The sequence below is a fragment of the Apium graveolens genome, chromosome 10 (genome assembly GCF_009905375.1).
Source record: "Apium graveolens cultivar Ventura chromosome 10, ASM990537v1, whole genome shotgun sequence".
Taxonomy (NCBI): Eukaryota; Viridiplantae; Streptophyta; class Magnoliopsida; order Apiales; family Apiaceae; genus Apium; species Apium graveolens.
Window position 1 is genome coordinate 178,327,185 of NC_133656.1, and position 72,089 is coordinate 178,399,273.

Below are 72,089 nucleotides of genomic sequence, written 5' to 3' on the forward strand. Positions count from 1 at the left end.
CTCAGTGTGGATGAATTAAAAAGGGATATAGCTGACTTGAAGACCTATATCTCTGAGAAGCTGGATTCAGTAATGTTATATGGTACCATGCAAGATCTATTACTGAGATTAAGGAGAGAATCAGATTCTGACAAGAAGATAGCCAAGCTGGAGAACAGAGTTCAAGTTATTGAGAATTCAGTGGCTCTACTTCTTCAAAATCAACAGACTCAGATAAATCTTCTTATGCAACTGGCTAAAGCACAAGGCCTAACTCCTCCACTTGATGATAACAAAAAGGGGGAGAGAGAATCAAGTAAGGGGGAGAAAGGACCAACTGAGGGGGAGAAACTTCTAGTTTAAATCAGCAAAGTAATTGTACCTTTAATTACTATCTCCAAGCCACCAGTTGCAGATGGTATAGATCTTATCAATGCAGCAGCAGAAAATTTGAAAGATGCTGATAAAGGAAAGTTGACTCTGATCAACTGGAAAAAGATTGATGAGGACATACAGAAAAAGTTTGAATTAGTCAAGGAACCAGTTCAGTCAGCCATCCATCACTCTCATGTCAAGCCAATCAGTGTGAATGAGATGAGCATGAACTATCTGGAGAAAGGAAAATCTTCCTGCATCAAGACTACAAAGGCTGAGATAATTCTTAAACCAAGGGCAAACTATCCAAAGTCATTTTGAAGAACCCTATGGATACTGTGTATGAGACACCCAAGCCTGATGAAAAGAAGCTTCTGTCAAGATCTATTGTCTTCTACAAAGATCCAGCTGATTCAGCCTCAAGAAAGAGAATTGCAAAGATATTCAGAAATGGGAAGGAAATTTGTGTGGTAGCTGGACATCCACAATTTGCTCATGCAAAGAAAGAAGAAAAAGCCAGATTGAAGCAGGAAAAGAGGCAAGCTGCTCTAGATGCAAAGAAGTTTAAATAAAAGAAAGGACAGTTTGCTATCTTGGCCAAGCTACAGGCTGTGAATTCTTCTCAACAAATTCCCTCTCAACCATCTCAAGCTACTGAATCAAAGAAGAAGATTGAAGAACAGAAGAAATCCCCAAGAAAGAAAGAACTGGCTAAAAGAACAAAAAGGAAATTGGATGTTGTTGACAAGGAATTGGAAGATCAATTTCCTAAGGAATCCACTCAAGCTAAAACTCAATCATCAAAGCCCTCTGTGGTATTTGAAAATATAAGGGTGGTGGACCCCTATAGGAACATACATGGAGAGCCTATTGTGCCAAAGGATGAGCCAATAGAGTGGGATAAATTACCAATTCCTGACTTCAACTTGCCAATTCTTACTAAGCCAAGAAGGACAAAGTCAAGGGCAGTCAAGAAAGTGAAGTTGTCACCTCTCAAATCCAAGTCAGTAGTCAAAGCTCAACCCAAGGTCAACAGGGGAGACTACTTGTACTTATGTGACATCAAAGAATTCTCAGATCTAAACCTTTATCTGGAGGAGCTGGATGAGGTAAGGGCAATTGATGCATACATAAACCTACCTGAAAGGTTGGTGTTCAAGTACAAAGGAGGAAGGGAGATTCAGTGGCCTCTTCACAAGATACTTCAAGAAAGCCAAGCTGTGTTGATCAAAGTCTATTCATCCTTCAAGAAAAACTTTGGGTTCAATGTAACTGCAAGAAGATTAGTATTGAACAAGATTGAAGAGCTAAGGAGTGTTAGAACCAAAGATGCACTTCCCAAGACTTTTATCATCCCATACACAGGGAGAAGAGTGCATCTAAGGCCCTACTGGCTGATGGAATTCATGGATGACAAGGGTGTGAGATGATTCTTCAGATTAGAAGACCAATTGAGTATCTCTAGCAATGAGACTCTCTTGGAGATGCAAAAAATGTTAGATCTCTCAGAATCTGATGAATTAGAATTCCACAGGCAGCTCCAGAATCAAATTGAAGAAAACAACAGAAAGCTTGGAAGAAGATCCAGACCTTCAAGAAACTAGAAAAATCTGCTCAGGCTAGAGGAGCATCTTGAACTGACTGTGAGCCAAACCTTGTACATTTTGTTTAAATTGAAGCACTTTCAGTTTTATCTACTTATCTTTAAAGATATATGTTAAGGATATTTTGTAATCATCAAGTGTCTCTTAATTTATGGCTACAATTCCAGTAGACATAAATTGGGGGAGATTGTTGTGAATATGTAGTGTACTTGATGATCACTTAAACAAAATGTCTAAGTAGATTTTACATAGTGAAATTATGTAGCACTCGATGGATAAGAGTTTTAGTCCCGACGGATAACTCATTATAGTCCCGACGGATGATTAACTTATTATCCATCGAGTGAATAGCTTATGTAATAATAAGTTTGTAGCACAGTGATGTATGCACCTTTGTATAGAATCTGTAGTAGCATATAAGTCATGTTGACTTTAACTAGATATGCAGAATAGGTTGATTAACTGTACATAAGCAATGTCTTGTAATTCTGTATAAGTGAAATGAAGTCAAGTGCCAAAATAGCTACCGACGGATGATTAACAAAGCTTCGACGGATGATCAAATGACTATCAACGGATGTTTAACATAGCAGTCGACGGATGATCAATTAAGTCATCGACGGATGATCTGAAAGTCGACGGATGATCATATCAAGATTCAAAAATCAGTTGAACAATGAAAGCTGACACACAGCCGTCGATTTGGATACAAACACATTGTGGAAGCCCATTAACTGGGTAATAGAGGACGAAAAGCAGCAAAGATCAAGACTGTTAGATTTTATATTTGTTCAGTTCTTTTGACTTTGTAATCTTGGTAATATATAAACCAAGAGAGTATCAAATAGAAAAATAACTAAGATAGCTGAGAAACATACAAACAGAGAAATCTTTGTAAGCACAATCTTTAGCATTTCCTGTATTCTCAGCAGTTCTATTTTGTAAGCAGCTGTGAGCATTTCTGCACACAGAGTCCTCTCGATATATTATATATATCTCTGGTGGAATTGTTTAAATCCACCAGAAAGTTTTTAAAGACTCTTGTTTTTAATTACTTATGTTTTGATTCATTCAAGTTTACATTCCGCATTGTGCTAATCAAAACAAATATATCCATAATCGAGTTGAACATTTTTATTTCAAGAAAAAGGTTCAAGAATTCCATTCAACCCCCCTTCTGTAATTCTTGCTATATTGTTAAGGGACTAACAATAGTTAGTTAGGCTTTCTCAAAAATTTTGTATACTGCAATTGTGCAATGATTGTTTGGGTTATTATTTCATTTATAGAGAGTCTGGTACATAAGCAAAACTGCTGAAAAATACATCATTTGAACCACTGCAACTATGCCCTGCAAAAGAGTTTTATATCCTCATAATACAATTTATAAAAAATTATTAGACTGATTCAATATCAATATTTATATATATACTCATAAATAATAATAGTAGAATGAGAGAAGAGAGAACTGATTGCTATATTCCCCTTGTGTAAATTTTATTTGAATTTGCTATATTTTATATGTAATATTTTGATTTATTGAGTGAATAATTCGAATGAAAATGGAAAATATACAATATTTTTTGTTAATTTCATGTGAATTTACGTGCAAAGTAGTACACTTAAAAATTTAGAAAACACGTGTTGTAATAATTTGATTGTGTTGAGATGATATTTTCACAGATTTGTTTGTTTTCTTTTTCTTAATTACTGTTTATTTGGAGTTGTACTGATGTGCTTTTTGGTTTAAAATATTGCAGATACTATGGATATTGAGTGTGGACCTCTTGATCGATCCTTGCTGACTATGCAGGACCGCCATATTAGCAGTCTGATCTGGGAGGGCGGGGACAGGAATACCATAGATGTTAGACAGCTGACAGCGAGGATGGCTGAGTGGCATATACTTTCAGATCAGCAGGCTCTGTTGGATGCATATGGTTTTGGGGCGTTCGTCAACCCCCGGGTGGTTCGGCAAAATGACATCAGGCTCATTACGGCCTTGATTGAGAGGTGGAGGCCAGAGACTAACACAATCCATCTGCCGTGTGGGGAGATGACTATTACTTTGGAGGATGTTTATATGATTCTGGGATTACCGGTTACTGGCCGTCCTCTCACCCACGGTGAGCTTGAGCACCCGAAGGCGTGGTTCATGAAGAACTGGGAGGATCCGTCTATGTCAGAGCAGGAGCGCAGGGAGTTCTATAAGGATGGGCTGCATTTTAACCAGTTGAGGAACCGGTACGGGGCGAGAGCTGATACCAGAGATATGGATGCTACTCAGATTGAGGTGCAGTGCAGAGTGCATACACGGGCCTATATGTTATTTATTATTGGAGGCGTGCTTTTCCCTACATCTTCGCGGGACGTGGTGCATCCTCGGTATATGCAGCTGCTGATGGAGGAGTTGGAGATTCGTGATTATGCATAGGGTGCAGCTGTTTTAGCACACCTGTACAGATCACTGACTTTGTCGGCTGATAGGTCTGTTCGCACCTTTAATGGGTGTAGTCTGCTATTACTGTTATGGGCTTACGAGAGATCCGGGAGACCGGAGATTGCGCCTCAGCAGGAGATTCGGTGGCTGAGGGTGTGCGCGTGGGCCGAGCCAGTGAAGGTTAGTAGAGTAAACCCCCACCACCATACACGTAACTACCGGGGTGATTTGGACAGTTTACAGCTATACTGGGTGACATGGCAGCCGTATGCCAGACTTTACGAGAGAGAGGTTGATCCTGATGATGTTGATGTTACTCATTTCCCGGTATGCCGTCATATGGCTCTTGGTTGTATCCCACTGGTGGCATTTGAAATCATTGAGTACCAGTATTCTGATAGGGTACTGAGACAGTTTCGGATGTGCCAGCATATACCAGATGATCCGTTTGACCCCCCTGTTCTGAGGTTGGAGAAACAGTCTTCTTTTCAGCGGCCTCAACATCTTGCTATGCATCAGCAGTATGTTGCCGAGTGGGAGAGTTATGTGGCTACGGGCGGGCCGGAGATTGTTGAGGGTGGGTTTGTATCTCTCGGCGAGTATATGCAGTGGTATAGACGGGTAAGTAAGATGAGGATCGCTCGTTGTGTACCCCCTGAGGGCGATATCATACAGCCCCGTGACTGGTACCCTCAGCAGATGATGGGTGATGCGGTATGATATTCTTAACTTGTTTCCAATTGCAGTCTTTACCTGTTTTCCTATAACTATTTGTAAATGGATTAAAAATGAAAATAAGGACTTATTTAGGTTAATTTCCCGTGAATTATCATTAATTCCCTATAACTACTTGTAAAATAGATTAAAAATGAAAATAAGGACTTATTTAGGTTAATTTCCCGTGAATTATTATTAATTCCCTATAACTACTTGTAAATGGATTAAAAATGAAAATAAGGACTTATTTAGGTTAATTTCCCGTGAATTATCATTAACTCCCTATAACTACTTGTGAATGGATTAAAATGAAAATAAGGACTTATTTAGGTTAATTTCCCGTGAATTATCATTAATTTCCTATAACTACTTGTAAATGGATTAAAAATGAAAATAAGGACTTATTTAGGTTAATTTCCCGTGGGTTATCATTAATTCCCTATAACTACTTGTAAATGGATTAAAAATGAAAATAAGGACTTATTTGGGTTAATTTCCCGTGGGTTATCATTAATTCCCTATAACTACTTGTAAATGGATTAAAAATGAAAATAAGGACTTATTTATGTTAATTTCTCGTGAATTATCATTAATTCCCTATAACTACTTGTAAATGGATTAAAAATGAAAATAAGAACTTATTTAGGTTAATTTCCCGTGGGTTATCATTAATTCCCTATAACTACTTGTAAATGGATTAAAATGGAAAATAAGGACTTATTTACAGTTTTCACTTGTTTATTTATTTGTAGTTAGAGAGTGCTATGAAGATGACAAACATGATCCACATGCGCGGCCCTCCTAGCTGGTTCTATGATGTCATTCCCGATTTTCTCGCACATTATGATCGGGTAATGACTGAGTGGAAGGGTCTTGGATACAGTAGGCCCGCTTTCATCAGACCGAAAGATATTCAGCAGCCTCCTGTTGAGCGTCAGCCTCCTGTTGAGCGTCAGCCTCCTATTGGAGATGCACGTGAGGTAGACATTCATGATGCAGCTCCTAGTACCTCGCAACAGACAGCGCCCCCTATCTCTCAGAAGCGTCCTCGTGAGGTACTAATAACTATCATTCACGAACTTGTGATCTTTAAAAATTCATTTATTGAATATGTAAATGACCTGTGTGTCTTTAATTTACATTAATGGTAGGATGAGACTGGTGGTCCTGAGGAGGATACCGCAGTACTTGTCCCCCCTAAACGTCCACGTGAGGTATAAATTTCTAACAAAAGCTTTCATTTCATGCATCGTAGAACTTCAGTTAATATGTCTGTGTCGGCTGTAATTGCAGGAGGTTCAGTCTACTGGTGATGTTCCAGCCACCCATGCTCCTACACATATATCTATTCCCCCTCAGGTACAAATATTTTATAAATATTGTCCTCCTGTGCACTTACACATTTACAGCTTCCTGTGTTGAATAATGTTTATGTATTGGCTTGTAATTGCAGGTTGAGGTTCAGTCTACTGGTGATGTTCCACCCGCCACTATTCCTACACCTGTATCCATTGCCTCTTAGGTACAAATCTTTGACAAATATTGTCCTCCTATGCACTTACACATTTTTAGCTTCGTGTGTTGAATATATTTATGTATCGGCTTCTAATTACAGGTTGAAGTTCAGTCTCCTGCTGATGTTCCAGCCACCACTACTCCGACACCTGTATCCATTCCCCCTCAGGTACAAATATTTAACAAATATTGTCATTCTATGCACCTACACATTTTTAGCTTCGTGTGTTGAATATGTTTATGTATCGGCTTCTAATTGCAGGTTGAGGTTCAGTCTCCTGCTAATGTTCCAGCCACCCCCTGCTCCCACAGCTGTATCCATTCCCCCTGAGGTACAAATCTTTAACAAATATTGTCATTCTATGCACCTAAAATATTTTAGCTTCGTGTGTTGAATATGTTTATGTATCGGCTTCCAATTGCAGGTTGATTATACTACTCCAATACCGTTCCACAGATCTACGACATTTCAACCTATTCCACTAAAGGTATTATTTATTCCCTATTATGTCAACTAAATGGGATTAAAATGGATTAATTCCTTACAACTAGTTATAAATGAATTAAAAGTGAAAATATGACATTTTTAGGTTAACTTCCCGTGAAATATCATCAATTTCATACAACTAGTTTTAAAATGGACTAATAATGAAAATAATGACTTATTTAGGTTCATTTCCCGTAAATTATCATATAATTCCCTACAACTAGTTATAAATGGATTAAACTAAGTGTTAAATGTGTACTTAATTTATTATTTAATTGTAGATGCCTATTACTCCAGAATCTTTAGAGACCTCTTCCTCCCTTGTCACTCCATTTGTACATTTGGGCATGGGCGAGTCTTCTGTTCCTAGTAGCCTAAACATATATCAATTCTGTTGTATAAATGTTAACCTATTTTTTGACTTGTAATTGTAGGCTTCTCCGAGTAGCCTACAAGGTGATGCCAAGAAGTCAATGGAGAAGTTCTTTAGAGATTATGCTGACAAGGGGGGTAGCTTGCCTCTTCAGATTTGTGACTTTACATTTTTCCCCACGTGTGATAACTCTCATTGGTTCTTGTTTGTTGTTAATCTCAACAAAATGAGAGTGCTAAACATTGATCCTATTAGGGACGATAAAGACACACCAGGGAACATCGTTCACCCCTTCCAGTATTATATTATGGTAACTATATCATTCTTTAATTCCCTACCACTAGTTTTAAATAGATTAATAATGAAATATTGACTTGTTAGGTTCATTTTCCGTTATTTTTATCTAAATATGTGTAAAATTTTGCAGGAAAAGTTGATCCCATATATGCTCAATTATTTGCATCCATCACGCTTTCCATTGAAATATATGGGGGTTCATGGTCTTGATGCTCGACCCAGGCAAGATGGTGGCATTGATTGTGGTGTATATGTCTCCAAGTATATGGACGCTATGCTCAACGGGATCTCTTTGCCATTAGCTGTGTGGAACGCTAAAGTTGATGTACAGACTTTTCGCTATCGGATGGCGCATGAGTTATCAAAAGGGGTTGCTAGACACATTTCTGAGTGGGGCATTCTACAAAGAGAGGCGGGACACTAGTTTGTTATTTGATTAGTGACTTATAGTTACTTTAGCTAGTTGTACATATTTTGCTCGGTTGTATTTTATTCATATTTGTTGTATTTATTTTGGTTGGTTAGACGTATTTATTTTAGTTTGGTTTTAGTTGGCATGTCAAGGCCATTTATTTTTAAGTTTAGTTTGGTTTGGTTTGTTTTTAGTTGGCATGTCAAGGCCATTTATTTTTAAGTTTAGTTTGGTTTGGTTTGAAATTTTACAGGTTTTTGGTTGGCTTAAAAACAAATAGGTCATGCCGATTTTTTTATTTTACAGGTTAAGTTTAACTTTAAAATAAAGAGGTAATGCCCAATTTTTTCAAAAAAACTGTCCAAATCTAGAAAATATATAATAAAAACTATCATTAATTCGGTTTGTTTTTTTTAGCATTATTGGAATATGTACTTTGAAATATTAATGAATTTTAATTAAATATTTTCAATGTTGTTAATGTTAGTACTTGTTGGCATTATTAATAATCCCAAAAAAGAAGTTACTCCAAAAAAATTATTTTTGAAGATTTTTTTTTTCAAAGTTGGGCAGAAAGTTTTCTGTAAAACAGAAAAATTATTATATAAAAAAAATCATTTACAAGTGCAGTGACCAATCTGCAAAATCATGCAAAACTCTATTTACCCCCGCAATGAAACAATGCGGCAACCGCAATTAAACATTGTGGCGGTAACAGAGTTTTGCAGATTGGTCACTGCACTTGCAAATGATTTATTTTTTATATAATTTTTTTCTGTTTTACAGAAAACTTTCTACCCAACTTTTAAAAAAAAATCTTCAAAAATAACTTTTTTTCAAAAAAAATTTTGGAGTCACTTCTTTTTTTTGGGATTATTAATAATGCCAACAAGTACTAACATTAACAACATTGAAAATATTTAATTAAAATTCATTAATATTTCAAAGTACATGATAAGAAATTACAATCTTTTTTTCCTAATAATCTCGAGGGACAATTTCTTCTATCATGGCCTTCTTCCCTCGCCCCACAAAAACTGCACCTTCGAAATTATTTATTTGAACTTGACGTCTCGACACCACTTTTGAATCTACCCGCTTTTGGACGTCCTTTTGTTTGTGACCTTGGGGGATCTAATAATGGATCATCTTCTTCATCATCACTTTCATAGTCCTCATTTATTTGTTTCTCTCTCTCTTCTCCCGGAAAAGACTTAATCACATACTCCTTTTCTCTCTCGATCACGCTCATCAAGTAATTGTACCGCGGAACGAAGCAACTACCAAAAACGGACAAATTTTTGGAAAGCTTTACACAATCCACTATATCTTGCCGTTTGAGATTCTACAATATTACCAAGCATCCGAGGGGTACACGGTAGATGCCCCGCAACTTTGTTTCCGTTTATTGTCCACCTCATTGTGACAAGATCTTGCGGTATCATCGTCTTTTGTTTCTTGTTAAGGTAACGGATCATGTGTATACAAATCATCCCGGAATGTTCAATTTTTTTAAATGTACAAGAATAACTCTCGTCGATGGAAACCTTCAAGAAAAAATTCCTTCTATAATGTTAGATATATTTGATAATGTCATGGCTAATATAATTTATGTTTAGTTTTCAAATCTTACTTAAACAGGATAAATCAGTACTTACTGGAAGTCAGGACTTAAGGATATCAGTACTTATATTATCAGGAGATAATCATTAGAAGATGGATATCAGAACTTAAGTGCTGGAGTATGTTTAGATAAGGATAGTAGCTGATTAAAGGAAAGAAGATCGAGATAAACATAAGAAGAGATATGCATGAAGAAGGAGTTCCGTGAAGAATGGAATACTTGGAAGAAAAGATATCTGATTGATGTAATTTAGGAAGCAGAATTATATTCCATATCAATTAGCGATAATCTTGTAACTGTATAGTATATAAACACAGACATAGGGTTTACACTAGAAGTGTTATCATATTCGAAGAGATTAATTATTGTAACCCTAGCAGCTCTCGTGATATTTGTTCATCACTGAGAGGTAACAGTTCCATACTGTAACAGAGTTTATTATTTCAATAAAGTTTGTTTTCTGTTACTTGAAATATTAAAAGTTCGATTTGATTGTATTTTACACTGTATTCACCCCCTCTACAGTGTTTGTGACCTAACAAGTGGTATCAGAGCCTATCTGTTAACGCACATACAGTTAAAGATCCAAACACAATCATGTCTGACACAGAAACTCCAACTAAGCCTAGCAAAACTGAAGAACCTCCAAAGACACAAATTCAAAGTCGGTATGAAACCATCAGAGTTCCCATACTGAGACCATCTGAATATGCCATATGGAAGGTGAGGATGACCATGTTTCTGGAAGCTACAGATCCAGAATATCTTGATTGAATCAAGGAAGGACCTCACAAACCAACCAAGCTCGCTGTTGCAGTTGCAGGTGAAGCAGCAAAGACCGTACCAAAGGAGAAGAGTGATTATACTGCTGAAGATATCGCATCAATTTCTAAGGATGCTAAGGTACGACACTTACTGCATAGTGCCATTGATAATATAATGTCAAACAGGGTAATTAACTGCAAGACTGCTAAGGAGATATGGGATGCTCTGGAAATAAGATGTCAGGGAACTGATACAATTAAGAAGAACAGGAAGACAATACTCACTCAAGAGTATGAACACTTTGACTCAAAGGCTAATGAATCATTGACTGATTTATATGATAGATTTGTCAAACTCTTGAATGATCTGTCACTGGTTAATAAGGAGTATGATCTTGAAGATTCAAACCTTAAATTCCTGTTAGCTCTTCCTGAATGTTGGGATTTGAAGGCAACAACAATAAGAGACAACTACAGTCTTGATGAAACAACTCTTGATGAAATTTATGGAATGCTCAAGACTCATGAACTTGAGATGGAACAAAGAAGCTAGAGGAAAGGAGGAAAGTCAAGGACAGTTGCTCTTAAGGCTGAAGAAGAATCCCCCAAGGCAGCTACCTCAAGAAAAGACAAGAGTAAAGCTCTTTTCACAAAGTCTGATACTGAGTCATCAAGTTCTGAAAGTGATGATGACTCAGATTCTGAAAGCTTGCCTGAGACTGATGCTGATGAGGAGATGATGAAGTTGTGTGCTCTTATGGTGAAAGGGATCACAAAGATTGCATACAGGAAGTTCAGGAAGGGAAAGAAGTTTTCCAGGAAAGGCTCAAGTTCTGATAAAAAGAATTTCAAAAGATCTGAGGGCAGAGGAGGAAAGTCTGATAGAGGAGATTATACCAATGTCAAATGCTATAACTGTGGTGAGAAAGGCCACATATCTCCTGATCGCAAGAAAGTGAAGGGTGACAAAGGCAAGGCTCTGGTCACAAAGAAGAAAAGCTGAACAGACACCTCAGACTCTGAAAGTGAGGAGAACTATGCTTTGATGGCAAATGCTGATAAAGAAAGTGTTGAGAGAAGTTCTGTAGCTGCTGAAACAAAGGTACCTCATACTACTTATGCTTTTCATACTGATGATATTAATGAGTTGAGAAGATATCTTAAAACCATGTTTGTTAGTTATAGAGACCAAACTTTAACATGTGAATGATTAACTTCTGAAAATCTTTCTTTTAAGAAAAGAAATGATTTCTTAGAAAAAGAGTTAGTTATGTTCCATCAAACTCAGAAGGATAGAGATGATGCTTTTTATGTTAGGAATGAAGTGCTAAAAATGAATGAATCTCTAAAAACTGAGTTAGAAATGGAAAGAGAGATAATCAGGACTTGGACTAACTCTGGCAGAACAACTCAAAATTTGCTAAGTAGTGAAAATTGGAAAGAGGGCTTAGGTTATGGAGAGGATAAGAATGATAAAGGAACTGTAGAAATTAAGCCTGTTGTTAAGCAAAAGCCAAAGTTAAAACCTGTTAAGTTTGTAACTGTAAAGTCTGATAATGATAAATCATAAGTTAGAGAGGGATTAACTTCTGACAAACTAAAACAGGAAAAGACAGCTGAAGTAAACATAGGCTTAATGACTAAGAAGCAGCTTAAGCATAAGCTGAAAGAGGTTAAGAATGCAAACAAGGTAAAATCACCTAGGAAAAATAGGAATGGAAAGGAAGGTGTGAATAAAAGCAATGATTATAAACCTGTTCCTAATGCTCCTAGGAAAACATGTCATAACTGTGGAAGTTCTAACCATCTGGCTTCTTTTTGCAGGAAGAATAAGAACATAAACTCCTTACCTTCAAAATCAGGAGTTAAGAGTCAATCTGTTAGATATAAACCACAAAATCCTTGTTTTCATTGTGGTAGTTTATGGCATTCCATTTATACTTGTAAGGAATATCATAGTTTGTACTATGATTATTATCAATTAAAACCTTCTTTGAAGAAAGTTTCCATTGTTCCTTCTAGTGTAAATTCTGATTCAAAGTCTGATAGTGTAAGTTCTGATAAGAAAAATGTTAACATAAACTCTGATGCTAAATCCGCTGCAAATGTTAACAAACTTGATAAGGCCAAAGGATCCAAGCAAGTATGGGTCCTTAAAACTAATCATTAGTGGTCTTTGTGATTGCAGGGCAACAGGAAAAATATTCTAGTTCTGGACAGTGGATGTTCAGGACATATGACTGGAAATAAAGCCCTGCTATCAGACTTTGTGGAGAAAGTTGGCCCAAGTGTTTCTTATGGAGATGGCAACATTGGAAAAACATTGGGATATGGCAATATCAATCTTGGGAATGTCATCATTAAAGAAGTAGCTCTGGTCTCAGGACTTAAACACAATCTGCTGAGTATAAGTCAAATCTGTGACAGAGGTTATCATGTTGATTTCTTTGAAGAACACTGTGAAGTTGTGAGTAAATCCAAAGGAAAAGTTGTTCTAAAAAAAACAGGCGTGGTAACATTTATGAAGCTAAGCTTTCAACAAGTACTGATGGTTCTGCAATCTGTCTGATGAGTAGAGCATCAATTGAAAAAAGATGGAATTGGCACAAGAAACTCCCTCATTTAAATTTCTAAAATATAAATGAACTAGTCAAGAAAGATCTTGTGAGAGGACTGCCAAAGTCAGTATTTGCTCCTGATGGCCTTTGTGATTCTTGTCAGAAGGCCAAACAAAGAAAATCTTCATTCAAGAGCAAGACTAAATCATCAATTCTTGAGCCTTATCATCTACTACATGTTGATCTATTTGGTCCAGTGAATGTCATGTCTATTGCAAAGAAGAAATATGCGTTGGTCATAGTGGATGAGTTCACCAGATACACATGGGTGTATTTCTTGCACACAAAAAGTGAAACTGCATCTATCTTGATTGATCATGTCAAACATCTGGATAAATTGGTCAAAGATTCTGTGAAAACCATAAGGAGTGATAATGGCACTGAGTTCAAGAATTTGATAATGGAAGAAATCTGCAAAAATCATGGAATTAAGCAGGAATTTTCTGCTCCTGGAACTCCACAGCAAAATGGAGTTGTTGAAAGGAAGAATAGAACTCTCATTGAAGCTGCACGTACAATGCTTGAAGAAGCAAAGCTTCCAACCTATTTCCGGGCTGAAGCTGTGTAGACTGCTTGTTTTACTCAAAATGCAACACTCATTAACAAGCAAGGAAAAACACCATATGAGATGGTGAATAAAAAGAAGCCAAATCTGAAGTACTTTCATGTATTTGGATGCAACTGTTTTGTTCTCAAGACTCATCCTGAACAGCTATCTAAATTTGATCTAAAAGCTGATGAAGGAATCTTTGTTGGATATCCACTTTCCACAAAAGCCTTCAGAGTCTATAATTTGAGAACAAGAGTGGTCATGGAATCTATCAATGTCTCTTTTGATGACAAGAATATTACTGGTCTTGAAGATTTTATTGATCATGATCAGCTGAGATTTGAAAATGAAGACTCAAGTTCTTATACTGAAAATCCTGACAGTCTAAGTCCTGATACTGTAAACTCTGATGGATTAAACTCTGATGTTATTGAAACTGTGGTGACTACGCCAAAGAAAGATGCACCTATGCAGGGGGAGCATACACAAGAACATACCACATCTCAAGAAGCATCAGAATACACATCTGGCTCTTCAAGTTCTGATTCGTCAAGTTCTGACAAGCCAAGTTCTGATAATTCTGAAAATCTAAATTCTAAAGAATCCAGCTCAGAGAGCATAGTTTCAGGGGAGCATCAGAAAATGAAAATGAAGACAGCATGGATCATGGGGGAGCATCCAGTTCTAGAGAAAACCTTCCATCTGCAAGGAAGTCGACTAAATCACAAACACCTGATTTGATAATTGGAAATCCTGATGCATGTGTCAGAACTAGAACAGGTACTTCAAACGAATGTCTTTACAATTCTTTTCTCTCTTAGACTGAGCCAAAGAAAGTGGAAGAAGCTCTTCAAGATGCTGATTGGGTACAAGCAATGCAAGAAGAGTTAAATGAATTTGAAAGAAACAAAGTCTGGACCCTAGTGCCAAGACCAAAGAATAGGTCTGTTGTTGGTACAAAGTGGATGTTCAGAAACAAAACTGACAGTGATGGCATAATTACAAGGAATAAGGCAAGGCTGGTTGCAAAAGGATATTCTCAACAAGAGGGAATTGATTATGATGAAACATTTGCACCAGTTGCTAGGTTAGAAGCCATAAGGATATTTTTGGCTTATGCTGCTCACAAAAAGTTTACTGTCTTTCAAATGGATGTGAAAAGTGCTTTTCTCAATGGATAATTGGAGGAGGAAGTATATATTGAACAACCTCCAGGCTTTGTAGATTCCAAACATCCAGATTATGTCTACAGACTTGATGAAGCACTTTATGGACTTAAGCAAGCTCCTAGAGCATGGTATGAGATTTTAGCTCAGTTTCTTCTGGAAAGTGGATTCAACAGAGGAACAATAGACAAAACACTGTTCTACCTCAACCATGGAAAGGACTTACTTCTGGTCCAGATTTATGTTGATGATATCATTTTTGGGTCTACAAATGACAGACTTTGCAAGAAGTTTGCCAAACTGATGCAGTCAAGGTATCAGATGAGTATGATGGGGGAACTTAGCTATTTTCTGGGCCTTCAAGTCAAGAAAAGTGAAGAAGGCACTTTTATCTGTCAAACTAAGTACACCAGAAACTTGTTGAAGAAATTTGGAATGCAAGATTGTTCAAGTGCATCCACTCTCATGGCCACTGCAACAAAACTGGATAAGGATACTGGTAAATCAGTAGATATTACTGATTACAGAGGTATGATTGGCTCTCTACTCTATCTATCTGCTAGTAGACCTGATATTATGTATTCTACCTGTCTTTGTGCAAAATTTCAAGCAGATCCAAGAGAACCTCACTTAATAGCTGTGAAACGAATTTTTAAATATCTTAAGGGAACAGCTGATCTGGGATTATGGTATCCCAGAGAATCAGATTTTAAACTAATAGGCTACTCAGATGCAGATTTTGCAGGTTGTAAAATTGACAGGAAAAGCACAAGTGGAAGCTGCCAATTTCTTGGAGGCAGATTGGTTTCTTGGTTTAGCAAGAAACAAAAGTCAATTTCCACATCAACTGCAGAAGCAGAATATATTGCTATAGGAAGTTGTTGTGCACAGATTCTTTGAATGAAGAATTAGTTACTGGATTATGGGTTAACATATTTCAAAATCCCTATTTACTGTGATTATCAAAGTGTTATTGCTATGACAGGTAATCCAGTTCAACATTCTATGACAAAGCACATCAGCATCAGGTACCACTTCATCAGGGAACATGTAGATGAAGGTACAGTGGAATTGCACTTTATTCCAACAGATCAACAACTAGCAGATATCTTCACAAAACCATTGTGTGAAGCTACTTTTACAAGATTGGTAAATGAACTTGGAATGGTTTCAGGTTCTTTCTCTAAATCTGCTTAGTTTTGTTCTGGTCCATCAGACTTTATGATCAGTATTTACAGAATTTAATCTCTTTGTGTATTCTGTGCTTAATTGAAAAATTTGTTGAAGTACTGACTGTTGTCTGATTAATGTTTCTAAACTCTGATAGTGATATGTCTGTTTAGGTAACTATTCAATCCTATGAGGATAACTGTGCTAGATGTTGATCTAGTAGTCTTCAATAAATAAGGGATCCCATGTAAGAAGTAATTATTTCTGTGGAAATCTATTGACACAAGCAAATTCTGATAATTGAGCTTAGTTGAGTTTACTTTGTCTATCTTATTACTAAGTCACAAACTAGAATAATGCTACTCATCTGTTAAGTTCTGATGCTAGTAAATCTGTTGAATGTACTAAGTGCTGATAAACCTCACTTATCAAAAGAAAAAGAAAGCGAAACAAGGATTAAAAAAAATCAGGTACTCCTCTGAGATCTAGAGTAAAAATGTGGAAGGGAAGACCCAAGTGCATTGCTGGTATTAAGTAATATGCATCAGAAAAGCAAATTAAATATTTTCTTGGTGACTTTTCACACTCTATGATTACTGGAGAAATACTCTGATAATAGCATAAATTCTGATAAGCAGTCGTGACTCACTTACACTGAGAAGCCACTGTAAAAAGGAATTTAAAAATATGCACAAAATTAGCACACAATAGTTGAGGTGGACTCAAGCATGAACTCATTCAACAGTAGGTTTCAGGATAATGACAGCTCTTTAGCAAAGTTTTAGTTATGCCTTATTTCTAAGATGTACTGAAGTGAATCAGACTTTACTCTTTGTCTGATATTTAGCTTAATGCACACACTAACCACTCTACATGAATGATGAAAATCACTGTGGTGATCAATTTTAGATGAACAGTCATTGTGTCACATTGCACAAATTCTGAGGACAAGTTTTGATTGTATGTTCTGATGATTATGTTCTGAAGAATATAAATCAGAATTTGTGTGAGGATTTACTAAGATAGGCATTCATTTTTCGAGTTAAGAGATTATGTTCTGATGACTGTTAAGTTCTGATATAAGTCTAAGTTCTGATATTACAGTCTGATTCTTTACTTGACTTATTTGTGGATAAAATTTAACAACAGTCTCAGTTTAAACCTGAATATGTTGAAGTGGAAGATTAATAGTCACTATGGTTAGGGATAGTGGTACTCGTACTTGAACAGTCAACTTTTACTTGCTTCTTGTGCGCATTAAACCATGTTTTCTCTTTCCAATGAATGTTTTTCTTTTTCCAAGTCTGGGGAGACGAGGTAGAATTAATTCCACCTGTAAGCATTAAATTTCTTTACGTCTCCTGGCATTCTCTTGCCTATATAAGCAACCACTTCACATCAGCCTTCCCATCAAATCTCTTCTCACAAACTCACCTTCATACTTTTTATATCAAAAACACCATGGTCAGATACAATATGTTTTTGAACTACGAAACTTTCAACATGGAGCTGAGCTGTGCTGATTGGCAGCAGGAATGGCATGTTACTACCATTCCTGATGAGATATGGGACTCCGTTCCCCAGGAGGTACTCACCCACCTCCTGTTCTTTTACATGGACTACCATCGCCATCTGGAGCGATTGGAGGAGGACAGGCTGGAAGCTCTCCGCCAGCAAGAGCGAATCATTCGACTCGCTATTCTGTTTGTCGAGAGTAGGAAGAAGAAATGATTTTTTTTCTTCTTCTTGTTTTTCTTCATCATCAGCCTTGCCCTGCTTCTTGAGTTAGGACAAAGGCTGTTGACATTAGGTTTAGCAGCTTAGGGAAATCTTGTACAAGTTCTGATGTAATTTAAATTTCATGAATGTATTCTCTTGATATATTAATGAAATTTATTTTTGTTTCAAGATCTTGTCTCTGAGATATTTTGTAATGCATTGATAAATCCTGATATATATTCATATTCTGATGATCATATAAATTCTGTTTTAACTTAAGTTCTGATTTTATCAGTACTTGCTCATCTGATTTATTATGGTCATTTTCACTTGATTTTTTTTTTCAGAATATTGATGTTACAGTGATAAATAATTAAATAAGTGGGAACGGTTTCAATTTTGAATTAAAACTGTTTCATCTTGATTAATGGAATAACTGGGTAAGTGGAACGGTTTTTCCTTGAAAAACTGCAAGTGGGTAAGTAATGATTACTGTTTTCTCGAGCCCAGTAACTATCCGTTATTACTGCATGTCTGACAGGTGTCCAACGGTTACATTTTTTTAAGGTATAAGTAAGATAGAGAGAGGATTTTTTTTAATCTTTTATTTCCTTTCACACTTTTTCTCTCTATTTGCTTTTACTCTCTTACTCCTTCTAACGTTGGTTTTTCATATAGACATTCTATCAAACACCTAACAGGCACTTACACATCTCGATTAATTTCATGGCACCAAAGGATTTAATCATTGATGGAGCTAAATTTGTTCCAAACAATTATGTTGCTATTCTTGATAATGCTGAAGCTCCATCTGAATTGCATTTGGTGCAAGCTCTTCTTGCACATAGTGAAATCGGGTATGCGTTGACCCAACCTTCCGTCTTCTCAAGTCAACAAGTTCTGACACTTTGGAGGACTGGAAACTTTGATAATGGTGGTCCAAATGGTACTCCTAGTATTGTTTTTGAAGTGGGTGATTCTACATATGCAATCGCTCCTGGTACAATACGTAAGGCTCTACATCTCCCAGAAGGATGTACTTTTTCAATTCCAGAGGAATCAGCTCTTCAGGAGTTAATGGCCAGTTTGGGATATGAACAGAGTTTGGCAAAGCTTGGGCAGTTGAAACGGGCTCATATCAGGAGGGAATGGAGCTTCTTCTTCGACTGCATCACTAAAGCTTTTGGGAACAAGTGTTCGAATTTTGATGCCATCCCCATAATGAGTCAGCACATCGGGTATGCATTATAAACCAAACTCATTTTGATTTTGCAACGGCTATAATTGGTTTTATTGGGGATAGGATGACAGAGGATAGGAATGTTGTCTACTTTGCTAGATTCTGTCAACTTATATATACTTTTTGTACTGATGAACCTCAACTAACCAGTACCTCAACTCCACCTTTTAAAGTTGCAAAATGATACTTTAATGACCTGGTAAATGCTGACACTAAGAAACCAGTGGTTAGACCTTTACAGATTCCTCAGTCTGTAAAACAGATCTTAGTAAATGTTGATCCTGATACTTATAAATCTGTTTATCCTGATGTCCAATCACCAACAACCTCCCAAACATCACAACAACCATCAGGACATACCATTCATTCTACTCAACCTACACTAAGGCAATATCTTAGATCATATCTCTCAACTTCACAGACAGTTCAACCCTCATCCTCAGAACCTCCTGTGAACCCTTCATCTTCCAAGTCTAAGAGGACAAAGACTGTTCCTCAAACACCTCAAAAGAGAAGGAGGATTGCTTTGAGAGATGAATCTGATACTGAGGAACAGGTTCCTTCTTCAGAACCTGTTGTTAAAGAAGCTGAGAAAGTGACTTCTCAGAAGGATTCTGGAATTGGGGGATCTAGGCTTCTCAAGAGGCTTAGAAGAATGACTGTTCCTGAAACTCCAAAGGAATCCATATCTACAAAGAGATACAAGAAACAGAGGGCAAAAAGGCCAGTTTCAGATGATGAAGAAGCAGCAGCTAAGGAAGGGGATCGGGAATCTCTAATCTCACAAGAAAAGGAATCTGCTCCAGTCTCTACTTCTCCATCAACTCCAACTCAGGAAGCTGTTACTGAACAGGCCACCACACCATCTATATCTCTTGTTCAAATATCTATATCTCCTGTTGATCCAGGCACAAGTGCTAATATTGATATTCAGACCTTGGTTGTGCCTGAAGTAATTCTCTTAGAAGCTCCAACAGTAAATAATCCATCAACAACACCTGTTACTGATGTTGTACAAACTCCAGAGTTATCTACTACACCTTCTCTGCATCTAGATGCTAATGATCAGAATTTTGGTGAGCATCAGGATATGGTTGTTGATCAGAACTTAGAACCAGATCAGCAATTAGAGGATGCTGAAGCCTCCATTGCTACTCACACTATTGTTTTATCAGAAGATACTGATTCTGTAAGTTCTGATGCTGCAAATGCTGGAGATACTGGTGATGCTGCTCTACAAGCAGATGCTGATGAAGCAGGTCCTTCAGAACATGCTCCTCAACAAACAGTTCTTAAATCTGAACTTGTTAAGAAGTTTGTTACAAGAGAAGTACCAGTACCTTGGAGTGAAACTCCTGCAGGACAGGAGTGGACTAAGGAATGGAACTCAGTCACCTGTGCTCCTTCTGCACAGAATCTGGCTGAGCAATTGACAAAAGCGGATGAGATGTTAAATACTGATGATTTCAAAACACAGCTTAGAGTCACTGTATTGAGTACTAAACATTTACAAGGTCTTCATTCAAATACTCATGCAGAGTTACATCTCTTAAGGGAAGAACTAATGAAGCAAGAACAAGTTCACAAGATTGATAAGAAAAAGTTCTTCCAACCTACCTTTGACAGGATTGCTTATATTGAGAAGACTCAAGAAACACAACAAGCTCAGATTGATGATATTCTGAAAAATCAAGCTGCTCAGCAATCTCAACTTACTGAAATCCAAGCCTCAGTGGAATTGCTTGTCTATCTTCTACTACCTGCTGATGCCAAAAAGGGGGAGAAAGTAATTAAGTCCAAATACAAGACTGACAAGACACTGAAAGGGAAGGATATGAAAAGGATGATCAAGGAAACTCTGGAATGGGTAGAGGTCATAGTCAAGGTAGAGGTTTCTCATCAAAAAAAGCTGAAATCACAAGTCACAGGACAAGTTCTGATGCTGTAAAAAGAATTAGTTCTGCTACTGGTAAAAAGATAAGTTCTGATGAACTTTTAGATCTTGATGAAGAAATGTCAAGACAGTTATTTCTTCAGGAAAATCCAGGAATGGACTTGGAGAGTTTAATGGAAGAAGAAGCCAGACTTAAATCAGAAAAAGTCACATCTAAATCTGAAGCTTCTGGTAAAAAGACACTTCCAAAACTCAAAGGCATTGTGATAAAAGAAAGGACATATACTGAAGCAACATTGGCTAAATCACAACCGCAGATAGATCCAAGATCCAAGGGTAAAGAAAAGGTTGGTGAACCTATCAAGGTTTATGTGCCTCCTGAGAATGAAGAATTCACTGATGAAAAGGATGATCTTGCTCTGACTTCAAGAAAAGTTTTTAAAACAACCTCTGACATGGCTCAAGTTGTTCAAAGTCAAGAGACAGTAAGTTCCGATATTCCAAAGAAGCAAGTAACCTCTGACATAGCTCAAGTTAACTTGATATCAGAAGATAGACCAAAGAAACTCCTACCAGGATTCACTAAAGCAAAACAAACTCAACCTCTGAAGACTGCTGCAAGTGGTTTTGAAGCAAGAGTAGTTACTGGAAAGGAAGCAAGAGATAAAACTGGATTGGGAAGTACTGATGAAAGAAGAATACAGAACACTACCAATGATCCAACTTCCTTCAGTGAACCAGGTTTTGGAGCAACTCCTGAGAGATTGAATCAACTGGAATCTGTACAAATGGTTTACCATACCTACTTGAAAGAACACATCTTGTTGTACTTTATGACAAATGGTAGGGTTTATCATATAAGGCAAAATGCCATTCCACTGAAGTATTTTGAAGAACTGGAGCATGTATTATTCTTACTTCAAGTGGATGACAGATTGACAGAAAGTGCTGTAAACTATTTGAAGGATCAGATTCAGAGACAGAAAAGACTTTATTCTGTTAAGTCTGACAGCACATATGTTCCAAAGTACAGAGATCACAAGGGTGATATAGTTGAAATGAAGCCCAACACTGCTAAAATTATAACTACCTTTCTGGGTTATAGGGCTGTGGAATTCAATCTTGAGTCTGAAAAAGCTTATTTGATCAGACTGGATCAGGATATAAGAAATGTGACGCCCTCCAAACCCGGGTCAGAAGTTTGGGGTCCACACACACACCTTAATTATAACCTGCTTATAACAATAATATAGATAATAATAATATATGCAGTGACCCTACTTATCAACCACCACGGACCGCGACAGGTTAAAGTATGCACACAAGCCAACACACTAATATATTACAAACCGTTCAAATCCCAACTATTTCAAACTCACACTGAGTATCAAACATTATTGCAAACTTTTACAAACTTAAATTATCCCAAAAGAAGTCTACTAGTTCAGCTTCCTCAACCTGAACCCCTAGCTCTCGCGCTGGAATGGGGATCCTCGCTACCAACTGGTTCCTTTTTAACTGGAAAGAATATAAACAACATCGCATAAATGAGCTAACTAGCTCAGCAAGTCACAATAACAAAACTGAGAATAATGATCATCAGGTGACTATGATAATGATATCAAGTGAACATTTGATTATGATTTAGAATTGAATAATATACTTTTAATTTAAAAACCAAGGTTAGGCTGCTGATCAGTCACGCACTAACCCCGAGCAAGGCACACATCATTGCTCTAACTACTGGATCCAAGGCACACATTGGCCTAACTTGACCATTATATGGTCTGACCACGAATCTGGTCCACAATTTTATAAAAACAATCCAATTCTAACATAATAACAGAATATGCAATAATTAACAATAACCAGAATCATTAACAATAATGAGTGTTAACAATGAAAGGGTTTCAATCTTTGTAAGGATCAATAAAGTAGTTTAAAAGCTTAATGCTGGGTAATGAAAGAATTGGATAACAAAAGAATCAATATTTCAGGGTTTCAAAGATTTGGGCTCTCAAAGCATAGGATACAATGGTTGAATGTACAAGTAATTCAGTTCAGTGTTTGGGATTTTATTTGCATGTATTTATGGAATAGTATCGTATACCTGAGGTTCAAGTTTGGGTTTACAGTAATCAATGGTTTAAAAATATTATGGTTCATGGCTCAAGAACAATAACTGAAATCAGGGTTTAGGTTTTCGTGCTTCAAAGCACTTGCAATGTCAACAAGACTATCAAGAATTACAATATCTCGAGAAAGTTCAGAACACTTGCCTGGTATTAGCTTACTACTCTGTACTCGCTTCCAATCACAACTGTCTTATTCCTCAACTATCTGTTTCCCTTTCCTACGCCTTGCCTCTTCTGCTCACATATCATAAGCATCTATCAATCATCAACTCACAAGATTCTATTCAACGCACACTTCTATCTACCCTTCATTTTACCCAAATCCGATTAACGGATTGAAATCTACGTAATAACGAAGTAAACACTGCATATATAGACCGATAGTCAAACAACATGTCATGTATAACACATAATACATCACGTAATCAATGACATATCATTTATAAAGAAGTCTTAGGTCATAAATGTGCTTTCGGGTATTTAAAATAATTTTTAAAACATTTTTCGGAATTATAACGGGTCGTTGGATCAATTTCAGGTTAATAAACAGGGTTCGGTTGGCCAATTCTGGCTCCGAAATAATTTTAGAATAATTATCGAGCCTTGAAAATAATTTAGAATAATATTTTAAAGCTTGAAACTATTTTTCAGAATTTTTAAATCATTTTTAATAATTAAATCTAATTAAATAATTAATTAAAAATCAATTAATAATTAATTAAATCAATTAATCAATTAATTTTCAAATTAATTGACTAATTAATCAATTAAAAATTAACTGAAATTAATTAACTAATTAATTCAGATTTATTTGTGAATTAAAAATAATTTTCGGAATTAAAATAATAATTTTTAGAATTTTCAGAAATTAAAAACGAATTTTTATAATAAAAATAAATGGGAAATATGATTTTTAAACATTTTTAAAACAGGAATCCTATTTTTGCAAAGTCTGGAAACTACAGGGACCAAACTGCATCGTCCCCAAAACTTCAGGGACCAAACTGCAATTTTTACAGTCTAGTCGCCGGAAAACACAGGGGTGGTCGGAGAACACGATTCCGGCCTCCTCACCTTGCCACAAGCTCCAGATCACTTCTACACAACACTAGGAACACAACCATGCAATCAAAACAACCTAACAATCCCTGAGTTGGCCGGAATTTGGCCGTGAAATTTTCCAGTTTCCGGCGAACATCGGAAAACTTCAAAACACAACTCCCTTCTCTACAGACCTCGTTGGTTCATGAAACTTATACGACTGGATTGCTAATTTCACAGAGAACACAATCCACTATATCACAACATCAATCTATCACAGAATAAGAAACCCCCAAATTTCAATTAAGAACATTCATACGGGTTATAAACCCTAATTTTAAAATTCGAAAATCAAACTCAAATTTGAACATGTTATTGAACTCCAAATCAGATGTATGACATATGAAAATCATCAGGAAAACAAGCTCTACAACATGCAATCATCAAATCATACAAATAATCATCCGAACAAAAATTCATATTTTTAATAAAATAAATTCGAAAATAATTAAATTTTTAGAAATTCAACCTTTGATTCTGCAGTGAAACCAAGCTTAGAATCTGATAGTACTCCTTGAGACCTTCAAATCGGTTACTCCAACTTTTCAAACGGATTTCACTAACGCCTTCAATTTGTGGTTTGATTCTCAGAAAGATTTATGAATATATGATTTTTCTCTGTAAAATTATATATTTATCTGTCTGCCAATGATTTTGATACAAAATAAAATACGGTAAAAGGCTATTTATAATTACGGAAAAATTAGTATCCCGTTGGATCATTCCAGATATAAAATGGTACGTTTATTTATAAAAACTGATTCAAACGGTATCGGTTTTCGGGATAATTATCCAAATCAGTACAACTTGTACTGCAGTCTTGGTCTCAGCACCCAGTTACACGTACTACGAAGTGATAATTGGGATAGTTTAATAAAAAGCTCCCGTTTATCGAAAATACGGGTTTTATTAATTTACCGAAACGAATATTGTATCGAAAATGTTGTGCCGGGACCCGCGCAGGACAAACTGTACGCCGGATCGAAAAAGTCGAAACATGGAAAATGCTCGGAATATTATAATTAGGTTAGGAAGGAGTTCTCGGAAGAGTTTCGGGTTCCAAAAACGTAACAACGGTTGACGTCAGTTGGTTCCCGTTTTTATAAAATAGATTTTAATTACCCGGAAAAAGATTTTAAAAATTTCATATGATTCTTATAAATCTATAAATCAACATAAAAATAATTAGGAAGATATAACAATTATCTATGTTTTATTTTGAACATATAAAAATTAAAATACTCAATTAATATTATTTTTGAATATTCAAGTACATATATCACTTAACAATTAACTCACAGAATAGATACTGAACACACATATTAATTATTTAATAGTAAAAATAATTACACGTTATATCCCGGATATTACATCTTCCCCCCCTTAAAAGGATTCTGTCCTCAGAATCTCCTAAGAAAACAAATGAGGGTACTTTTCTCTCATATCACTTTCTAACTCCCAGGTTGACTCTTCAACCTTTGGATTTCTCCACAATACTCTTACTAACTTTATCACTTTATTTCTCAATATTTTCTCTCTTTCCTCTAAAATCTCTATTGGATTCTCTACATATGATAAATCTGCCTGAAGCTCTATTGGCTCATATTCTATTACATGCCTGGAGTCTGGATTATATTTCTTGAGCATCGATACATGAAAAACATTGTGAATGTGCTCCATGTGCGGAGGTAACGCCAATTCGTAAGCGACTTTGCCAACGCTCTTTAGGATCTCAAAAGGTCCGACATATCTTGGGCTTAGCTTCCCTTTCTTCCCAAACCTCGTTAGTCCTTTCCACGGTGATACTTTCAATAATACCAAGCTCCCTTCTTCAAATTCCATGTCTTTCCTTGACTGGTCTGCATATCTCCTCTGACGATTTTGTACGGCTATTAATCTTTTCTGGATAAGTTCAACAACTTCCTTTGTCTGCTGTACCAATTCAGGTCCGAGTATTTTGCGTTCTCCTACTTCATCCCAATATAATGGAGATCTACATTTGCGTCCATAAAGGGCTTCATAAGGTGGCATCCCAATGCTGGCGTGATAACTGTTGTTATAAGCAAATTCTACCAGGGGTAAATGCTCGTCCCAATTTCCCTTGAAATCAATAGTACAAACACGTAGCATGTCCTCGATTGTCTGGATTGTTCTTTCACTTTGGCCGTCCGTCTGCGGGTGATAGGCCGTACTCATATTCAATTTTGTTCCCAAACATTCTTGAAAACTCTTCCAAAATCTTGAATTAAACCTTGGATCTCGATCAGATACGATAGACACTGGAACTCCATGACGAACTACAATTTCTTTTAGGTACATATGGACTAACTTGTCGAGCGAAAATCTTTCATTTATAGGCAGAAAATGAGCTGACTTGGTAAGTCTATCCACTATAACCCAAATGGCATCATGATTAGCCCTTGTCCTTGGTAATCCAACTATGAAATCCATGGTAATATATTCCCACTTCCATTCTGGAATCTCCAATGGCTGTAGCAATCCGCTTGGTCTCTGATGCTCCGCTTTAACTCTCTGACAGGTTTAACATTTGCTAACCCATTCCGCAATTTCCCTCTTCATATTTAGCCACCAATAATTCTTCTTTAAATCTCTGTACATTTTGGTACTCCCTGGATGGATGGAATATCTTGAACTATGTGCCTCTTGTAAAATTTCATTCTTTAACTCCGTCACTGGTGGAATCCAAACTCTTGAAGAAAACCTAAGAATACCTTGATCATCTTGTTGCGTGCATAATTCCTCACCTATCAAACTATTTATATCTTGATCCATTACCTCTTTCTGGCATTTCTTTATTTTCTCCAATAACTCCGGGTGGAAAATCATACTGTATACTTTTGCTTCCTCAGGCTTGCAAATTCTAACCTCCAATTCTAATTTCTGAAATTCTTTATATATTTCTTCAGGTACAGATAACACATTTAACCTTTCCTTCCGACTTAACGCATCTGCTACAACGTTCGCCTTACCGGGATGATAATTAATCGAGCAATCATAATCCTTGATCAACTCTAACCATCTCCTTTGCCTCATATTAAGTTCCTTCTGGGTAAATATATATTTCAAACTTTTGTGATCCGTGAAAATCTCACACTTTTCTCCATACAAATAATGTCTCCAAATCTTCAAAGCAAAAACTATGGCTGCTAGCTCCAAATCATGAGTAGGGTATTTCTGTTCGTGTGGTTTTAATTGTCTTGACGCATAAGCAATCACTTTGTCGTGCTGCATAAGAACACATCCTAGTCCCTTATGAGAAGCATCGCTATAAATTACGAAATTCCCTTGATCATCTGGAAGTGACAAAATAGGTGCCGTGATTAATCTCTGCTTCAATTCTTGAAAACTTTCTTCGCACTTGTCGTTCCATATAAACTTTTCATTCTTTCGTGTAAGCTTTGTTAATGATGTGGCAATCCTTGAGAAATTCTGAACAAATCGACGATAATATCCTGCTAATCCTAGGAAACTTCTTACCTCAGTGGGTGTTCTCGGTCTCTCCCAATTCGTAATTGCTTCGATCTTTGCCGGGTCCACTTTGATCCCTTCATTACTGACTATGTGTCCTAAGAACTGAACTTCCTGTAGCCAAAACTCACACTTCGACAGTTTAGCATATAATTTCTTCTTCCTTAAAATCTCCAAAGCCGTTCTCACATGTTCCGCATGATCCTCTTTCATCTTGGAATAGATTAAAATATCGTCTATAAACACAATAACAAACTTATCCAAATACTCTTTAAAAATTCTATTCATCAGGTCCATAAACGCTGCTGGGGCGTTGGTCAATCCAAAAGACATCACTAGAAATTCATAATGCCCATACCTTGTTCTGAAAGCTGTCTTTGGTATATCTTCTGGCTTGATCTTTAGTTGATGATATCCCGATCTTAAATCAATTTTAGAGAAATACTTGGCTCCCTTCAATTGGTCAAACAAATCATCGATTCTGGGTAACGGATACTTGTTTTTGATTGTCAGCTTATTGAGCTCCCTATAGTCAATGCACAGTCTCATGCTTCCATCTTTCTTCTTGACAAATAATACCGGGGCTCCCCACGGGGATACGCTAGGTCTAATTACTCCTTTTTCTAACAATTCTTGCAATTGCCTTGCTAGCTCCTTCATCTCAACAGGCGCCATTCTATACGGGGCTTTGGACACCGGTTCTGTTCCAGGTTCTAAGTCGATCGCAAATTCAATTTCTCTATCTGGAGGAAGTCCTGGTAATTCGTCGGGAAATACGTCTGGAAATTCATTCACTACTGGAATATCTTCAAGTTTTGCTGGCTCCTGACTCCTGTCGATTACATATGCTACGAAATGCTCACATCCTTGCCGTAATAATTTCTTGGCTTGAATCATTGTTAAGAACTTCTTTACTTGTTTCTGACCTTTGAACGTTACTATTCTTTCATCTGGCGTTCTCACCATTACTTTCTTATTCCGACAATCTATCTGAGCATCATGCTTAGATAACCAATCCATCCCTAATATTACATCAAATTCTCCTAACTTAAATGGTATCAAATCTACACAAAACTTACTACCAGAAATCTCAACCTCATAATTTCCACAAACTTTGTTCACAGTTACACGTTCTTGATTTGCTAATTCCACAGTCATTATTTCATTTAAGCATTCAACTGGACAATTTAATTTACTAACAAAGTCTTGTGAAACAAACGATCGAGTTGCTCCCGAATCTATTAATACTTTGGCACATAAAGAATTCACATTAAGCGTACCTGCCACGACATCCGTATCCTGGATCGCATCCTTCACCGACATGTCAAAAACTCTAGCCCTTGGAGTCTCATTCACTGTTGGGGTAGATCCCATAATCCTCAATGCATTACTGACTGGGGCTGGTGTCTTGCAATCCCTGGCCATATGTCCTGGCTTCCCACATTTAAAGCATGTAAATCCGATGACTGGAACCTTCACTGCTGGATTCCGGATAGGTTGATCCTTATTTGCTGGCTGATTTCGGCACTCCCTTGAATAGTGCCCTTTCTGGTTGCATTTAAAACATACCACATTCAACTTGTTACAAAATCCTCCATGCTTCTTTCCACAAACTTGACAATCTGGAAAAGTCAATCTCAACTGATTCGGCTGATTCACATTAGCTGGACGATTGTCCTGGCCTCCGTCTCCTGCATTTTGTCTTCTGAAATTAAAATTTCTCCCTGGCTGGAACTTGCCCTTCTTAAAGTTTGGAAACTTCCCTGTTTGTGACTGACCCTCACTTCCCTCAACTTTCCTTTTCTTGCTTTCCTTATCTTTCTGGAACATCTCACTCTCTGTCTCTGCGATCATAGCCTTCTGTACTACTCCTGCATAAGTCTCCAATTCAAAAATAGCTACCTTCCCTCTGATCCATGGCTTCAAGCCTTGCTGGAATCTCTTAGCTTTCTTTCTATCAGTATCAACATACGACGGCACATACCTTGACAATTCCTCAAACTTCCCCTCATAATCTGTTACCGACATATTCCCTTGCTTTAACTCTAAAAACTTCAGCTCCATTTGATCCTGAACAAACTGAGGAAAATACTTTTCTAGAAACAATTCCTTGAACCTTTCCCAAGTAATAACATCCTTACCTTCCAATGTCTTCACCATCTCCCACCAATAGGTGGCTTCATTCTTCAGATAGTAACTTGCAAACTCAACCTTTTGTTCCTCCTTCACTTTCACTAAGGCAAATGTCTTCTCTATTTCCTTTAACCAAACATTTGCTTCAATTGGCTCTAAGGAACCCTTGAATTCTGGTGGGTTTATTGCCTGAAAAGTTTTGAAGGTTACCTGGGGATTGGTCTGTCTTTGTTGTTGTTGTGCTAGGTGAACTGTTTGTTGAGCCAAGATTTGAAGAATCTGGGCTACTGCTGGGTCCATAGGTCCTGGGTTCACATTCGGGTTTGTATCATCTTGATTGTTGTTATTGTTGGTTTCTTCATTTCTGGTGTTGGTGCGGGTATTTCTTTTAGGAGGCATTTTCTGTAAAGAATCAATCAATTTATTTAGCTTTTAAATCAAATATTTGCATAAAAGAAAAGTTTTGTAAAACAGGAATATCTCTTTTTGAAAACAGTTGTAACTAAGTAAATTGCATTCTTCTTTACAGAATATAAACAGTTATGGAAAACAGGGTACATGGCATCACAGGGTATAACTGGTGCAATAAAATAAATGACAGTGCTGGAAAGGAAAAAGGTACTGATATATATATAGATCAAAAGTTTTAGGGTAGTACAAGCGTAAAGACGCTTCGAAAGTAAAAGCAAAAAGGGTACCACAACCTACTCACTAGTCAACATAGCTAGTCTATAAATATAACTCAAAAGTCTACTGATACACACTACACACTACTGTACATGCTATATAACCATACAACACTGCTCCGCATCTCCATCTCTGAGTCTCTAACTCATGGCAAGTCTGGACCTCCAATCTCCTCAAGCTCTTCTAGAACCCACTTAGCCCATTCCACTAGGAAGTCAGGGGTGATGTCCTCATGTGTAGCCTCAGCAATCCTCACTGCAGCTGTCCTACGAAACGCCTGTAGCCTCTCTCTAAGTCGCCTCTCACCACTCCCAACCTCTCTGGTACGCATGATATGTAGTAACTCCTGAATCTGACCCTGAAGGAATCGCTGCTCCATAAGGCAAGCCTCAAACTGATGATATGGGACAGGATAAGAAGAGAACTGAAAAGGTACTCCTGTAACTGAATGACTAGTAAAACCGGAATCAGCAGGTGGGGGTCCTCTAACAGGTGGCCTCATGCCTGGAGGTGGAATAGCCTGCAGTGGTACGGGCTGCAACACTGGTGGAGGTAGAATAGCCAATGCTAGTGGAACAACAGGACGTGAATCCGAAGGCGGCACTCCTACTGAAGGCTCTGAGTGATCAGCTGATACGGGAATAAAAGAGTCGGCCATCTCTGCTATCTGAAATCATATCGTAATATAAGAATCTCGTTCCATAACGCAAACTATACTAATACCTGATATACCGAAGCACTCACCCTCACAACGTTCTCTCATCCTATGCCTTACTTCTAATCTTAACCCTCTACCCATTCCCGTTAACCTAGGCTTGTGTCAGTGACTTATAACCTGTAGCTCTGATACCAACCTGTGGCGCCCTCCAAACCCGGGTCAGAAGTTTGGGGTCCACACACACACCTTAATTATAACCTGCTTATAACAATAATATAGATAATAATAATATATGCAGTGACCCTACTTATCAACCACCACGGACCGCGACAGGTTAAAGTATGCACACAAGCCAACACACTAATATATTACAAACCGTTCAAATCCCAACTATTTCAAACTCACACTGAGTATCAAACATTATTGCAAACTTTTACAAACTTAAATTATCCCAAAAGAAGTCTACTAGTTCAGCTTCCTCAACCTGAACCCCTAGCTCTCGCGCTGGAATGGGGATCCTCGCTACCAACTGGTTCCTTTTTAACTGGAAAGAATATAAACAACATCGCACAAATGAGCTAACTAGCTCAGTAAGTCACAATAACAAAACTGAGAATAATGATCATCAGGTGACTATGATTATGATATCAAGTGAACATTTGATTATGATTTAGAATTGGATAATATACTTTTAATTTAAAAACCAAGGTTAGGCTGCTGATCAGTCACGCCCGAGCAAGGCACACAGCATTGCTCTAACTACTGGATCCAAGGCACACATTGGCCTAACTTGACCATTATATGGTCTGACCACGAATCTGGTCCACAATTTTATAAAAACAATCCAATTCTAACATAATAACAGAATATGCAATAATTAACAATAACCAGAATCATTAACAACAATGAGTGTTAACAATGAAAGGGTTTCAATCTTTGTAAGGATCAATAAAGTAGTTTAAAAGCTTAATGCTGGGTAATGAAAGAATTGGATAACAAAAGAATCAATATTTCAGGGTTTCAAAGATTTGGGCTCTCAAAGCATAGGATACAATGGTTGAATGTACAAGTAATTCAGTTCAGTGTTTGGGATTTTATTTGCATGTATTTATGGAATAGTATCGTATACCTGAGGTTCAAGTTTGGGTTTACAGTAATCAATGGTTTAAAAATATTATGGTTCATGGCTCAAGAACAATAACTGAAATCAGGGTTTAGGTTTTCGTGCTTCAAAGCACTTGCAATGTCAACAAGACTATCAAGAATTACAATATATCGAGAAAGTTCAGAACACTTGCCTGGTATTAGCTTACTACTCTGTACTCGCTTCCAATCACAACTGTCTTATTCCTCAACTATCTGTTTCCCTTTCCTACGCCTTGCCTCTTCTGCTCACATATCATAAGCATCTATCAATCATCAACTCACAAGATTCTATTCAACGCACACTTCTATCTACCCTTCGTTTTACCCAAATCCGATTAACGGATTGAAATCTACGTAATAACGAAGTAAACACTGCATATATAGACCGATAGTCAAACAACATGTCATGTATAACACATAATACATCACGTAATCAATGACATATCATTTATAAAGAAGTCTTAGGTCATAAATGTGCTTTCGGGTATTTAAAATAATTTTTAAAACATTTTTCGGAATTAAAACGGGTCGTTGGATCAATTTCTGGTTAATAAACAGGGTTCGGTTGGCCAATTCTGGCTCCGAAATAATTTTAGAATAATTATCGAGCCTTGAAAATAATTTAGAATAATATTTTAAAGCTCGAAACTATTTTTTAGAATTTTTAAATCATTTTTAATAATTAAATCTAATTAAATAATTAATTAAAAATCAATTAATAATTAATTAAATCAATTAATCAATTAATTTTCAAATTAATTGACTAATTAATCAATTAAAAATTAACTGAAATTAATTAACTAATTAATTCAGATTTATTTATGAATTAAAAATAATTTTCGGAATTAAAATAATAATTTTTAGAATTTTCAGAAATTAAAAACGAATTTTTATAATAAAAATAAATGGGAAATATGATTTTTAAACATTTTTAAAATAGGAATCCTATTTTTGCAAAGTCTGGAAACTACAGGGACCAAACTGCATCGTCCCCAAAACTTCAGGGACCAAACTGCAATTTTTACAGTCTAGTCGCCGGAAAACACAGGGGTGGTCGGAGAACACGATTCCGGCCTCCTCACCTTGCCACAAGCTCCAGATCACTTCTACACAACACTAGGAACACAACCATGCAATCAAAACAACCTAACAATCCCTGAGTTGGCCGGAATTTGGCCGTGAAATTTTCCAGTTTCCGGCGAACATCGGAAAACTTCAAAACACAACTCCCTTCTCTACAGACCTCGTTGGTTCATGAAACTTATACGACTGGATTGCTAATTTCACAGAGAACACAATCCACTATATCACAACATCAATCTATCACAGAATAAGAAACCCCCAAATTTCAATTAAGAACATTCATACGGGTTATAAACCCTAATTTTAAAATTCGAAAATCAAACTCAAATTTGAACATGTTATTGAACTCCAAATCAGATGTATGACATATGAAAATCATCAGGAAAACAAGCTCTACAACATGCAATCATCAAATCATACAAACAATCATCCGAACAAAAATTCATATTTTTAATAAAATAAATTCGAAAATAATTAAATTTTTAGAAATTCAACCTTTGATTCTGCAGTGAAACCAAGCTTAGAATCTGATAGTACTCCTTGAGACCTTCAAATCGGTTACTCCAACTTTTCAAACGGATTTCACTAACGCCTTCAATTTGTGGTTTGATTCTCAGAAAGATTTATGAATATATGATTTTTCTCTGTAAAATTATATATTTATCTGTCTGCCAATGATTTTGATACAAAATAAAATACGGTAAAAGGCTATTTATAATTACGGAAAAATTATTATCCCGTAGGATCATTCCGGATATAAAATGGTACGTTTATTTATAAAAACTGATTCAAACGGTATCGGTTTTCGGGATAATTATCCAAATTAGTACAACTTGTACTGCAGTCTTGGTCTCAGCACCCAGTTACACGTACTACGAAGTGATAATTGGGATAGTTTAATAAAAAGCTCCCGTTTATCGAAAATACGGGTTTTATTAATTTACCGAAACGAATATTGTATCGAAAATGTTGTGCCGGGACCCGCGCAGGACAAACTGTACGCCGGATCGAAAAAGTCGAAACATGGAAAATGCTCGGAATATTATAATTAGGTTAGGAAGGAGTTCTCGGAAGAGTTTCGGGTTCCAAAAACGTAACAACGGTTGACGTCGGTTGGTTCCCGTTTTTATAAAATAGATTTTAATTACCCGGAAAAAGATTTTAAAAATTTCATATGATTCTTATAAATCTATAAATCAACATAAAAATAATTAGGAAGATATAACAATTATCTATGTTTTATTTTGAACATATAAAAATTAAAATACTCAATTAATATTATTTTTGAATATTCAAGTACATATATCACTTAACAATTAACTCACAGAATAGATACTGAACACACATATTAATTATTTAATAGTAAAAATAATTACACGTTATATCCTGGATATTACAAGAAAAGCAAAGATTAATGATCTCAGGGCTGCAATCTTTCAAATTGGTGAAGATAATGCAGAGCTTAAAGATGCTAAAAGGAGAATGATTGATGAACTTAGATATGCTGAGAGATGTTTGTTGAAGAACTATCTCAGAACAACTCCTGACGTCAGAGAGATCAGAAAGTAAAGCCAAGTCAAGATCTACAACTGCTTAAATTCTGATATTTGTACTGACTGAAGTTTTTATTAGAAGTTAAATATTGGTAAAGCTTTAAGGACTGTAAGTTGTAGTTATCTAGTCTAATTCTCATGCATTTGTACTTAATGTTTTTGACATCATCAAATATCTGTTAAACTTGTATATTATGCTAATTTACAAGTTGGGGGAGATTGTTAGATATATTTGATAATGTCATGGCTAATATGATTTATGTTTAGTTTTCAGATCTTACTTAAACAGGATAAATCAGTACTTACTGGAAGTCAGGACTTAAGGATATCAGTACTTATATTATCAGGAGATAATCATCAGAAGATGGATATCAGAACTTAAGTGTTGGAGTATGTTCAGATAAGGATAGTAGCTGATTAAAGGAAAGAAGATCAAGATAAACATAAGAAGAGATATGTATGAAGAAGGAGTTCCGTGAAGAATGGAATACTTGGAAGAAAAGATATCTGATTGATGTATTTTATGAAGCAGAATTATATTCCATATCAATTAGCGATAATCTTGTAACTGTGCAGTATATAAACACAGACATAGGGTTTACACTAGAAGTGTTATCATATTCGAAGAGATTATTCATTGTAACCCTAGCAGCTCTCGTGATATTTGTTCATCACTGAGAGGTAACAGTTCCATACTGTAACAGAGTTTATTGTTTCAATAAAGTTTGTTTTCTGTTACTTGAAATATTAAAAGTTCGATTTGATTGTATTTTACACTGTATTCACCCCCTCTACAGTGTGTGTGACCTAACTTATAAATCTCCGACAAGGTGGACTTTTCTACCAAATACATCTTTGAAAGATAATCTCCACAACCTTTCATACTTTTCACAACAAAAGATTGACTTTTTTGAAGCTCTTTTTGAAATCGCTTAAACATCTCTTTTGTGTATATCTTGGAGGCATGTATCTCTATTGACGAGTTAGAGAATAGTTTCCTTTCCTTGTACTCGGTGTCAAAATCGGCTTGAACCTCCCGTATATATTATGATTCCAAAGCTTTTTGTGAATTCTCAATGAATTCTTTCAAACCGGTCGACGCTTTTACATACTCATCAAAAAATGAATTCATAGACTCGCTCCTTGAGGTGGTAGTCATACCGGCGGCAAAATGTTGTTTCGTGAAAGCAAAAATCCATTGTCGTCTAATTGCATACATATCATTTAGCCGATTATGATTTTCAAGATCATATTTCTCTTTCAAATCCTCCCACCTACCTTCAAATTCCGTTGGTGACAATGACTTGTAGATACATGCATTAAAATTCGTCTTGAACTCCGAGTATTGAGTATACAAAGTAGATAGTTTCTCGGGAAACTTGCTACTAATATGCCACGTACAATATGTATGGTTGGTGTTAGGCATAACCTCGACAATGGCATTACTTAAAGCGATGTCTTGATCCGTAATAATGGTAATAGGTTGCTTGTTATCGACCGCTTCCAACCAAGTCTTCAAAACCCATCTATAAGAAGTCTTTTTCTCATCCCTTATAAGTGAAAATCCAAACAAAATATTTTGGTAGTGGTGATTCACTCCCATAATTGGAATAAAAGGCATGCCATACCTATTAGTCCGATATGTCGAGTCGAAAGTTACCACATTTCCAAAATTCTTGTATGCGTTAAGCCAACGAGGATCAACCCACACCAAACCCCTAACCCAATTCTCCTCATCCACATCCACTCGGTAGAAAAAATTTCCATCACTTTGTTTTTGCAAGTCTCGTAACAAAACCAATCCACACTCCGCATCACCGGAATCAAAAACCCATCTTCGAATGTCATGTATTACATTTCGTACATCTTGAGCGGAAAAACCAACTTTTTCAAAACCACCACACGTCTCACTAAGTAAATTCACCACTTTCGGGGTCTCGATACCCGATTTGTTGAATAACTCAATCAAAGATCGGGTAAACGGATCTATGTTGCGTGATCTTTGCATGAATTTTACCTTATCGGATGTAACCATAGCATGATTGTGCTCTAGGTTAACCTTGGTTACTTCCCATTTGTTTGAGCTTACTTTGTGAGCAACACACAAACGAGCACGACAACAAGTTCGAGGAATGACATCTCGAGGTCGTTTCCCTTTAACCCTATCTTCAACTTCCAAGGGTTTTGGGCTCAATCTTCCACCCTTTCGACATATATACAAACGTGACGATATACCACCATTTCTTGAATGCCTATGACTACTTCTAATAATTATATCGAACCCTATACTTCGACCATAACCTCGATAAAAACTTTCCGCTTCATCCAACGAATCAAATATCATACCAACACAAGGAACTACATCATTCATATTTCCAATAAAATTTTCATCATTAAGTTTATCATCATCATCGCCATTAAAAGAATCATTACTATCATCTGAATCACCGTGAACATTGTGATTCTTCCAACCGAAACCAACATCATCATCACTATGCATTTTTCCATTCCCTGGATCATTAACTTTATCTTCAATACTATCAACATCTATTACTTCATCATCATTAAAGATTTTACGATAAACCCTCTTTTTTGTGGGGGGGGGGTAACATAATTAAAATTGTTATGATCACTAGATGAACTTGAATAATCAAATAAATAAGAAGCCATGAATTTTGAATACTAACCTTGATTTTCAGAAGAATAAATTTGAGCAGAATATTAAGCAGCAGTAAAAACAGCAGTATAAGATCAAAGGTACAGACAAATTAAGGTAGGTGTGTAGATTTAATGCACGGCCGCAATGTTTCATTGCGGCTGCCACAATGAAACATTGCGGCGTTGTACACACCCGCGAACCAACAGCTGTAAATATTTACAATTATTTACAGTTGTACACCGCACCCCCGCAATGTTTCATTGCGGTGGACAGTTCACCCCGCAATGCATCATTGCGGTTGGGTTGTTTATTTTTGTTATTTTCTTTAAAATTAGAAAATAAATCAAAAAAAATATTAAAAATTAGTTTCTAGACTTATTATATTTCATTTAATATGTTAAATTTTAATTTCAAAATATAAATGTTTATAAGGATGACTTAATTATAATATGCAACTATTTTACATAGTTTTGTGAAAATTTGGCACAATAGTTGTGTCAGATGATATTTCTTGACATGTAAGTTATAAAATATTAATTTCAAATATCCAATTACACGGATGTTAAAATATAATTATATATTTAATATGTTAAATTTTATTTTGAAAATATAAATATTTATAAGAGTAACTTAATAATAATATGCAACTATTTTACATAGTTTTGTGAAAATATGGCACAATAGTTGTGTCAGATAATATTTCTTGACATGTAAGTTATGAAATACAATTTTGACGATCCAACTATACGGATGTTAAAATATAATGATTATAATCATATCTAAAAATTATGATAATAATACATATTAAAGACAAAGCTCTTAAAATATATAAATAATACTAAAATTTTATAAATATATGTTAGTATTAAATTATTAATATTAATAACTATTTAATTTCTCAAATAAAATGCGGCAGGTGGCCGAGTTATTTTTTCTTTTTTTTCTTGCACTCAAGCGCCATTTGAATACAGCGGAGAGCTATTGCCATGTCTTCTTCTCCTTCGGGCCCGTCATAAGCCACACCATCGATAATTACCTTATTATTGTCAAAATCATAGTAGAAAACCATTTTTCGGAAAATAGAGAAGATAATGTTGAAGAGAAAATGTAGAATGAAAATAGAGAAGAGAATGTTGAGAAAAAATGAGATTAGCCAGGACTATTTATAGGTGAAAATCTGAATTTTAAAATTCAAAAAATTAAATTTAGGCACAAAAAAAAAATTTGCTGAAGCTAAGGAAGGACTGTTGAATAAATTGCCGCAATGAAGTATTGCAGCAGTTTTCCCTGCCGCAATGAAACAATACGGTGGATCGGTCAAATTCTCAACTGCCGCAATGTTTCATTGCGCTGTGTCGGTCAAACTTCTTTGACCAGTCAATTCTTTTGACCAGTAATATTCTTCCTAACTTTAATATTTGCACAAAAAATAAGTTTGAATTCACGAAAAATTATAAAATTAATAATTTAAATTTTATTTTTAAAATTGATAATTTTATTTTTAAAGAAAAATTACAGAAAAAATAAAATTGATAAATTTTATTATTAAAATTGATAATATTTTAAAATACTACTTTTACTTATATTTTAATGTTAACATATTTTAAAACAATAATTACTGTTGAATATTAATATTATTTTTATACTTTCAATAAATAAGTGGAATATTAATATTAGGTATTTATAATATTAAGTTATATTTAATTATAAAAAAGAGTGACATTTAAAGCTAAAGGGGCATTTAATGTTAAAGAGAGGGGCAGTTGGGGCATTAAAAACTGTGGGTCTGCCCAACAATGAAACAATGCGGATACCGCAATATTTCCTGTTCATGGCCACCTGCCGCAATATATCATTGCGGAGGTCCAGGTCCGCGTTGGAACAATGCGTCCCTCCGCAATGTTTCATTGCGGTGGGTTGGCTACCATTCCTTCCCAACCTGCGTTGACTCTTGTTTGGTTCTGTATATATATATATATATATATATATATATATATAAGAGTTCTACTCCTATTTGTTTTAGTAATTTTAGGTTTTTTTCTTTGATAAAGTGGTCTTGTAATTGCTTCTCAATCTTGTGAGAGGAAAGGTCTTGTTTTAGATGGGATAATTGTATCTGTTTTCCTTGTATTAAGGCATTTATCTCGTTATTATATATAGAATATGCCTTTATTGTATTGAGGTTCCTTGTTTTGGGTTTTTCAAGAAATGGGAAGGTAAGTTTGGTGTTATGGGTTTTGAAAGTAATACCTTCGTAGGTGACAGTATAGGGGGTTATTAAATTGAAGAAAGGTGTACCTAATATGACAAGATGATGTATTCCTTTAACTAGGAGAAAAGATGTCTTAATTTGGAAGGTTTTATTATTGATAGAGGCATCAACCTTACTAACTACATTGAGGTTTGAGTTATTAGCGGCGGTTAATCTTTCGTTGGTATGTTGATGGAATCTTTTTGGTATTATTTCTTCTTTAATGCAATTCAAATCTGCTCTTGTATCGAATAAAGCAATGGTATCTAAGATGAAGTCATCTGAGAAGACAACTTTGACTTTTATGAGATATTTTCGGTAGGTAACTTGCCTTAATTCATATAAGAAATCTTCATCTTGATCAGGAGTATTGTTTAAACTGCTTAATTTTTTTTGTTCAGTATTTTTCTCTTCTACTTCACGAACTAGAAGGACATTTAAAGCTTCAGAATCTATCTTCTGCTGCTCTTTAAGGATTTTTAATTCTTCTTTGATTTCCTTAATTTCTTTGTGTAAGTCTTGTATTGTTGGAACGGATTTTTGGTTGGGTTTTTGCTTTTTTAATATTGTAGTCAAGTCATATGTAGTTTTTGTTGATGGGAGAATAGAAGGTTTTTGTTCTGGTTTGGGTTCAATTGGTCGTTGGAGTAATTTTTCTAAGAGCTCTTTTCTTATTTGGGGATCAGTTATCTTCTCTATGATTTCGAGAGAATGTTCTTCATTTCTTGTTAGGACGTTGATGCGTCTGTCTTCAGAGGAGGAATTATGAGAGGAAGATGAGCTTGTTACAATCTCATCTATTTGAAGAGGTTCATCATTTCCAGACATTTCAGATGTCTCAGAGTCGGAAGATTCAAGGAGTAAAGCCGAGATTTTGTTAGATAAGCTTTCTTCTATGTTTAACTCTTGTATTTTCCTATTAAGTCTGCAGAATCTAGATATATGTCCCTTTTTTCCATATTTGTAACAAGTTATATCTTTATTGGTTGGTTTAGTAAATCTATTTTTGTTGAAAGGTTTTTTGTTGTAGGAAGGTTTATTGTTATTATTAGAGGAAGGTTTATTATAGAACGGTTCTGTTGATTTTTTGTAGAAATGTTTAGACTTTGTGAAAGACCTTTTCTGATAAGGTCTTTGATATGGCTTGCATTCACCATCACATTTTAGTTTTGAATAGCTTTTGTTGGGATTATAGTCAAATTGACGTAATAGGACCAACAAATATTAATAGAAATACTAGAGAGAGTAATATACCAAAAGGACATAATAGGACCAACAAATATTAATAGAAATACTTCAAAAGGACGTAATAGGACCAACAAATATTAATAGAAATACTAGGGAGAGTAATATAGTAAGACTAAGACATGGTATGCATATTAACACAAAACACAAACAAGAAATATAAATATTAAAACATGATATGAACAAGAATAGGTTTTGAAATTACTTGGAAACACGCTTTTGATTATATAACTGAAAGCAATCGGCCAGTCTTTGTGTTACAATATGAGAAAACTTGAGAATAAACTTCGGAAATATGAACTGCTATCACTGGTACAAGATGTATATTATCTGCTCTCTAATTTTCAAGTCCCTAATTCCTGCTTTGTTCTTTTCATTTCCCATTTGAGATGTCTTTGGAGTTTTAAATCTTGACAAATTTTTAGGCCTTCTCGTTGTGTTTGGCTTATGAGTTGGCCATATGTCAGGTTTTTGTAAGGTATCGGGCTTCCGTGTTCAGTTATTAAAGAGGTTCTAACTCTCTCACCGAGTAAGGTTGGAAGTCCGGCTAAGAATTTTTCTTTCCAATTTGCATGGTTTGAGTCTTCTCTGAGCATGACTCTGGTGAGGAAAGTAGTTTTATATCTTTGGAAATCACTAAGTTTTTTACATTTGAGATTATGTAAAAGCTCAGCATTTTTATCTCTCAGGTGAGAAGGGTCACCAATGAAGTGGTGTGTTATGACTAGAATGAGTTGTGTGACTGCTCCTTGGATAGGGTTTCCTTGTTCATCTAAAATGGGTTTTCCCTCTTCATCTTCCCTAATGGAATTTAGGATTTCAAGATGATTTTCAGGGGTAAGGTGATAGTCCCACCAACCTTTTAATTGGCCAGAGAACCCTGCTATGAGTAATTCGGCTATAGCTTTGTCTGGGGTTCCTATTTGGGTTGTATAAGCATTGGCTGCCATGGTCATTTGTTGTAAATGATTTAGAATATTATATTCAGACATTCCATCTATATTCCATTCATAAACAGATGATGCATTGAATTTAGACTGGGTTAAAATTTCAGGTCTATTTTCTACTCCAATGTCTGGGGCTGTGAATTTTGGAATTATTTGTCGGAGGTCATGAACCTGGGGTATGAAAGCATCTTCATCTGAGTCATGATGTATGACATTTAGTTGTTTAGATGAAACGCTGTCAGCAGCTATTTGGGTTGTGGAAGAGGAAGCCTCAAGTCTGCTAAGATGGTCTTTGATGGCTTTAACGAATTCCGGTCTATTTGTTTGAATTTGTTGTTGGCTTTGTCTAGAAACTTGATATGGTTTAAATATGGGTTCTTGATTATTAATACTTTTGGGTAAATCTATTATTTTTTGAATCCGGCCTTCTATCCGGTTTAGTTGACTTCCTATGCTATTTAGGTGGGTGTTTGTGTAATTAACAGCAAGGATTGTATTCCTAGTATTTTTTAGTATGTCATCATCTGGTCTTTTGATGGGGTGTGCCTCGATTTTTTCACTATGAACTGTTAGTGTGACATTTCTAAAAGGTGGGTGATGTGATTCTATAGTTCCACTGGTTGTTTCCCATTGTTTTTGTTTTTGGCTCATGCTTCGAGTGATGGGGTTTAGGTAATTTGTGAATGGATAAAATAAGTTTTGGTCAGAGGAATAAATTTCCAACCAATCAAAGAATATCATTTGGATTTTGTTTTGGTTAAGAAATTCATAATAAATTTCTTGAATTTGTGTCTTTTGTTCTTTGAAGTTGGTAAAAACCAATTTCTTTTTTCAGTGTTTTGGGGAGAGTAGAACTCTTCATGGAGAAAAGTTTTATTGATTCGGAACTCTATTTCAATTACATTTAGTTCACTTGGCATTCTCATATTCTCAGTTATAGCAGAGAAGGTTGGGGATGTTGGTGAGGAAGGGGAAACCGTGTTTGGTGGTAATTGACTTTGTTTATAGAATGGGTGAGGTATATTGGAAGAATAATCTACACCACTCATAGAGGTATTAGGTATATCTGATGTAGAGTATCTTGGTTTTGAGGTAGTATTAATGATAGAAGGGATTTGAGAAATCTTTTCTAAGGTTCTTGAGGAAGCATCAGAATATCGATAACTAATAAAAGAGGTTCGGGATGATCGATCAAATGCAAGAGTGACTCTTCCATTATCATCTTGGTGAACTTGGTGTATTTGTGTGTTTGGTTCTAATCTTTCTGGTAATCTAGGGCGAGCTACTCCTTCTAAAATCCATTCAGTGGGAAGGGAAATGTCCTGCCATTTTATGGATCGAGGAATAACTGTGTTAGACCTTGAAAGGTCAGTTTGGAGAAGGATGGTTTCTCCTTTGACGAAAGCATTTTTATGTCCATCATCTCCAATGGACATTATTGCTTTGTAATGAATTCGAAAGATTAAAGCCACTGGAATTGATCCTTCTAACATTTTATAGTTGTGAGTTTTAACTTGGAGTGTCATGCTATGGATAACATTCCTGTCTTTAAGAAAAATGGATAAATTTGGATAACAACTAAAAGAGATGGGTCCGTTGCATAGACTTGATTCTATGGAACTTAACAGAGAGTCATTGAACTCAAGGAATCTAGCATCTCTTAAAATGGCTAGTATTGAGGTGTCTAATCCTTCTTTGGTTAAGGGCTTAATTCCGACTTGGACTAAACCTATATGGATGTAATTGTATAATTTTGCTAGTTTTTCTAGGGAACTTTTGGTGAGAAGGTGAATTGTTTCGAATGATTTTGATAGGTGTATGTCCCTTTCTTCGGTTTTGATGGAAGAACTTGAACTATACCATTTTGTATCATAAACTTGGCTTTTGGGGATTTTTGGGATGTCCCAACGCTCTATTGCTTTTTGGAGGTTTTCGACGTTGGTTTCAGCACTATGTGTAATATTTCTTGAATCTAACGTACTAGTGGAAGAGTTTGAAAGAGATGTAGTTCTGCAGAATACAGAATCCATGTTCTAAGATCAAAAAAGACGTAAGCTAAGCTTTTGCTTACAATCCTAGATAAAACGGGTTTACTGCCTCCTATGGACTTATAACCGATAAACTAGGCAAAACGACTCGGCAAAGGCTTAACTACAAAAGTTTAAGAACTGAGAACAGAGATACAGTAGACAACAATAATACAACTCCCTTATGGCTCTGATACCAAAAGGACATATATATATATATATATATATATTCATCTGTGATAAATTGTATTAACGCATAAATATAAACAAGTAGTCGGTATAAGTTTAAAATGCAATGATTAAACTTAATATATATAATGTTGTTAATGTTAGTATGTTTACAAGAATAAGGTAAAAATTAACATATATGTTGAATATAAAGTTGACCAAAAATTTTGAATTTTATTTAAATAAACTATATGTACTGATCTATATTATTACTCAGTTCACTACTAACTTACAATTAACTTACTCAATTTAAAAAGATAAAAAATGCATAACTGAAATTAGAATGACTTGCAATCATAATATACAATAATGTAAAATTTACATTACTGTTAATATAAAAGTTGATTTTAATGAAAAATGCAAGTTTTTGAAATTAAACGTATGTATGGAAAAATGTTATTTTTTTTATTTATATTAATATTAACAAAGTAAAATTAAGTTATATGTGTGTGTCAACTATCGTATGTTACATTTCTTAGTAAATTACGATAGTTTCAATTATTTATATGCTAAATATCTGATTTATGTACATTTATAATCATTATTAACATCTAGTGAGGCAATTGATTACTTAAATAACATGCATTTATAGTTATTTAAAAATTAAAATTATGTAATAAATAAATTACAATAATTTTTATAAGGTATTCACATTATCACTGACAAACAATTCATATCTATTTTTTACGCAACCGAGTATCAATCCTAGTTGTAACATAAAAATATATTATATATTGTAAAGACTTATTATTGATATTCATAAAAAAAATTCAAGAATTTGAGGAAAAATTGTAATTATATCATTATTTAAACAGTTTTTAAGTTTCTTTCATTACAAATCTAATATTTCTTCAAATAGTTATTTGATAATATTGTATACTATTCTCATAAAATTAAATATTTTTCAATTCGATAAAATTTTTATAAATATCAGTTGAACTAATTAATTCCTTCAAATTATTGAATAATATATTTTTTTTCTTTAAATAATATAAAATACATTGAATCAAATGCTACAATATATCATAGATATAACTTTTATTTGAATAATTCAAAATATTAAAATAATTCAAAATATTTGTACAATATTATCTTGATCAATGAATATTGCTTATCTAAAAGAATTCTTTTTTAAAAAGCTAGTGTTTTTAAAGTGAAAAATGAAAAAAAATCGATTTAATATATCATCGTAGTTTTAACAAATCCTGTGAGATCTCATATCAAATTTCGAATATTTTTAAAATCAAGACAAGTCCCAACAACAATAATGCTCATGTCAATTGATTATTTATATTAAAATTACTAATTTCACTCGTAGCACATTATTGTTTTTGGGACTTGTTTCGATTTTAAAAATACTATCATAATAACCCGTGCGAGGCACGGGTTATTTTCTAGAGTTTTTTTTATGTATCATGCATTTATAATGTTTTTAGAGAAATTCCAACAATATCCTTATATAGGCTCTTGAATCAAATTTTGAAGAAATGGAGATAAAATTTCTCTCCAACAAGCTTCATGTCCCCCTCTATAACATTAGAAGTTTCAAATGCTTCCTCACTTTTAAGAGTGAATATCCCCTCAACTATTATTATATTATATTTTTCTTACCCATTATTTTATATTTAACGAATGAATATAAACAGGGTAGGAAGTGTACGTTTAAAACGAAACGATTAAACTTAATCTGTAGAATACCGTTAGTGTAATATTCGTGATCTTGATAATAATAATAATAATAACAACAAAAATAAAAATAAAAATAATAATAATAATAATAGGTAGTGATGAAATTGATTTAAATTAGAATAAGATTTATAAAATAATTTATTTTGAGTTAGTAGTTAGATTAGAAAAAGGAGTTATACATTATCTATATATATAATCAACCCACTTCCTAATCATCAAACAAACATTATATTCAAACCCTAAAATATATAAGGCGGCCGAGGTGAGAAAGGAGAGGCAGAGGATTTAGTATATATCTGCAGGGGAGGGTAAGGTATTTGTCTTTAATTACTTTAAACTTAGAGATATAGCCTGCTAGTTGTGAATCCACTTTAGAAGTTTGCTATGCTATTGTATTATTATATGGTAGTATAGGATAAGATGTGATTTGCTTGCGGGTCCTCAATTTGTACAAGGAATTTGTAACCATGCAACATGTTTTTCAAAGTTTAATATAGTATCCTAAGTTAGATAATTATATGTATTGGTTGTGCAAATCGGGAAAAAAAACCATGATTATGTGTCTGTATATTAATATTACTTGTGATTGTTTGTTTAATATTTTAGTGACCTTGTATTAGCGTATTATTTTATTTATTTTACAAGTATAAGTTTAGATGAATATTTTGTTAACCAGCCGATGTTACTATTAACAAACTATATATGCTATTTCCTCTGATCAGTGTTCAACGAATATGCAATTTGCCTACTTTCTTTGTTGTATAATGGTATAATTATTATCTTGTTAATTAAAGTTAATTACTAAATATTTTATTTTGATTACTTAAAAATTAGCTATATGAGAGTGTGTCAATGTGCATTACTAGATATCAATACATGTATATAAATATGATTTTTGAAGTTTAACGCCATTATTAAGTATATGGTCACGTGATTGGTATTATGGTACATGGGATATGTCCATTTATTTTATTATTTTATTATATTTATGTATTTGGTTTTGTTAAACTAATATAATATAATTGGTCTCCTCCTGGGACGGGTGTGTAGTTGGCATATATAAGCATGGTTAGTGGAGCACATGAGTCAACCAAGTCACCATGGTCACATGTATAGAATAAGTTGTTAAATGAATGTTCATGTCATGATTCTTATATTTTATTTATAGCACCGAGTGAGTGATCATGTTTGTAATGTGTTATATAAATAAAGTCAGGGACTCTGAGCATGCTAGTGATATTCCGTGTTAGTCTCCTTTCGGTAATAGGGAGTGATTGTTTCTTTGATTTAATAAAATAAAAGAACTTGTGTTAATAATAAATCATATATTTTGTATGGTTATCGCTCAATGCTAAGACAAATAACAAATTGGGTTTTTATTAAACTAAGAGATTATACTAAATAACATTAACTAAGAGAATTGAAGTTGAATTACTATATATGACAAACATGGGATTCTAACTTCATTACTACTCCATTCAATAGCCTTATTGTTCTTAACCTTAGCATGTGATGGTGATGACACTAATCAGATAACACGAAACTGATAAACGCCAACTTTCGTTGCACGAGTACCATTCTACCAGACATCCACAAAAGAGATAGAAGCTGAATAGGCACCAATTATATTGAGACCCTATATGTCTATAGAATTTGACAACATAACGGTTTAAGAACAAGTTATCTATCTTGATTACATAGGGCAAGTAAAATGGTTAGAGTTACCTACGAATCATGTATACACATACATGAACCTATGCTAGCATGACAAGTTCTAAACCTCTATATTCACTGTCGCTTCAATAGAGATTAACACGCTATCTTATATGTTAGCTACGCACATAAGACGAATAAGCACAACCAATACTAGGATATCATACAATCACCACACACCAAGATATCAAAATAATTAATTATTGAAATCCATAAGTAAATCCGCTAGAATCCCATGACAACGATTAGCCCATAATCGAACTCATCGTCACCATGGGTTCCAATGAAATCATGGTATAAACAAGGTCTTAATAAACTAAATAATAATCAAATTACGAATAAACGAGATCAAGGTTCAACAAGAACGAAAACGAGCATCCAAAGTTACAACTAATTCAAAGAATCACAAGTTGAAAACAAGATCTTCTTTTTCGGAGTTGTTCTGTGCTTCTAGGTCTTCTCCTTGGTATCCCAATCTTCCCGGATGATGAAAACCCTTTTTTTTAAGTATATATACGCCCCTAGTGGACCTGGACCCTTAAAATCGTCAAATTCTACTCAAAAAAGGCTTTTTCAGCGAAATCAGCGACCAGCCGCGCCCTGAGCGGCCGCTCAGCTCTCCTGAGCGGCCGCTCAGCTCTCCTGAGCGGGCGCTCAGCTCTCTGAGCGGGCGCTCAACTCTGCTGAGCGGGCGCTCAGCTACTGACTGGAAAAATATTCTGATGAATCTTGTTTTGACCATAACTTGAGTTCTACTCATCAGAATTAGGCGATTCAACTGCCCACGCGAAGCTATTGAGATTCTCTACAACTTGACAGTGGCCTTGGCTTCCAATTCTGATCACTTTTAATCATATTTCCTTTAACAGCTCTTTTCTTCATTTAACTGATACCTGAAATGCATTAACACAAAAACACATCAAAATACCAACAACTTGAGTCCAAAACACCAATTTAAGCTTGTAATAAAGCATTCCAAGTGGATATAAAATCCACTTATCACACCCCCAAACTTCAATCGATGCTTGTCATCAAGCATAAACAGACTCAAAACTACAAAATAAACCTAATGCATGAATGCAACTATGTGAATGCAACTAAATGATAATGCAATCGATCCCCTCAGAATAACCATAACCAAATGAATAAACCAATGCCTCTAAGGATGCAATAACTTGAAACAGAGTTTGAATAAATCCCACAAACCAACTCACAAACCAGAAACGTGCGTGTGTGGATGCTTAACAGATATACTCTCGATACTAGATCAATAACCATAACTTATCTATCATCGAAACAATCAAAAGTTTATAAACAGAATAGACAATAAACGCATTATGACTCACAACACCTCCTTTCTACTAGAGTTATACAAGGATTCACACTATTATTGAACACATAGCAAAGATGCTTATTTGATCGTGCAATGAATGAGGTCCCAAAAGACTTATACAATAATACCCATGTAGCGAGCGTTAGGTTAGCGGATCCCAGACTATAAAAGCCTTAGGCCACTAGGCACAAAGTCCCCTAGAACTTAATAACTCGAGTATTAAAGAGCTCACTCTTGATCAATTGTGCATAAACACATACTTTTTTTCTTTCTTTTTTTTTCTTTTTTTTCTTTTTTGTCCTTTTTTTCCTTTTTTTTCAACAATTTCTGAATGAGTGCGTTTCGCTCCATCTCATTCAACCCTAGACTACTCATAAAAATATGAGCCGGCTACTAGCCATTTGACGCCTAGCCTTACAACAACTAGCAATAAAATCCAAGTTTTTCTCCAGATAAAAAGAATCAGTGTTTTTACGTCACTACGAGAAGATCACAAATTCTAAATCTAACCAAGTGATTAAATCTCAACAACAAACAAGTATGATCATGATCTAGATCAAAAGAAACCCTATAAGACTTTGTGAAAATATTTGTTTCTGGCATGCAAATCAATTCATTAGGACTTAAACATCCCTCTATTCGTCATCACCACACTGAAATCAACATCAACTTATCAAATATCATAGTTCATCTTAAGGGATCATGCTAAATATGCATGAAAATGCACTATATGAAATTACATAAAAACAAACAAATATGTCCTAAATGAACAATCATACAAAAATATGAATGAACTACAACTAAACATGCAACATGAATCTATATGAATCTATATGGACACACACTACTAATCCTTACATTATCACCCCCAAACTTAAAATTTCAATGTCCTCATTGAAGGTAATAATAAGGATTTCAGGCATACCTAATTAGCGGGAGAGTCACCCTCGTCGGGTGGAGGATCAGGTGGCCAATCAACCTCGCCACCAGTGTCTCGAACAACAATACCGAAAGCATGTGTCAAATCTGCAGCAAAATAACGGTGAATATCGTGCATGGCCTCCATACGCCTAATTACTCGCCTGTACTGCTCATCACCAACACCAGTCCTATCAACTACCTGTTGCACATGAGAAGAACCCTCTATAGGCACTGGAGGATCCATTCGGCTACCCTCTACATCATCAAAGATATATCCCAACCCCTTGTCAGGGGGTGCACCTAAGAATGAATAACTCAAGTGATTTGGCTGTCGGTTGAGCTCAAGTATGGGAGCTTCTTGAGTAAATGGTTCAAAACGCTCCTGAGAAATTTTCAGCTCTGCTAACCCAAGAGAATCGAATGGCATATCCAACTTCCTCCTCCATGGAGGTGCATTGAAAACATGCAGTTGCTCTAGTTTAAAGCACTCCTTTTTAGTTGTGGGTAACTTTATTTCCTTGAACACATTAAAAGTGACATTTTGATCGTAAACCTTCATCGAAAGCTCTCCTTTTTGCACATCAATCATAGTTCGGCCTGTAGCCAAGAATGGTCTTCCCAAGATAATGGGAATCTTTTTATCTTCCTCGAAATCAAGAATTACAAAGTCAGCAGGAAAGATGAGTTTATCCACCTTGACCAAGACATCCTCCACTATACCTCGTGGATAAGCGATGGAACGGTCAGCTAGTTGCAATGACATGTATGTTGGTTTCGGATCAGGCAGACCAAGCTTCTTGAAGATAGATAAGGGCATCAGATTGATGCTAGCTCCTAAATCACATAAACACTTGTCGAACGACAAGTTTCCGATGGTGCAAGGAATAGTGAAGCTTCCAGGATCTTTAAGCTTCGGAGGCAACTTCTATTGCAGCACAGCACTGCATTCCTCCGTTAGAGCAACGGTCTCTAAGTCATCGAGCTTCACTTTCTGAGAGAGAATACCTTTCATAAACCTCGCATAGCTAGGCATCTGTTCAAGAGCTTCAGCGAAAGGTATGTTGATATGAAGTTTCTTGAACACCTCCAGAAACTTAGCAAATTGCTTATCCAGCTTTTTCTTCTGCAGCCTCTTAGGAAAAGGAGGTGGAGGATAGATCTGTTTCTCCCCTGTATTACTCTCAGGAGGAGTGTGTTCCACAGTAGTCTTCCTTGGTTCCACCTCTACTTCCTTCTGCACATCTTCTTCAGCCAAAACTTCAGATTCTGGAACTTGAGACTTTTCAGGCTCTTCGTCTTGCTGAACTTGGGGGCTTGCGACCTTTCCAGACCTTAAGGTGATGGCGTTCACCTGTTCTTCAACTTCCCTCTTGCCTGGATTTGTTTCTGTATCACTAGGAAGCATTCCTGGCGGCCGATTCAATAAGGCATTAGCAATTTGCCCTATTTGGTTCTCCAGAGTCTTGATGGAAATAGCCTGGCTTTGGCATATAATAGCCTGGTTTTTGCACATAAGCCGCAACTCCTCCAATTCAGATTTTTCATTCGAAGATAGACCTGCATCATGATTTTGTTGTTGAATTAGGAGTTGTTGTTTTGGTGCAATTTGTTGCTGAAAACCAGGAGGGTTGAATAGCTTATTTCCAAACTACTGGAACGGCTGTTGCATCGCATTCTGATTGTTGCTCCAGCTGAAGTTAGGATGATTCCAGTTGTCAGGATGATAAGTGTCTGGAACTGGTTGTTGCGATCTCTGAAAGTTGCTCACAAACTGAGCTGAGTCGCTAGATATAGCGCATTGTTCTGTCGCATGCGGACCTGCACACAGCTCACAAACACTAATTATCTGCTTAACACCATAGTTAGCCATAGAAACGATCTTCATAGACAACGCCTTTAGTTGAGCAGTGATAGCCGTAGCTGTATCCATTTCAAGAACTCCTGCTACCTTGCCCTGTGGATATCTCTGGGTTGGATACTGATATTCATTAGCAGCCATCAGTTCAATTAGATCATAAGCTTCCTTATAGCTCTTTGCCCATAATGCTCCGCCTGATGCTGCATCGAACATGGGTCTGTACTGTGCTCCCAACCCATTGTAAAAACAAGTGATGATCATCCAATCAGGAATTCCATGATGAGGACACTTCCTAAGCATCTCCTTGTAGCGCTCCCAAGCTTCACTTAGCGATTCTCCCGTTTGCTGCGCAAATTGAGTAATAGCATTCCTGAGTGCAGCTGTCTTCGCCATAGGGAAGAATTTAGTAAGAAACTTCTGAGCAAGATCTTCCCAAGTAGTAATCGAACCAGCTGGTAGAGAGTGTAACCAGCTCTTAGCCTTGTCCTTCAGAGAGAATGGGAACAGTCTCAGCTTCACAGCATCTTCAGAAACACCGTTGAACTTGAAGGTGTCGTATATTTCAATGAAATCCCTAATGTGTGTATTGGGATCTTCCGTTGGAGAACCCCAAAACTGGACTGAAGTCTGTACCCATTGAATTATGCCAGGCTTGATCTCAAAGGTATTAGCTGTGATAGCTGGCCGGACAATGCTAGATTGAATGTCATTGATCTTGGGTTGAGAAAAATCCATCAAGGCTTTCGTTCGTGCTGCTGGATCTCCCATTGTAATGACCTGAAACACAAACAAATAAACTGTGAAAGTAAAAGAATCCGAGTCAGTGAACTTTAACGACCACTGATGACAAGCACATAAACTAAAAATTAACACCGAGTCCCCGGCAGCGGCGCCAAAAACTTGTTAGGGCGAAAACACGCGCTAATATTCACGCAAGTATACGCGTTCGCAAGTAGTATAAGATATAAATCAGATTCGTTCCCACAGAGACTGGTTTAGGTTAAGTTTAATTTATGCACCTATGCAACAATGTATGGTTATCGCTCAATGCTAAGACAAATAACAAATTGGGTTTTTATTAAACTAAGAGATTATACTAAATAACATTAACTAAGAGAATTGAAGTTGAATTACTATATATGACAAACATGGGATTCTAACTTCATTACTACTCCATTCAATAGCCTTATTGTTCTTAACCTTAGCATGTGATGGTGATGACACTAATCAGATAACACGAAACTGATAAACGCCAACTTTTGTTGCACGAGTACCATTCTACCAGACATCCACAAAAGAGATAGAAGCTGAATAGGCACCAATTATATTGAGACCCTATATGTCTATAGAATTTGACAACATAACGGTTTAAGAACAAGTTATCTATCTTGATTACATAGGGCAAGTAAAACGGTTAGAGTTACCTATGAATCATGAATACACATACATGAACCTATGCTAGCATGGCAAGTTCTAAACCTCTATATTCACTGTCGCTTCAATAGAGATTAACACGCTATCTTATATGTTAGCTACGCATATAAGACGAATAAGCACAACCAATACTAGGATATCATACAATCACCACACACCAAGATATCAAAATAATTAATTATTGAAATCCATAAGTAAATCCGCTAGAATCCCATGACAACGATTAGCCCATAATCGAACTCATCGTCACCATAGGTTCCAATGAAATCATGGTATAAACAAGGTCTTAATAAACTAAATAATAATCAAAGTACGAATAAACGAGATCTAGGTTCAACAAGAACGAAAACGAGCATCCAAAGTTACAACTAATTCAAAGAATCACAAGTTGAAAACAAGATCTTCTTTTTCGGAGTTGTTCTGTGCTTCTAGATCTTCTCCTTGGTATCCCAATCTTCCCGGATGATGAAAACCCTTTTTTTTAAGTATATATACGCCCCTAGTGGACCTGGACCCTTAAAATCGTCAAATTCTACTCAAAAAAGGCTTTTTCAGCGAAATCAGCGACTAGCCGCGCCCTGAGCGGCCGCTCAGCTCTTCTGAGCGGGCGCTCAGCTCTCTGAGCGGGCGCTCAGCTCTGCTGAGCGGGCGCTCAGCTACTGACTGGAAAAATATTCTGATGAATCTTGTTTTGACCATAACTTGAGTTCTACTCGTCAGAATTAGGTGATTCAACTGCCCACGCGAAGCTATTGAGATTCTCTACAACTTGATAATGGCCTTGGCTTCCAATTCTGATCACTTTTAATCATATTTCCTTTAAAAGCTCTTTTCTTCATTTAACTGATACCTGAAATGCATTAACACAAAAACACATCAAAATACCAACAACTTGAGTCCAAAACACCAATTTAAGCTTGTAATAAAGCATTCCAAGTGGATATAAAATCCACTTATCAGGTGCACCCAGAGTTTGATTTGTGATTTGATTTATGGTGATGTTGTATATGCTGTACACATTATCCATTTTGTTGCACACATTAGGTACCTATGATGTGTGTATTTGTATCTGTTCTGATCTCGGTATAAAATGTCCTAACCCCTCATTGTTTCAGCCTTACTTATTTTAAAATTGTTATTTTATTGAAAATTGCTGATTATTTATTTCTGATCTTTTGTTTTATAAATTGTATTCCAAATCCGTACTGGGCATTTGGCTCATGCCGTATTCTTTTCTGGCAGGTGCTTAGGGGGATCTGGGACTGTGTGATGGAGAGCTTCCCTTTATTTCGTTCTTAGGATTTCAGACTTCTATCATTATTTAGACTTAATTTCTTATTAGAGATTTCAGCATTTATATTATTGGTTTAGAAATTTCGGAGATTTAACATTATTTTGGAGATTTTAGACTGTTAAATTATTGTTAGAAATATATTAGTGCTCTTTTTGCAGGTTTTTGGATTTTAGGTATTATCTCCCTTCTAAATTTAAGAAGGGGGTGTTACAGAGATGGCATCAAAGCTTAGGTTCTTTCTTGTAGAAAACCTACTTAGGTTGACCTGTGAGTTTGGGTAGACGATAGGATGGGTATTCTATTTAATTTCGTTTCATTCTGCTTCGTCATTTTGAAATCTGTTTGTAATTGCTTCATCATATTTATTCTCGTAATCTTTATTCGTTCGCTATCTTATATTGTAGATGCCTCCTAGACGTGATCCTTTTCATATTGACCCCGCTCAGCTTACTGAGATGATAGGGCAAGCAGTGGCTCAGGCAGTACAACAGGCTTTGGCAAACCAAGGAAATCAGAATGGCGAGGAAAATCAGAATGGACAAGGAAATCAGAATGGCGATGGAAACCAGAATGGGCAAGGAAATCGGAATGGCAACGGGAATCAGAATCAGAATGGTTAGGGCCATCAGCTGGAGCCGTTTGTATGGTTGGAGAGGTTTGTGAAGCAGAAACCAGACTCTTTTAGTGCAGCACCGACTCCCATTGATGCTGAAAATTGGATTGTTCATCTCGAGAAGATTTTTGATGCACTGGGTTGTGATGAGATTCAGAAGGTCAGGTTAGCTGTGTATAAGTTGGAGGGGGATGCTCAAAGGTGGTGGAGATGAGTGAAAGCTACTAAAGGGTAGCAGTATGCAGAGGCTTTGGAATGGCAGAGATTCAAGGAAGTATTCTATGAGCAGTACTTCTCTAATGCTGATAGGGAGGCTTATTTGAGGGAGTTTCATTCTATTATGCAGCACCAGGATGAGAGCATTACTGATTATATGGCGAGGTTTATAAGGCTGGCTGGATTTGCTGGGACAGTTGCAGGGACTGCTGCGTGTTAGGGCGAAAACACGCGCTAATATTCACGCAAGTATACGCGTTCGCAAGTAATATAGAATACTTTGTAGTTCGTTCCCACAGAGACTCAGACTAAATTATTGTCTAATTTAACTCACTCACCAATGTATGATTACTTCTCAATGTTAAGACACTAACACTTAAAATTATTGATTAAATATTAACTACAATTAACTACTTAATTAATCACTTACTTAACATTTCAAATTATCAATAATAAAACACTCATGAGATCACAACTTCATTATTACTTCCTTCAATAGTCATTGTTATTACCTTTAGCATGTGACAGTGATGATATTAATCGAATAACACGAAACTGATAAAAGCCAACTTTTATTGTACTAATACCATTCTACCAAACATCCACAATTAAGATAGAAGTTGAATAGTCATCAATTATGTTGAGTTCCTATATGTCTACAGAAATTGACAATACAATGATTTAAGCACAAGTTATTCCTTTTGATTACATAGGGCAAATAAAACTGTTAGAGTTACCCACTAATCATGTACAACGTACATGAACCTATGCTAGCATGGCAAGTTCTAAATCTCAAGATCCACCGTCGCTTCACAAATGATTAACACCCTATCTTATATGTTCGCGACGCACATAAGACGAACACACACAACCAATACTAGATATCATACAATCATCACACCCTAAATTATTAAACAATTAACTAAAGAATTCCATAGTAAATCCGTTGCAACCCCATGATCACGATTAGCCCATAATAGCACTTATCGTCATCATGGGTTCATATGAAATCATGATAAACAAACACAAGAAAATAATAACTAAACTAATTATATTAAAACAAAGTACTTCACAAGAGTAAATAAGTTCAAAGTAAGAAAACTAGCATCCAACGTTACAACGAAATAAGAATCACAAGAAAATATGCTTCCTCTTCGTTGCGGTGTGCTAAATCGGTCTTCTTCCTTATCTCCTTCGCTCCTTGCGTAAAAACACGATCTTCTTCAATCCACACTTGTGAAAACATCTCAAATCTACTTATATAATAGTCCCATAAAACTCAGATTACATAGAAGTGGAAACCAAACAGAAGTAGAAGTCCTGAAATAATATATTTTTTTCCCCGACCCTGCGCGGCCGCTCAGCATAGCTGAGCGGGCGCTCAGACCTCTACTGGAAAAAAAATCTGATTTTGCTCCGTTTCTTCGCCGTAATCTGCCCGCTTCTTTCCTCTCACAATGGTGAACACATGCCAAGGCTTATTCTTGATGATTCCTCCCCCGAAATGCAACTATTACCCTGAAATGCATAAACACTAGAAAAACGCATCAAATACACAAAATACTTGATTTCAAGACACCAATTTAAGCCATTTTAAGACGTTCTAAGTGGTATAAAATGCCACTTATCACACCCCCAAACTTAAATCGATGCTTGTCCTCAAGCGTCACAGACTTAAAAACAAATAAAAACATGCATGAATGCAAATCTATATGAAAATACAGCGATCCCCCTTACTACGATTAACCAACCAAATTGCAACATCTCAACAAATGCAGTTAGACAACTAAAGATCAATAAACTCATGCAAACGAACATACAGCCAGAAACGTGGTGTGTGAAAATGCTTAACAGATATGCTTCGGAACTAGACCAATTATTATGACTCGACTATCCTCAAGGCAATCACATGATTATACAAAGAATAAAAATTCTAGGCACAAAGTGATATACAACACTACAAGAATTCTGGAGCTTATTACGGAATCGTGCTTTTTATTCACAACATAAATGCTTATTTGACTGTGCAATGAGTGAGGTCCACAAAAGACTTATACAATGGTATCCATGTAACGAGCGTTAGGTTAGCGGATCCCAGACTCTAAAAGCCTTAGGTCACTAGGCACAAAGTCCCCTAAGAACTTAATAACTCGAATACCAAAGAGCCCACTCTTGATCAATTATGAATAAACTAAATTTTTTTTTATAACTTCTGAGCAAGTGCGTTTCGCTCCATCTTGCTCAACCCTAGACTACTCGCACCATATGCGAGCCGGCTACTAGCCATTTGACGCCTAGCCACAACTAGCAACAAATTCCATTTTTTTTTCTCCAATTTTTTTCTTTTTCATGCCTTTATCACTAAGAACCTACTATCGAATTCTAAGCATAATAAATAGATTGACCTCGAAAACAACCAAATCATAACAACAATCTAGCCCTTACGCATTCTCTAAGACTTAGTGGAATTACAAGTGTTTCTAGCATGCATATCAACCTACACGACTTAATATCACTTTAATGTTATCACTACACTCGCATCAATATCGCAATTCATTCGATAAATTATTGCAAAAGGGATCATGGTAAATGCATGAGCTACATGACATACATAACAAAAAAAAACTATATGGCATAAATTATGCAACTATATGAACTAAACTATCATGAATATGCAGCTATATGACACACACACAATATTCCTTAACTACCACCCCCAAACTTAAAATCTTCACTGTCCTCAGTGAAGGTAGTAGAAAGGAACACAGGGTATACCTACTCGGAGTCATCATCATCATCACCCTCAGTGGGTGGAGTATCAGGCGTCGGGTATGCAGAGTCCTCACCAAAAACTGGCCATTGGATATCAGCTCCAAGGCCCCGAAAAGCAGTCCCTAACGCAAGGGTGAGCTCCTGAGCAAACCTGCTATGCGTCTCATACATGGCATCCATCCGTCGTGAAAGCCTCCTATACTGAGCATCAGCCAACCCAGCACCCTCCTGAGCTCTCGAAGAACCAGTCTCATCAAGCCTTGGCCTAGCCATAGTAGCACCTCGTGCTGGACGCCCTCCTGGAAGATGATAACCCAGCCCATGCTCCTCAAGCTCACCACCGGTCCACTCCTGCATCCCATTCAGCGTCCCAGAATCAATCGGAGCTGCCGGCAACTGCAACTGCTCATGAGCCGGCCAGTTCACTCCCACTGCTCGGCATAGCTTCGTAACCGTGGATGCATAAGGGATGTTCATATGCTTCGCTCCCCTCAAAAACTTCAGAATTCCTTGGTAGATAAACTCACCAAGGTCCACATAGTACTCCTCATTCAGAATTCCCCACAACAACTGTGCTCTCTCAACTGTGACCTCGTGTACATGCGAAGAAGGCAAAATATTAGCACAAATAAATGCATTCCATGCACGGGCATACATGTTCATGGCGATCGCCGGAAAGTGACGATACTCATTAGTGCCGGTCCTGAAGGTCCAAACTGTGCCCGGTCGACAGAGAGTCGCACAAATCAAATCCAAGTTAAAATCCTCAGCAGTCTTTTCATTCCAGTTCTCCTCCTCGGGCTTCCTCTCTCGCTGTCCAATCACACGGCGAATTGCCGCAGGGTGATAATCAACTGTCAGCCCTCGGGCTACAGTAAACCCATTCTTTTCGGCCTTCGCGTTCGCGTAGAACTCGCGAACAACGCTCATCGGTACCGCTTTGGGTGACTCACAAAAAGCTATCCACCCCTTCTCTGCAATCATGGGCAGCAACTCACCATCCCTCCCCGATGGTAAAAACCCTCTCTCTTTCAGAATCGGCTTCCCCAAAAGCCTAGTGTACTCCTCCTCCGCAGCTCTGTCAGTTAACCGAGGCCTTGCAGCAGTACCCCTCGATGAATCAGCAGTAGGAACTGTGCTGCTGCTGTCAATACTGCGTGCTCTCTTGGGTGCCATTGATTCGTGAATAAAAGTGTGTAAGAACTGAGTTTTGGTGCTTGGGAGAGAGTTTAAGTATAGGAAGTTTGTGGGAGATATGTAGGATAGGTGTATGTATATATAGGGTGTGGATTAGATTAGGGTTTGGGAATTAAGGGTTAAAATGATGGGGTAGTGGGAACAAATCGTGGGTTTATGGGCTACAACTGTTTTTTTTTTTGAACTAAAAAAAAGTAAAATTCTGGCAGGCGACCCCTGAGCGGTCGCTCAGCAAAGCTGAGCGGGCGCTCAGGGGGTCACTGGAAAAAAAACATTCCAGCCCCTGTTTCCTGATTTTTTTATGTTTCTGGATAGGTTATTAACTTCTAAGGGTTCCTGTAACAACAATTCATGGGTTGCCTCCCACGCAGCGCTTCTTTTTCGTCATTAGCTTGACGTTTCGTACCCTTCTGAAGTAGTCAACAAAATGGCACTAACCACTTCTCGGTTTGCCATGTCCCCATAGTAGTGCTTCAAACGCTGACCGTTAACCTTGAATGCTTGGTCCGGATCATTCTCAAAAATTTCCACCGCTCCATGTGGAAACACAGTTTTGACAATAAAAGGCCCAGACCACCTCGATTTCAACTTCCCTGGAAAAAGTCGGAGTCGAGAGTTGAATAAGAGAACTTGTTGCCCCGGCACAAATAACTTAGGATGTAGCTTCCTATCGTGCCACCTCTTCACCTTTTCCTTATACATTTTGTTATTCTCGTACGCTTGAAGTCGAAATTCATCAAGTTCATTAAGCTGAAGCATTCTTTTCTTACCAGCTGCATCTAAATCCAGGTTCAACTTCTTCAATGCCCAGTAGGCCTTATGCTCAAGCTCCGCAGGTAGATGACATCCCTTACCGTACACCAACTAAAACGGGGACATACCAAGTGGAGTTTTGTATGCTGTTCTGTAAGCCCAAACAGCTTCATCGAGCTTTAAAGACCAATCCTTCCTTGACGGACAAACAACCTTCTCTAGAATGCGCTTTATCTCTCTGTTAGACACTTCCGCTTGACCATTTGTTTGCGGATGATAGGCAGTAGCTACTCGATGATTCACATTATAATGCTGCATCATAGAAGTGAACTTACGGTTGCAGAAATGCGATCCTTCATCACTTATGATTACCCGAGGTGTTCCAAACCTTGTGAAAATTTGCTTATGAAGAAAATTTAGCACTGCCTTTACATCATTTGTCTGTAAAGCTTTAACTTCGACCCATTTTGAGACATAATCGACTGCCAACAAGATGTACTGATTATTGCAAGACGAGATAAAAGGCCCCATGAAATCGATTCCCCAAACATCAAAGACCTCGACTTCAAGCATCACATTTAATGGCATCTCCTCCTTCCTTGTCAAATTTCCCACTCTTTGGCAACGATCACACCTTAAAACAAACTGATGAGCATCCTTGAACAAAGTAGGCCAAAAAAAACCTGCTTGCAGAATACGAGCTGTCGTCTTCTCACCACCATAGTGTCCACCATAAACCATGGAATGGCAGTCTCGTAATATCCCCTCCGTCTCACAGAACGGGATACATCTCCTGATGATCTGGTCAGCTCCCTGTCTAAACAAATATGGTTCATCCCACATATACCACTTCACCTCATACAAAAACTTCTTCTTTTGAGCGGATGTCAAATTAGGAGGCATTACATTGCTGACGAGATAGTTTATAATATCTGCAAACCATGGTTCTTCCTCCTGAACTGCAAACAACTGCTCATCCGGAAAAGATTCATTGATTAACGTCCTATCTTGTGAAGTAGAATCAGGATTCTCCAACCTAGAGAGATGGTCAGCTACTTGATTCTCAGTACCTTTTCTATCCTTGATCTCTAACTCAAATTCCTGAAGTAAAAGCACCCAACGAATGAGTCTCGGCTTCGAATCCTTCTTGGAAACCAGATAGCGAATAACCGCATTATCAGTGAATACTGTTACTTTCGTACCAAGTAGATAAGATCGAAATTTCTCGAAACCAAAGACTATAGCCAAAAGCTCCTTCTCAGTAGTGGTGTAGTTCAATTGGGCCCCATTTAAAGTCTTACCCGCATAGTAGACCACATGGAAGAGGTTTTTCTTGCGCTGTCCCAGAACTGCACCTACCGCATAATCACTCGCATCACACATCATCTCAAACGGTTCTGTCCAATCTGGTGCTGTAATAACTGGTGCAGTGATCAAACTCTTCTTGAGAGTCTCGAATGCTGCCAAACATTCATCATCAAATTTGAAAAGCACATCTTTCTCAAGCAAATTGCACAACGGCTTAGATATCTTTGAAAAGTCCTTGATGAATCGCCGATAAAAACCCGCATGACCAAGAAAACTACAGATTCCTTTCACAGAATTAGGTGGGGGAAGATTTTCAATGACTCCCACCTTGGCCTTGTCCACCTCCAGACCCTTGCTAGAGACCTTATGCCCAAGAATTATGCCTTCACGCACCATAAAATGACATTTCTCCCAATTGAGCACCAAATTAGTTTCCACGCATCTTTTGAGTATGGCGCGCAGATTATTCAAACATTCATCATATGAATGTCCAAAGACGGAGAAGTCGTCCATGAACACTTAGACATTATTTCCAATCATGTCAGAGAATATAGCCATCATACATCTCTGAAAAGTGGTCGGGGCACCACATAACCCAAACGAAACTCTGCGAAAAGCAAACGTGCCAAATGGACAAGTGAAGGTAGTCTTTTCCTGATCCACTGGTGCAATACAAATCTGATTATACCCTGAATAACCATCCAGAAGACAAAAATACTCATGACCCTCCAACCTGTCAAGCATCTGATCAATAAATGGAAGAGGGAAGTGATCCTTCCTTGTGGCTTTGTTCAATTTTCTATAATCCATGCATACTCTCCATCCTGTAACTGTTCGAGTGGGGATGAGCTCATTCTTTTCATTTGCGACCACAGTGATACCTCCTTTCTTAGGTACACATTGTACGGGGCTCACCCACGAGCTGTCAGAAATAGGATAAATGATGCCTGCATCCAGCCATTTCAGAATTTCTTTCTTCACCACCTCCTTCATGATGGGATTCAGTCTTCGCTGCTGTTCCACAGTTGGCTTACTACCTTCCTCTAGCAGAATTTTATGCATACAATATAAAGGACTTATCCCCTTGATGTCTGCTATGGTCCATCCAATAGCTGATTTGAATTCTCTCAAAATCCTTAAGAGCTTGTCTTCCTCACTACCTGAAAGGTCAGATGAAATAATAACAGGTAACGTAGATGAATCACCTAAAAAAGCATACCTCAAGTGTTCAGGTAATGGCTTGAGCTCCAAGGTAGGTGCTTCATCTATTGATGGTTTGAGCTTTCCTTCAGCATTCTTGATGTCAGAAGTACCAAGAGATTCAAATGGCATGTCCAGCTTTCGCTTCCAGGGAGAAGCGTTCAGATATTATAATTGCTCGTTGCCATCTTCATCATCGCTGTCAAAATCCCCCACTAAGGCCTTTTCCAATGCATCAGACATTAGCATGCGATCGAGTTCCGAATTAACCACAGAATCAATCACATCCACTTTTAAGCACTCCTCATCTTCTGTAGGGAATTTCATTGCCTTGAATACGTTGAATGTTACATCCTGATCTTGTACCCTCATAGTAAGTTCACCTTTTTGCACATCTATCAAGGTACGACCAGTAGCCAAGAAAGGCCTTCCCAAGATTATGGGAATCTTCTTATCTTCCTCAAAATCCAGAATAACAAAATCTGCAGGAAAGAAGAGCTTATCCACCTTGACGAGCACATCCTCCACTATGCCCCTTGGGTAAGTAATGGAACGATCAGCCAATTGTAGAGACATGTATGTGGGTTTTGGATCAGGCAGATCCAGCTTTTTAAAGATCGACAACGGCATCAGATTAATGCTTGCTCCCAAATCACAAAGGCACTTATCAAAAGTCAGATTGCCAATAGTGCAAGGAATAGTGAAGCTTCCTGGATCTTTCAGTTTTGGTGGTAACTTTTGCTGCAGAACAGCGCTGCATTCTTCCGTGAGAGCAACGGTTTCAAGGTCATCCAGTTTCACCTTCCTTGAAAGAATAGTCTTCATAAACTTCGCATAACTAGGCATTTGCTCCAGAGCCTCGGCGAAAGGTATATTGATGTGAAGTTTCTTGAACACCTCCAGAAACTTCCCGAACTGTCTATCCAGCTTTTGTTGCTGCAATCTCTTAGGAAAAGGTGGTGGAGGATAGAGCTGTTTCTCCCCTGTATTAGCCTCAGGCAGAGTGTGTTCAACAGTAGTCTTCCTTGGTTCCGCCGCTTTCTCCTTTTGCTTAGATTCTTCATCTCTAATTTCAGCTTCTCCTTTTTTTGCCTTTTCAGCATCAGCAACTTTTCCAGACCTTAAGGTAATAGCCATGACTTGCTCTTTAGCTTCCTTCCTGCCTGGTACTTCCGTGTCACTGGGAAGAGTGCCAGGTTGATGATTGAGCACTACACTGGCTAATTGACCGATTTGATTTTCCAAGGTCTTGATAGAAACCGCCTGACTCTTGCATAACAGCTTAAGTTTCTCAAAAGCAGCACTAGTAGGTGCAGCTGTACTTCCCTGTTGAGGATATGATTGCCTTGTAGCATACTGCTGTGGTTGCTGGAATCCAGGTGGGTTAAACTGTTTACTCACTCCTTGCTGATATGGTGGCTGAATAGCATTCGGATTATTCCCCCAGCTGAAATTTGGATGATTTCTGTTGTTAGGATGATAGGTCGCTGGCACAGGCTGCTGTTGTCGCTGATAATTATTCACATACTGAACAGATTCGTTGACAAGAGAACACTGATCCGTAGCATGAGAACCTGCACAAAGCTCACAAACCATAGCTATTTGATTAACTCCATATGTAGCCAGAGAATCAACCTTCATTGATAGCGCTTGGAGCTGGGCTGCAATAGCGGTGGCTGCATCAACTTCCAGAATACCTGCTACCTTGCCTGACGTCATCCTCTGAGTTGGGTTTTGATGCTCATTTGCAGCCATCGTCTCTATAAGATTATACGTCTCAGTATAGCTTTTAGCCCATAAGGCGCCTCCAGCTGCTGCATCGAGCATGGGCCGAGATTGGGCCCCCAAACCATTATAGAAACCCGTGATCACCATCCAATCCGGCATTCCATGATGTGGACATTTTCTCAACATTTCCTTGTAGCGTTCCCAAGCCTCGCACATAGATTCTGTAGGTTGCTGCGCAAACTGAGTAAGAGCACTCCTCATAGCAGCAGTCTTTGCCATCGGACAAAACTTCACCAGAAACTTTTGCGCAAGATCTTGCCACGTAGTGTGGACCCAGCTGGTTCAGAATGTAACCAGTCTTTAGCCTTGTCCCTTAGTGAGAATGGGAAAAGCCTCAACTTCATAGCCTCATCAGTCACGCCATTATACTTAAAAGTAATGCAGATCTCGACAAAATTCCTTATGTGCATGTTGGGGTCTTCAGTTGCCGCTCCTCCAAAAGAAACAGAATTCAGCACCATTTGAATAGTGCCCGGCTTGATTTCAAAGGTGTTAGCTTGAATAGCCGGATGAAGGATGTTTGACTGAATGTCATCAATTTTAGGCCGAGAAAAATCCATAAGAGCTGGATCAGCTTGAACAATATGATCTCCCATGTTTACTGGTTCTTTCCGCTCAGTTCCTGAATCCGAATCCTCAAAATCTAACTTCTCCGGAATATCAAGAACTTCGTCTGTCTCCTCAGCTGTATCTAAAGTCCTTTTGCGAGCACGAGAATGAGTTTGCATAAACGCTTGCTAAAGTACCTGAAACACAACCGGAAACAATAATTAACTACTACGTCCTAATCACTGAGTCCTAATGACCAATGATGGTAAGTACATAAACTAAACAAATACGCCGAGTCCCCGGCAGCGGCGCCAAAAACTTGTTAGGGCGAAAACACGCGCTAATATTCACGCAAGTATACGCGTTCGCAAGTAATATAGAATACTTTCTAGTTCGTTCCCACAGAGACTCAGACTAAATTATTGTCTAATTTAACTCACTCACCAATGTATGATTACTTCTCAATGTTAAGACACTAACACTTAAAATTGTTGATTAAATATTAACTACAATTAACTACTTAATTAATCACTTACTTAACACTTCAAATTATCAATAATAAAACACTCATGAGATCACAACTTCATTATTACTTCCTTCAATAGTCATTGTTATTACCTTTAGCATGTGATAGTGATGATATTAATCGAATAACACGAAACTGATAAAAGCCAACTTTCATTGTACTAATACCATTCTACCAAACATCCACAATTAAGATAGAAGTTGAATAGTCATCAATTATGTTGAGTTCCTATATGTCTACAGAAATTGACAACACAATGATTTAAGCACAAGTTATTCCTTTTGATTACATAGGGAAAATAAAACTGTTAGAGTTACCCACTAATCATGCACAACGTACATGAACCTATGCTAGCATGGCAAGTTCTAAATCTCAAGATCCACCGTCGCTTCACAAGAGATTAACACCCTATCTTATATGTTCGCGACGCACATAAGACGAATACGCACAACCAATACTAGATATCATACAATCATCACACCCTAAAGTATTAAACAATTAACTAAAGAATTCCATAGTAAATCCGTTGCAACCCCATGATCACGATTAGCCCATAATAGCACTTATCGTCATCATGGGTTCATATGAAATCATGATAAACAAACACAAGAAAATAATAACTAAACTAATTATATTAAAACAAAGTACTTCACAAGAGTAAATAAGTTCAAAGTAAGAAAACTAGCATCCAACGTTACAACGAAACAAGAATCACAAGAAAATATGCTTCCTCTTCGTTGCGGTGTGCTAAATCGGTCTTCTTCCTTATCTCCTTCGCTCCTTGCGTAAAAACACGATCTTCTTTAATCCACACTTGTGAAAACGTCTCAAATCTACTTATATAATAGTCCCATAAAACTCAGATTACATAGAAGTGGAAACCAAACAGAAGTAGAAGTCCTGAAATAATATATTTTTTTCCCCGACCCTGCGTGGCCGCTCAGCATAGCTGAGCGGGTGCTCAGACCTCTACTGGAAAAAAAATCTGATTTTGCTCCGTTTCTTCGCCGTAATCTGCCCGCTTCTTTCCTCTCGCAATGGTGAACACATGCCAAGGCTTATTCTTGATGATTCCTCCCCCGAAATGCAACTATTACCCTGAAATGCATAAACACTAGAAAAACGCATCAAATACACAAAATACTTGATTTCAAGACACCAATTTAAGCCATTTTAAGACGTTCTAAGTGGTATAAAATGCCACTTATCACTGCGCAGCAGGCTGATAAATTTAAATGGGAGTTGAAGTCTCATCTGAGGGGTTCCATAATTTCTTTTAAATTTAATAATGTGGCAGAGGCGGCTGATGCAGCAAAGGATGTTGAGAAGGAGCGCATAGATTTCAGGACTTCCAGGTCTAACAATGGTAGTAAGAGGACTAGGGATGATCAGGGTTTTGCACAGGGTAGACAGTGGTATGGAGGTCAGAATGGTCAGCAGGGACAGTGGCGCGGGCAGAATAAGAATAGGGGTGGTCAGTCATTCCACGGCCGGAATCAGTATGTTGGTCAGAATCAGAATCAGCAGTTTCAACGATAGAAGCAACCTAGGCAGTGGCAGAATCGTCAGCAGGGGCAGAGCCGTTACTCAGTATATGGGGGAAACCCCAAATGATTCCAGTGGCTCCTTGTGCTACATGTGGTGGACATCATCCAGGTAGAGCTTGTTACAGACAGACTGGGGCTTGTTTCTTGTGTGGTAGCATGTCCCATAGGGTAAAGGATTGCACAGTGTCACGCAACCCTGGTGGAGGAGGAGCTGGCGGTGGTAGTGGCAGTGGAAGTCAGCAAAATCCTACAGCCAGAGTGTTTGCATTGACGGCAAATCAGGTAGCAACTAATTCAGGTACCGTTTCAGGAAAACTTCTTATTGGTAGACGTGATGCTTATGTATTATTTGATACTGGTTCGACCCATTCTGTTGTGTCTTTATTGTTTGTTCGTCGCCTTGACGTTGCACCTTCATTATTATATCCTCATATGTCTATTTCTACCCCGATGGGGAATTCTGTTGTTATTTCTGATGTGTATCGAGAGTGTCCGATAGCTGTTGGAGATAGAAATTATAAGGTTAACTTGCTTCCGATGGAGATGCATGACTTTGATGTTATCTTGGGTATGGATTGGTTGAGTGAACATCGTGCCATAATTGATTGTCAAGGAAAAAAGGTGATCTTTAGGGATGCAGATAAACCAGAATTTGTATACCAAGGGTCTCAGCCGAAGGGGGATGTTAAGTTAATTTCTGCTCTAAAGGCGAGTAAATTGTCGTCTAAGGGCTATGATGGCTACCTTGCTTTCGTGAAGGATACATCGAAGGATGAACCTCGCATCGAGGATTATCCAGTTGTGAAGGAGTATGAAGATGTGTTCCTCGACGAGCTACCAGGTTTGCCACCACATAGAGAGGTGGAGTTTACTATTGAACTTGTTCCAGGTGTCGAGCCTATTTCTAAGGCGCCTTATCGAATGGCACCACTTGAGTTGCAAGAATTGAAGGAGCAGTTGCAAGAGTTGTTGGATAGAGGATTTATTAGGCCAAGTGTGTCTCCTTGGGGCGCTCCTGTGCTGTTTGTGAAGAAGAAGGATGGTTCCATGAGGTTGTGCATTGACTACAGGGAGTTGAATAAGGTGACTGTCAGAAACAGGTATCCTTTGCCACGCATTGATGACTTGTTTGATCAGTTACAAGGGGCGAAGTACTTTTCGAAGATAGATTTGAGATCTGGTTACCATCAGTTACGAGTTAGGGAGGAAGACATTCCGAAGACTGCATTTCGCACTCGTTATGGTCATTATGGGTTGACGAATGCACCGGCGGTATTTATGGATTTGATGAATCGGGTCTTTCATGATTATCTGGATAAATTCGTGGTGGTCTTCATCGATGATATCTTGATATACTCTAGGAGCAGAGAGGAGCATGAGGAGCATTTACGTACTATACTTGAAATTTTGAGGGAGAGGAAGTTGTTTGCGAAATTTTCCAATTGTGAATTCTGGTTGGAGGAAGTGGCATTCTTGGGGCATGTTGTATCTGGTAGGGGCATTGAGTTGGATCCTGCGAAAGTCGAGGCTATTACTAATTGGCCCAGACCTAGCAATGTGACGGAGGTAAGGAGTTTCTTGGGTTTGGCAGGCTACTACAGGCGTTTTGTGGAAGGTTTCTCTTCCATAGCTTTACCATTGACTCAGCTAATGAGGAAGGGAATTAAGTTCGAGTGGAATGATGATCGTGAGAAGAGCTTTCAAGAGTTAAAAAAGAGGTTGGTGTCAGCTCCAATACTTGTGTTGCCATCAGGGAGTGGAGGTTTTCAGGTGTATAGTGATGCTTCTAAGAGAGGATTGGGGTGTGTTCTTATGCAACATGGGAAAGTGATTTCTTACGCTTTTAGGCAGCTTAAACCATATGAGGTGAATTATCTTACCCATGACTTGGAGTTAGCAGCAGTGGTGTTTGCTTTGAAGATCTGGAGACACTATCTTTATGGAGAGACTTGTGGCATCTTTACTGATCACAAGAGTCTCAAATACATCTTTACTCAGAAGGAGCTTAACATGAGGCAGCGGAGGTGGCTTGAACTTCTTAAGGATTATGATGCAAATATTCAGTACCATCCGGGGAAGGCGAATGTAGTGGCAGACGCTCTTAGTAGGAAGAACTTGGGGAGTGTTGCATCTCTCATTACTCAGCCGCACCTTATTTCAGATTTGGAGCGCTTGGGTGTTGAGTTGTATGTTAGAGGATCAAGTGGTAGCATTGCAAATTTGAAAGTGGAACCGAATCTTGTTTCAAGGTTTAAGGAAGCTCAGAAGAGTTATACAGGTTTGGAAGCTATTAGATCCGAGGTGGCAGGTGGAAAGCAAACACAATTTCATGTCGATGATGAGGGTGTGATGTGGTTGGGTAGTAAATTGTGCGTGCCCGTAGACCCGACGATTCGTGAGGAAATTTTGAAGGAGGCTCATAGTTCTTCATTTTCTATTCATCCAGGTTCCACCAAGATGTATGGAGATTTAAAGAAGCATTTCTGGTGGAGTGGAATGAAGGGAGATATAGCAGAATTTGTGGGAAAATGTCTTACATGTCAACAAGTGAAGATAGACCATCAGAGGCCTAGTGGATTGTTGCAGCAGCTAGATATTCCAGTTTGGAAGTGGGAAAATATTACTATGGATTTTGTGACTCATTTGCCGAGGACTTTCAAGAAGAACGATGTCATATGGGTGGTGATTGATAGACTCACTAAGTCCGCTCACTTCTTGCCTATTAGAGAGACTACTCCTGTTCATGAGTTGACAGAGATTTTTCAGCGAGATATTGTTAGACTGCATGGTGTGCCTGTGTCGATAGTTTCTGACAGAGATACGAGGTTTACATCGCATTTTTGGAAGGGATTCCAGCAAGCTTGGGGTACGAGGCTTAATTTCAGTACAGCTTATCATCCGCAGACCGATGGACAGTCAGAGAGGACGATTCAGACATTGGAGGATATGTTGAGGGCTTGCGCGTTAGAGTGGACAGGTGATTGGGATAAATATTTGTATCTTGTTGAGTTTGCGTATAATAATAGTTGGCACACGAATATTGGTATGCCACCATTTGAGGCTTGTATGGTAGGAGGTGTAGGGCACCATCTTGTTGGGATGAAGTTGGTGAGAGAGTCATCGAAGGGCCGGAGTTAGTTAGAATTACTAATGAGAAGGTAGAGAAAGTTAAAGAAAGTCTGAAGGAAGCTCGATCTCGTCAAAAGAGTTACGCGGACCAACATAGGAAGTTTGGGGGATTTGAGCCAGGTGATCATGTGTTCTTAAAGGTGTCGCCTTGTAAGGGTGTGAAGCGTTTTGGTATGAAGGGAAAGCTTAGTCCGAAATATGTTGGCCCTTTTGACGTTATGGAGAAAGTAGGGGAAGTATCTTATAGAGTTGCGTTGCCACCACAACTATCTCATGTGCATAATGTGTTTCATGTGTCGGTTTTGAGGGGCTACAAATATCATCCATTACACGTGGTTCAATATCCATTACATAAGATTAGAGAGGATCTTTCTTGTGAAGAAGAGGCTGAGGCTATCTTAGCTCGAGAGGAGCGAGTTTTGAGGAAGAACACCATTTCGTTTGTGAAGGTTTTGTGGAAAAATCATTCAGAGAGAGAGGCTACGTGGGAATTAGAAGAATCTATTCGTGAAAAATATCCGCATTTGTTCGAATAAGGTATGAGTATTTAGTTTCGTTTGATTCCGGGGACGGAATCCTTTTTAAGTGGGTATATATGTAATATTCGTGATCTTGATAATAATAATAATAATAACAAAAATAAAAATAAAAATAATAATAATAATAATAATAATAATAATAATAATAATAGGTAGTGATGAAATTGATTTAAATGAGAATAAGATTTATAAAATAATTTATTTTGAGTTAGTAGTTAGGTTAGAAAAAGGAGTTATACATTATCTATATATATAATCAACCCACTTCCTAATCATCAAACAAACATTATATTCAAACCCTAAAATATATAAGGCGGCCGAGGTGAGAAAGGAGAGGCAGAAGATTTAGTATATATCTGCAGGGGAGGGTAAGGTATTTGTCTTTAATTACTTTAAACTTAGAGATATAGCCTGCTAGTTGTGAATCCACTTTAGAAGTTTGCTATGCTATTGTATTATTATATGGTAGTATGGGATAAGATGTGATTTGCTTGCGGGTCCTCAATTTGTACAAGGAATTTGTAACCATGCAACATGTTTTTTAAAGTTTAATATAGTATCCTGAGTTAGATAATTATATGTATTGGTTGTGCAAATCGGGAAAAAAAACCATGATTATATGTCTGTATATTAATATTACTTGTGTTTGTTTGTTTAATATTTTAGTGACCTTGTATTAGCGTATTATTTTATTTATTTTACAAGTATAAGTTTAGATGAATATTTTGTTAACCAGCCGATGTTACTATTAACAAACTATATATGCTATGTCCTCTGATCAGTGTTCAACGAATATGCAATTTGCCTACTTTCTTTGTTGTATAATGGTATAATTATTATCTTGTTAATTAAAGTTAATTACTAAATATTTTATTTTGATTACTTAAAAATTAGCTATATGAGAGCGTGTCAATGTGCATTACTAGATATCAATACATGTATATAAATATGATTTTTGAAGTTTAACGCCATTATTTAGTATATGGTCACGTGGTTGGTATTATGGTACATGGGATATTTCCATTTATTTTATTATTTTATTATATTTATGTATTTGGTTTTGTTAAACTAATGTAATATAATTGGTCTCCTCCTGGGACGGGTGTGTAGTTGGCATATATAAGCATGGTTAGTGGAGCACAACCAAGTCACCATGGTCACATGTATAGAATAAGTTGTTAAATGAATGTTCATGTCATGATTCTTATATTTTATTTATAGCACCGAGTGAGTGATCATGTTTGTAATGTGTTATATAAATAAAGTCAGGGACTCTGAGCATGCTAGTGATATTCCGTGTTAGTCTCCTTTCGGTAATAGGGAGTGATTGTTTCTTTGATTTAATAAAATAAAAGAACTTGTGTTAATAATAAATCATATATTTTGTATTTAGATCGCGGGTCGGGGAGTTAGAGAATCATTGC

At 37.0% G+C, this 72,089-nt stretch overlaps 2 non-coding genes and 1 pseudogene across 2 annotated transcripts; 2 read left to right on the forward strand and 1 right to left on the reverse strand.

The window, feature by feature from the left end:
* Window positions 1-9,250: 9,250 nt before the first annotated feature.
* LOC141691349 (uncharacterized) lies at window positions 9,251-37,429 on the reverse strand (annotated as a pseudogene).
* A 14,642-nt stretch (window positions 37,430-52,071) lies between these two features.
* Window positions 52,072-52,178, forward strand: LOC141694029 (small nucleolar RNA R71). The gene has a single exon (XR_012563362.1). It is a non-coding gene; the product is annotated as a small nucleolar RNA R71 (small nucleolar RNA).
* A 12,294-nt stretch (window positions 52,179-64,472) lies between these two features.
* On the forward strand, window positions 64,473-64,579 carry LOC141694179 (small nucleolar RNA R71). Its single transcript, XR_012563505.1, has one exon. It is a non-coding gene; the product is annotated as a small nucleolar RNA R71 (small nucleolar RNA).
* Window positions 64,580-72,089: the final 7,510 nt, after the last annotated feature.